This window comes from Zalophus californianus, chromosome 3, assembly GCF_009762305.2.
Source record: "Zalophus californianus isolate mZalCal1 chromosome 3, mZalCal1.pri.v2, whole genome shotgun sequence".
In the NCBI taxonomy this organism is placed as follows: Eukaryota; Metazoa; Chordata; class Mammalia; order Carnivora; family Otariidae; genus Zalophus; species Zalophus californianus.
Genome location: NC_045597.1, coordinates 104,970,658 through 105,042,746, shown reverse-complemented (window position 1 = coordinate 105,042,746; position 72,089 = coordinate 104,970,658). Strand labels below are relative to the sequence as shown.

The 72,089-nt window shown below is 37.2% G+C and overlaps 1 long non-coding RNA gene across 1 annotated transcript; it reads left to right on the top strand.

The window, feature by feature from the left end:
- Window positions 1-30,064: 30,064 nt before the first annotated feature.
- Window positions 30,065-51,260, top strand: LOC113920725. The gene is made up of 4 exons (XR_003519356.1): window positions 30,065-30,104; window positions 30,700-30,729; window positions 49,782-50,016; window positions 50,912-51,260. It is a non-coding gene; the product is annotated as an uncharacterized LOC113920725 (long non-coding RNA).
- The last annotated feature ends 20,829 nt before the right edge of the window (window positions 51,261-72,089 follow it).

The window sequence follows — 72,089 nt, the reverse complement described above, 5'->3', positions numbered from 1 at the left end:
TCACAAATCAATCAATGTGATACATCACATTAGTAAAAGAAAGGACGAGAACCATATAGTCTTCTCAATTGATGCAGAAAAAGCATCTGACAAAATACAGCATCCTTTGTTGATTAAAACTCTCCACAGTGTAGGGATAGAGGGAACATACCTCAATATAAAAACCATCTATGAAAAGCCCACAGTGAATAGCATTCTCAATGGGGAAAAACTGAGAGCTTTCCCCTAAGGTCAGGAATATGACAAGGATGCCCACTCTTACCACCATTGTTCAACATAGTAATAGATGTCCTAGCCTCAGCAATCAGACAACAAAAAGAAATAAAAGGCATTCAAATTGGCAAAGCAGTCAAACTCTCACTCTTCACAGATGACATGATACTTTACGTGGAAAATGCAAAAGACTTCATCCCCAAATTGCTAGAACTCATACAGGAATTCAGCAATGTGGTAGGATACAAAATCAATGCACAGAAATCAGTTGCCTTTTTATACACTAACAATGAGACAGAAGAAAGAGAAATTAAGGAATTGATCCATTTACAATTGCACCCAAAACCATAAGATACCTAGGAATAAACCTAACCAAGAGGTAAAGGATCTGTCCTTTAAAAACTACAGAACACTTATGGAAGAAATTGAGGAAGACACAAAGAGATTGAAAAACACTGCATGCTCATGGATTGGAAGAATAAATATTAAAATGTCTATGCTACCCAGAGCAATCTACACATTCAGTGCAATCCCTATCAAAATACCATCGACATTTTTCACAGAGCTGGAGCAAATAATCCTAAAATTTGTATGGAACCAGAAAAGAATAGCCAGAGGAATGTTGAAAAAGAAAACCAAAGCCAATGGTATCACAATTCCAGACTTCAAGCCCTATTACAAAGCTATAATCATCAAGACAGTATAGTACTCTCACAAAAACAGACACATAGATCGATGGAACAGAATAGAGAGCCCAGAAATGGACCGTCAACTCTATGGTCAACTAATCTTTGAGAAAGCAGGAAAGAATACCCAATGGAAGAAGGACAATCTCTTCAACAAATGGTGCTGAGAAAATTGGACAGCCACAAGCAGAAGAATGAAACTGGACCATTATCTTACACCATACACAGAGATAAACTCAAAATGGATGAAAGACCTACATGTAAGATAGGAATCCGTCAAAATCCTAGAGGAGAACATAGGCAGCAACCTCTTTGACCTTAACCACAGCAACTTCTTGCTAGACACATCTCCAAATGCAAGGGAAACAAAACCAAAAATGAGTTATTGGAACTTCATCAAGATAAAAAACTTCTGCACAGCAAAGGGAACAGTCAACAAAACTAAAAGGCAACCCACGGCATGGGAGAAGATATTTGCAAATGACATATAAGATAAGGGGTTGATATCCAAGATTTATAAAGAACTTCTCAAACTGAACACCCAAAAAACAAATAATCTAGTCAAGAGATGGGGAGAAGACATGAACAGACATTTCTCCAAAGAAGACATCCAAATGGCCAACAGACACATGAAAAAATGCCCCATATCACTTGGCTTCAGGGAAATACAAATCAAAACCACAATGAGATACCACCTCACACCAGTCAGAATGGCTAAAATTAACAAGGTAGGAAATAACAAATGTTGGTGAGGATGTGGAGAAAGGGGAACTTTCTTACACTATTGGTGGGAATGCAAGCTGGTGCAGCCACTCTGGGAAGCAGTATGAAGATTCCTCCAGAAGTTAAAAATAGAGCTACCCTATGACCCAGCAATTGCACTACTTGGTGTTAACCCCAAAGATACAGATGTGATGATCCAAAGGGCCACCTGCTCCCCAATGTTCATAGAGGCAATGTACACAAATAGCAAACTGTGGAAAGAGCCGAGACGTCCATGGTCAGACAAACAGATAAAGAAGATGTGGCATATATATACAACGCAATATTACTCAGCCATCAAAAAGGATGAATACCTACCATTTACACTGATGTGGATGGAACTGGAGGGTATTTTGCTGAGCAAAATAAGTCAATCAGAGAAAAACAATCATCATATGGTTTCACTCATAAGTGGAATATAAGAAACAGCCCAGAGGATCATAGGGGAATGGAGGGAAAACTGAATGATAAGTCATTAGAGAGGGAGAAAAACCATGAGAGACTCTTAACTATAGGAAACAAACTAAGGGTTGCTGGAGGGGAGGTGGGTGGGAGGATGTGGTAATTGGGTGATGGGCATTAAGGAAGACATGGGGTGCCTAGGTGGATCAGTTGGTTAAGTGTCTGCTCAGGTCTTGATCCCAGGGTCCTGGGATTGAGCTCTGTGTTGGGCTCACTGCTCAGTGGGGAGTCTGCTTCTCCCTCTCCCTGTGCCCCTACCCCCCTCTGTATGCTTGCTCTCTTTCTCAAATAAATAAATAAATTAATTAATTAAGAAAAGAAGAGGGTACATGATGTGATGAGCACTGGGTGTTATATGCAGCTGATGAATTATTGAATTCTACATCTGAAACCGATGATGTACTATATGTTGTCTAATTGAATTTAAATTAAAAAAAGAAAATGTGTAAAAAATTATAAGAAAGGAAGCACTTAAGAAATATAAAAAAATAGATAAGTGATTTTATTTCATGGTTGAATCATATTAAATTTATAATTTGTATACTTGGTAAAATTAAAACAATACATCAATATCTGAGTAATCCAAATTAAATGTCATTACATTTTTAGAGTTCAGGATATTACGTCCCAAATTGCATTTGCAGAACATTTGTTCTTCACCTGTACAGAACAAGATATTCTGCTTTAAAGAGTACAGTTAATTTACTCTGGGGGAATTATAAGCCTAAAAAAAAAAAAAAAAGGATGGTACTGGGCCTCTAGTAAGTGCAAGCCTATCAATGATATACTAATGAAAATTGTTGATGCATTATTTTGCATGGAATCCACCATATGATCCCATTAGTTTAATATAAGCCTAATAAATGCAAGGCAGGAATAAATGCATGAGTAGAAAAGTGGATGATGAGGGAAAGAAAGCAGGATACTTATCCCAAATTAAAATACAAACATGGATTTGTAATGTCTAATTATTGCTTGAGGAAAACTAAAATATTTCCCCTCCAAGTATGAGTATCCTGGAAATACCAGTCATTTATTTTGATATATGTTACTTTTTTCCAAAGATGTAATATTTGTCTGGTGTAGGTAAAAAAGCTTTTCATCTGTTCTCCTTAAAATGATGCCAGATGAAGTTACACTGATACATGAGAGAAAATGTTCACTAAGCCATTCTCATTATTAAGAATGGTAGGGGCTTCTGACTTTCTTGGTTGGTGGAGCATGTGGCTCTTGATCTCGGGGTTGTGGGTTTGAGCCCCATGTTGGGTGTAGAGATTACTTAAAAATAAAGTCTTAAAAAAGTGCTAAAAATGTAAAGATGACTCATTTCTCGTTTCAAGCAGATTGATATTTTATATTGTGCTATTTACAAATCTTGAATATTCTAATTCTAAAGATAGATAAATAGAGAGACAGATGGATGAGTTGTGTAGTCTTGTTTGGATGAAGCAAGGTGTTGCTTCCCTAAGTACCTTTTCCCTAAGCTTCCAGTGCTTTGTTCTCCTGAGATCCCATCTATGGGTGTGAGGCATTATTTGACAGTAGTTAGTGAAAGAAAAGGTAAGGTTGTTAAAAGTGTCATCATTCTCCAAACCCTTCCCTTCTCCCACTACATATATCTGGATCTAAAAAATACCATCATGGGCTAATGTTTCTAATGCTTTGTTACCTCTGAATGAAATATTTAAAATAAGGAGGGATGGGAGATGGGACACCTCCTTCTGGTTTATGGTGCCATAAGAAGGCTTTGCTGACACTGGTATTTTATATTGAAACTTTAGTGCCTCCATAAATTTTCTGCTTTCAGGACAATGCAATATACTACGATTGGGGATTGGTGAAGACTTTGTTTTGTTTTGTTTTGTTTTCTTTCAAATTGGAAAAGAGTAATGTGAAAGGGGCAATGGAAAGAGAAACTGTATGATGACTTCACAGCAGACACCTTCTCAGATCCATCTACCTTGAAATGGATCAGAGGTACTTTATTTAAAACTGTCCAACACCCACATGACCTTTGGGAAGTTTTCATGTACCCTGGTACACAAAGATTACTGTTCTAAGAGAAATTGAGAGAATAAATATTAAATGACATATCAAAGTTTCTGTAGTTGCTATTTGTAGAGTAAGGACAACAATCAAAGCTAAAATATTTAAATTAAGGAGGTCTTGCAATTTATAAATTACATGTTCCCTGTGCTATCTCTTTTCCTATATGAAAGACTCAAATTAATGAGAAATCAAGATGACTCCCATGGGTTCATTTAGGAAAATTTGGGGCTGGTGATTATTATAAAGTGGTTATACATTATCTCTAATTTTGTATTATAAAGTAAGACAATAGTTGTGAATTATTATGTAGTCTGAAATGAACAATCACCAATTCTTCTATCATAAAACTCTAAGGTATTGTTTACATTTTGCTATTATTCAGAAATTTTATGTTGACATTGTCTTGAATAAGTGCACTAGAGATATGAGTTTTAAAAAATTTTCCCTAGAGACATTTCTTCCTTTTTTAAAGATTTTATTTATTTATTTGACAGAGAGACACACAGTGAGAGAGGGAACACAAGAAGGGGGAGTGGAAGAGGGAGAAGCAGGCTTCCATCCAAGCAGGGAGCCTGATGCGGGGCTCAATCCCAGGACCCTTGGGATCATGACCTGAGCCGAAGACAGACGCTTAACTGAGCCACCCAGGCACCTTTAGAGAGATTTCTACAATTTGATCTATATAGTGTACTAGTTCTAATAGGGAAGTAGAAATTGTGCACATACAGACTCAGGCTGCCAAAATATGGAACTATGGAATTAATTGGGTTGACAGTGCAAAAAGAAATTGGATACTCTAAAAATTATATGAAATGTTTCTTCTTAAAGATAGCTAGCTATGTCCAGGAAAAGCACATTAAAAATTTAGCTGTAACTTGTTTTGATGGCAGTTTTGAAAACATGTGAAGAGAAATAGAGATACATGCAATATTATATATCCTTCCCTAAATAAACAATGAAGTTGTTATAGAGATAAGGGCAAAAGTAAATCTAAATTGAGGTTAACAGAAATAACTTCTATTTCACCCACGCAAATCAATAATAATGAATATTAGAATAAATATATGAAATAAAAGCTAAATGAAAAAAAGAAATCTAATCCAGAGAAATTCAATACAATTTGGGAAGTATGTTTTGAAAAGTGTTGAACCTTTACTTGGTGTGTAATGCAATTCAAAAAAATCCAAAACAAGCAGGAAATTATATTAAGTAAGAAACTATATTCTGTAGTTCTAGATGAGGGGTATTGCTAAACTCATTGTGTAGTTTAACATTTGACGATATACACTGGCTAGGGGTTACCTGAATAATAAAGTTGCTTTGTGTAGATACTTCAATAATCAGATCATTGGTACAAATTCTGGGAGATGAATATGAAAGACATTTTTCTTAATAGAAAACAAAAATGATGACTGAAGACCAAATTATTATGTGCTTTGAGTAAGTGTGAGTATTGGGGGATAGATGAAAAATATGGTGAATTAGAATTCAAGCTGATATCTTAGATTGCATGGTAAGGTTGTCTTGTAAAAGTTATCAATAAAACGAGAGATTAAAGTAGTGATTAGAAAGTATCCACAGAGTTATATGCAATTTTACATTTTCATTTCCAGCACATATCCAAGTGGAACATAGTTAGTTTAGCGTGTGATCATACAATCAGATAACACCTCCAGGAAGATTGTATCAACCTAAGATTATTCATCACTTCATTACCTCCCAAAGTAACCCGGTGTTTCTGACGCTATACAGAAGCATCTAGGTGGACGTAAAATAGGAAAGCTCTAAATTCCTCCACTACTCTTCACATTTTGGAGCAGAGAGAATGCAAATTACTTGACCTTCAAAAGCCTTTTGACCATGTCCAACAGTTGTTCTTAAAAATTAAATCAGATTTGAAAAAACAATGTCATCATGTATCCCTATGGACTGAGTTTCTATCCATGAAACAAAGAATAAGAATACACAGATCTAGATACAGAGAATATAAACTGAGAAATCCTTTAAGGATTGGTCTCAGAGAACATTTTTAGATGTGATCTGGAAGATGGAGTGCACAGTGACATCTCCAAATTTGCTGATGACACTAGCTCTTCCTGATGGTGAAATGCCAGGGTGACATGAATAAATTGCAGGGACATCTTGAGAGACTGTGGGAGTAAGCCAAAAAATAGTAACTGAGTTTCAGTTTCAGAAAGTGTAAGGAAATGTGTTAAATTCAGGGAAAGTAATCTAAACTTTATTGGATGAGTCATTCATTCTTCATGTAAGTATTTGTAATGTTATGGACTGAATGTTTGTATACTCCCCAAATTCATATGTTGAAGCCCCAACCTCCATGTGGATAGTATTTGAAAATGGGGCCTGTGGGAAGTAATTAGCTCTGGATGAAGTCATGAGGGTGAGTCCCTCAAGACAGGCTTGGTATCCTTACAAGAAGAGAAAGAGAGACAAGAGCTCACTCACTGTCTATCTCCCTCCTCTCTGTACCTTGTGGGGACACAGCAAGAAAGCAGCTAGCTGTCCTCAAGACAGGAAGAGGGCCCTCAGAGGGAACAGAGTCAGGTTCCCTGGACTTCCCAGCCTCCAGATTATGAGAAATAAATATCTGTTGTTTAAGCCACCCAGCCTATGGTATTTGTTATAGCAGCCTGAATTTACTAAGACAAAGAATAAACTAAAAAATAGTAACAGTTTCCGTTTCAGAAAGGGTAAGGCCATGTGTTAGACTTAGGGGAAATAATCTAAACTTTATTTATTGAATGAACCATTCATTCTTTGTGCAAATATTTGTTGAGCACCTACTATGCCCTCAGCATAGTGCCAGGCACTAGGAATAGCGAGATAAAGGGCATGGTTGTTGGCGGACTGGGGGAAGAAAGTGCCATATAACTTACAATATTGCGTGACATGTGCTATTTCAGGAACAATAATAAAGATTTCTGGAAACACGGAACATGGAGCCTGAGGGAACCAGGAAGGCATCTCAATGTAGGTGACATTTGAACTACATCTTAAAGGCCAGGAAGGGAAAGGGGAAGTTTTCCATGAAGGGAGAAAGGCAGGGCAACACAGGGTTTGGTCTAGTCTGCTCCAACTTATTTTTTTGAAACTTTCCTTTATTTCTAAATAAAATGTTACCCAGAAACCTAACTTATAAGACAGATTAAAGCAGCCTTTTAGCCTGGGCTTGCTCCATAATCTTCACCTCTCCCCTGCTCCAATGTCCCCCCAAGACACACCACATATCACGGGGACTTTTGGAACATCCCATGAAACTTATGTGGTCTTGCTTTAATTTTATAGATAGATGGGGAAAAATGGAGCCATATATGTTTTTTTAATTTTATTTATTTATTTCAGAGAGAGAGAGAATGAGAGATAGAAAGCACGAGAGGGAAGAGGGTCAGAGGGAGAAGCAGACTCCCTGCCAAGCAGGGAGCCCGATGTGGGACTCGATCCCGGGACTCCAGGATCATGACCTGAGCCGAAGGCAGTCTCTTAACCAACTGAGCCACCCAGGCGCCCTGGAGCCATATATTTTAATTTACCAGTCCAATTTCTCAAAGAAAGGGAGAAAGATGATTTTGTCTCTTGATTTATGACTTGGTAAGCAAACATTTAGAAAAATTATTGGAGAATATTTTCCTTGACAAAATTAGCTGAAACTACTGTGGTAATCCAGTGGCAACCAAAGCTGTGAGACATTATCAGGGAGCATGTTAAGAGGAAAAGAAAATTCTTCCACCTCAGACTGCTTTATAGCCCTGGTTTTGCTGCAGTTCGATAGTGCAAGTGCCTTGAGTTTCCATCATTCAAGATAAGCATCATGTGGCTGGAGAATATTGAAAGAAGAACCTGTGAAATAGGCAAAGGGATTTGGATGGCCTTCTCAGGACCGAGGTTAATCCACTTGGGGCACCCAGAGTTAGGCCCTCCAGCGCTGGGGGCCAGATACGGGCAGCAATAATCTGCCGGAACTGGAAAATCCCTGTATGCTGAGGAGGGTATGTGGCTGAAACAGGAGACAGAGCTGGGTCTGGGTTCAAAAGGAAAATCATGGAAACAGTGTAATGAAATCAGAGATAAAACTGGAGGGATCCACACCTGGAGAAAGAAAAGCAAATGCCAAAGGACAGCCAAATATAAGGATCATCAAATCAGAAATGAGACTGGAAAAGAAGATTCCAGAACATGAGATTAAATCTCAGAGCAAATCAGCAAAGGACTGAATATGCCAGACTAGGTCTTGGCAGTGAAACCAGAAAATAATCAATTGTCCAGATACAGATGTGCAAAGCAATTGCTTTCAATGTGTTGGGAGCAAGGAGGGCCCTTTGAGCTGCTGTTTTAGATTCTTCTGTTGTGGGGACTGTAGGCTTCCTTGATTCTATATGAAGAAACACTAAGATTTTAAGCTGCATGCAAGGACAGTGGTACAGTTAGCGGCTCCTAGACTTTGATGTCAGAGGGACTCTTGAGTACAATCTCATCTCTGCCACTGGCTACCTATCAGGTTTTGGGGAAGTTATGTAATCTTTATCTGAGGTTTTTCACCTAAAAATGTAAATTACAATATATAGTTGCCACAATGATTGTACTAAGTATAAAATACATACAAAACATTTAGCACATTCCCTCACACATAGTGAGTGATTAATAAGTGGTAGCTGTGAGAATGTTGATGATAATTACAAGTATGAGCTTGCTGAAGACTTTATTATCTAAGAAAAAAAAGAAAAAAAGTGTACAGAATAAACAACTGTTGATGAAAGCCTAGAACAGAGGTAGAGAATACTTTGCAAAGAGGTAAATTTTGGTGAAACAAAGATAGTAATACTTAATAAAATAGTAAACTAATAGAATTCAGTCAAATTTAAATTGCTTCTAAAAATTGATATGTACGTCTACTAGGCTACAATTAAGAAGGTAGAAATGTTTGGAAAATAGACTTTATAAATAATAGAGAACTGACAATCAATCAATCAATCTTTACAAAATAAAAATATCAAAATATCTAAAATGTTTTGGAAACAACACAAATCAGTCAGGTATCTTTATTACAGATCTTCTCAGTGCCTTTAATACACTATTAGGAATCATGACTCTCCAAGTTGGGGGCTATAGTATATATCATTTCCCACACACCAATGTCTACAGACCTTTTATTTTTCTTAGGAAACCTCAAAAAGTCTAGTTTCTATGTCATACACTTTAGGAAAAGCGGCAATGGCCAAATAAGACACATTTCACAGATAAGTAGATTGCACTTACAATCTAGGTGTCCTGACACTCAGCTCAGTTGCTCTTTCTACCAAAATATTACTATTTCCTCTGATTGTATGGATATATTATTATGGAGAGCAACCATTTTCTCCCATAAAACACTATCTGCTACTTTTCTAACACAGTCGGCTGGGGGTGGTAATTACTGTGTTCATATAGCACTAAATGAATGTTTGCTGTTTTTTAACTCTCATCTAGTTTTATTATTTCCATGTGTACCAAGCTCATGTTTCCTTTCCAAAGCCCTCAGAGGCTATGACTCAAGTGCTATGTTAATTTTAAAATGTGAAGGAATGAAACATCTGTTATCATGACAGGCCCTCAGGACTTTCATTTTTGAATGAGAAGGGTGAAAAATAGATTTAGAAGTGAGGGAAGATAAAAAGAACCAGGTGATATTCATTTAACACAATCCACAGATACTGGGAAAAACATCTCAGGTATGAGTCAAGCTCACAGAAATATCTTGTCCCTCTCTGTGTGTTATAAAGTAACCTCTGGCTGGCTGATCTGTGTCTCGTCTTGACTCTTCAATGCTATGTCACCTGAACCAACTGCAATCTTCACTTCTGAGGATATATCTCTTTGCCAAGTGGAAGATGACACTTTCAGCTGGGAAATTAAGTTTTATTGTTTTGTTTTTGTTTTTTGTTTTTTGTTTTTTTAAATTTTTTTAAAAGATTTTATTTATTTATTTGAGAGAAAGAATGAGAGAGAGAGAGCACATGAGAGGGGAGAGGGTCAGAGGGAGAAGCAGACTCCCTGCCGAGCAGGGAGCCCGATGCGGGACTCGATCCCGGTACTCCAGGATCATGACCTGAGCCGAAGGCAGTGGCTTAACCAACTGAGCCACCCAGGCGCCCTTGTTTTTGTTTTTTAATGTGAGATCTAGGTTACCATTGTCTGGTCACCTCCCCAAACTTAGGAGTCAGAATATTGGGGCCGGCAGCGAGTACAGAGGACCTGAGCATGAATGCGAGATAGTGGAGTTGGTAAGCAGCTTCCTGGATAGAAATCCACACCAAAACAAGTCAGAATATCAAAAGAAGCACCGCCAAAGTGTCCTAGGGATGGAACAAACATTCAAGTGCAAGATAGTTGGGAAGAAAACAGTAGTGAATGAGATGGTTCAAAATGCAAGATGGTGCTTACTTTCTGAGAAACATGCATCAGACTCAAACACAGCAATGGCATATTTTTTTCAGAGGGAATGATGGCCTCTGAGAGGCATAGGGAGGCATCCAGTGAGGGCTATTACCTAGCTGGGAAAGTGATCACCTTTACACTGTCAACACTGTAATCAACAGAAATTTCCATTTAATCTGACTGAGTAGACCATCCTGGGAAGAGAGCAAAAGTCACAATCTAAATTTGAAAAGAGTTGGCCATCATTGTTATCTTTAGTTTCCTTCCTTTTATTGAACACCTATTATGTATTCTATGAAAAACATACTATTCAAAGTATCTAATTCCATTTTAAGAATGAGCCTGCAGAGTGTTTTATTCTCATTTTATTGATGAGGAAACCATGTCTCACAGAATTAAGTAACTTGTTGTACTTGTCCTAGTTGTAAATACAGACTAACACCTGCTCTCTCTAATGCCATTATACCAAGGGGAGCCATTCCTAATCTCTCTCCCTGTGCTTATTTCAGACATTACTAATCAGTCATGACTCTCCTTCCCACTGAACATGGTTTCAGAATCCTTCCCAGCATATTACAGGAATCCACTACAAATTAAGCAATGAATACCCCTGCTGTACATCATTCTGCATCCCTCTGTTATGCAGGCAACCAGGTGTAGACAGAGGAGGCTACCAAAATAGAACCAAGATCAGAGCCCAGATAACCAAGGGAATATCTGAATAAGAAGAAGAAAAAAAAATCCGGCAAAATAATGAGTCCAGGAAAATCAAATAATACAGGGAAGGACTGAAAGTTCTCTCAATCCTGGTAGAGCTAAGAGGGTCAAAGAGTGGTGCTAGTAAGTGGTAGAAAAGGTGAGCTATGATTTCAGGGATGAAGTTGTTTAATCTTGGACTTGGTTTATGCTACTTCTTGAGTGCAGGCAACATTGGGACTAGAAATTTTTGCTTTAGTCATAGGAAAACAAAACAAAATAAAATGAGATATTCCGACTGGGCTTGCAAAGATTTAGTTGGCTTATAGAAATCTGTAAGTACAAATATCTGGCATGGACTGATGAGTCATTCATTGGAAACAACAAGTTCATTGGATTTTTCACTTCACTGAATTAACTAAGTCAACCAGTTCAAATTAATATCTCTAGTCAACGAATATTTGACTCAACGGTGAAAAATCTGTAAAAAATAACTCTTTGGAAATAGGAAAAAAAAACAGTTGTTGTACTTAAGAGTTCATATTTTAACCACATGGCACAGGGTATGTCCATGTCACTTTTGCTGGAATTATTTTTAAGGTACTCAAAATCACATATATTGTTACATGTAATGTATCAATAGCTCTATACTGAATGCCAGAGCTTACAACAGCTTTACAAACTAGGGATGTAATGGTGGATACTAAGCCCTGGAAACTTACATCTCGGTTAGAGGCAAAAGACATGTAAGTAAACAGATGAACTTTTGATATATACAGAGATAAACATATATAGAGTAAGAAGTATTACAGGGGAAAACTCACTTAATTGTCTCTTGGGGGTAGTTGAGAATGGCATCACACAGGGGCTGATGACAAGCACAGAACTTGGTGAAGCAGACAAGAAGAAGATGGAAATGGGGACAAAGAGCCAAGGGGCACAGGGAACAGAACTTGCGAAGGGATAGAACAGTAAAAACCACAGTGACAGGGAAATTATAAATAGCACAGAATGACTCTCCTGTGAAGTGCAAGGCCATGGGAGATGAAGGATGGGAGCTGAGGCTGACCAGGCAGGCAGAGACAGGGCTGCCAAGGGCTATATTTCATGCCAAGGAGTCCCAATGATGAGTAAGTGAGGAAGCTTTTAGGCAGTTGTGCATTTTGGACAGATTGGTATACAAGTTGAGTGGAGAAGGCACTTGAGCATGGTTAGATGGGATCCAAACAGATTTGTGAACAGAAAAAAAGTGATTAAGACATGAACTAAAGTGGTAGTGAAGAGGGTGGAGGAGTAAGTTCCTGAGACATTGAGCATCAACATAACTTAGCTGCTGTGTGCATGTGGGGAGCAAAGAAGAAGTATATATTCAAGGATGACCCTGGGAGCAGGTACACAGTGGATCAAGGGCATAAAAGAAAAGAGATTTTAGAAGTGACTGGCCTGAGCTTACAATTAAAAACAGAGTTATTAACGTACATGTAGTTGAAAATATTCCAATATATTTTTTTTAATTAGAGGAGTAAGAATAACTTTGGTAGAGAAGTTGGAATATGGGAAGGAGAACAAAGATTTTAAAAAAGTCATTCATAATCCCACTGCCCAGAGATAAACTATTGGCAACATTTTAGTATATGTGCAGATGATTTTCAAAATTTAAAATTATATTTAGAAATTTTTGTTTTGCTTTCCCTACTTAGTATTAAGAAAATATTTCTCCTGTAACTAAAAATTCTTCAAAAAACATCATGTCTACTGAATATATCACATTCAATCATATAATAAACTGTTGGACATTTTACCATTCCCACATTTTGGAGCAAGTAGTTCAGTGTGACTACATCGTAAGTACAAGGAAGTACCAAATCTCTGTTATATAACTTTTTCTTAATTTCTGATTGTTTCCTTAGGATATGTAAATGCATTTGTAAGTTTCACATCTACTTTAGGAATACAGATGGTTTGGTGTAAAAAGGGCACGAACTTAAATGCTTCCTCAGCATGATTGAATTCTATTCCTCCCTAGTTCTAGCACTTTCTCCATTTTATGTATGTAATGCTCCCCAGATCTTAATACCTATTAGCAGTTATTTTAAAAATGATATTTTTTGTCTGACTTCAACTGCTGATTTCCTAAAAGGCTTGCATGTGTAGGGAATTTACATACCTGAAAATAAACACTTGAACATATTATACTGATGGATTTTTATTTTAGTAAATTTAAAGGGATTTATCATTATCAAACCATGACTTCAATATCCCTTATACATAATACAATCTAAAATGGTACAGAAATTTTCCATAAATTATCATTTGTAAAGTTTGCTTTTTCTCTTAAAACATATTCTACAGAACACTGCTGTTTTCACACCTGACCAAAAGAACTTAATGAACTAATTTAAATTTTAGATGACATGGTGAAAGTCCCATCAATACCTCATGTTGACCTGCGTAATCAAAAAAGCTCAATTAACATTTTTGAGATGTTATATCATTTGGGGGCTATCCAGTATCTTGAGAAACCATTTTGTTTTTCTTATGTTAACTTAAATGACTTATATGTTTTCACAATGCTAAATTAAGCAAATGAAAAATAAAAATTCATTACAATCAACCTTTTTTCATCATATGATAATGATCAAATAAATGCTTATCTCAAAGATTATTTCACTGCGTTAAAGCTACTTTTATTTATTTTTTCCACTAAATTTAGTGAAAGAATATTTTATATGTATTTCTCCTTAATCATCTTGTGTCCATTGGAATTTTTTTAAGTAGGCTGCATGCCCAGCATGGAGCCCAAGGCAGGGCCTAAAATCATGACCCTGAGATCAAGACCTGAGCTGAGATCAAGAATCAGTCCCTTAACTGACTGAGCCACCCAGGTGCCCTGGAATTTATGCTCTCTTGAAAATTTTCTAGAAGAGTAGATTTTATGACCAACACTTCTACATGAAGAACTCATACTTTCAAAGCTCTTCCTTTGTGTTTATAGGAATTGAGTAGTGCTTGGGTCTGCAGACACATGGACATGTGGAAAGCGGGCCAGAGGGAATTCATTTTCAACTCACCAGAGCTTTAAGAATGTCCTTAGCTGTTACTAGTGGTTTGCATCTGGTGGACAGGCAGGTGAGTGGCCAGAGTCTCCAGAAAAATTGTGAGAATCTATTAAAAATATATAAATAAAAACTCATATATGTGACAAAGGGAGCTGCTCTGTTGACCCATGAACTCCTCACTCTGATTTTCATTGTTACTGTCAGTAGGGCTCAAAGGCCAAGGTAACTAAACCCCTAAAGCTACCTAGTCTAGTGCTCTGTGTTGCACTCTTTGTGTATAACTCCATTTAACAAATTAAAGGAATTTGTATTTGTTGCCTGCTGCACCTTTTCCATCCATTGTGACATTCTCACATTGTATAATCTAATTTCTAATTCTAATAGATTTAGAGCATCTTTTCTTCTGTCCTTCGTAATGCCATCTTTGTATGAAGTTCCTCAACAAGCTCATAGAATGTGAGCATCCTATTTAAGTCTGGTGGTATTTAATGTAGCTAACTCTGTTAAGAAATCAATGTTCTCTTTAACAAATTTTTACTTGATGTTCAATGATCTTCAGTTTTGCTGTCCTGTGGCCTGTGAGTCAGAGGGGCTAAGGATGTGAGGTCTGTGAGTGTCATTCACATGCAGGCAGAGCAAAGGTTCTGGAAGGAATTAGGAATACCTGGGTAGCACTGCCACTTACCAGTATAAAAGGTTGTTCAAACAGGAGAGCAAGAGAGTTGAGAAGCATTTACAGTGGTTGTAGATCACTCTGCACAGTAGAAAAGGTAAATCACAGGGGGAGAAATTAAGAGAGCAAGTTAAAATGTTGTTTCTCCTAGAAAGTCTAAAAGAGAAAAGCTTACAGGTTAGTTTGCCTTTAGTCTTAGTACTTCCTCAGAAGAAACGGGCGGCTTTTATTTTTTTTTTCTTTTTACCCAATTTTCATGTCTTAAGCATGACTTTAACTCTTATTTTCTCATAATATTTCCAATTTAGCCCACCTTAAATTCCACTTCTCTTCTGTCTTTGTTGCTGTTGCTTTTGTTTGCTTTTTATTTTTGCACTTCTGAGGAAAGATTGGCCTACATGCTTGTTTTGGTTACTGAAAGAAACCCACAACTCCCTGGGGCCTTTCCACCAAAGAACAGAAAATTGAGAGAAACTTAGCTGTAAATTGGACATGTCCTCAAATTCCTAATCCTTGAGCCAGGACAGCTTCCTAAATTCAATCCTATGGTAAGCTTTTTATTGATTCTTACCAAACTTACAAATCCATGTTCTAATCATGAATCAAAGATTAGGGATGGAGGGGGGCAGAATTCCCTTGGCATGAGTAGTCTGTTAAGGGAAGCACATTCCCCAATAAGTCATCATTATGAAATAATATTGACAAAATAAGGCCCTGTCCTCCAAAGCCATGAGCTTTGTCCTTGCACAACCACATGTAAATTGGAAATGATTTCCTTGCCCATAAATGTGGAGTATTCCGGCCAGCAGTTACCATCAGGCTATGTTCTCAGAGCAGAGTAAACAGGACAGTGAACACTGAAAACACAAACATAGAGAAGGAGTTTGCAAATAGTCATTTTCCCATTAAGATATATCATACCGATTGCATAGAGGAGAATTCTGGTCCTAATTTAGTGCAGGTCTGTATTTGGCACATGTTACCTGTAGAGAATTTGGGCAAATTACTGATGTCAGTTGTATTTCTCTTGGAGACGAGGGAAATAGGTTATTGGCACAATAAAACATCCAGAGGCATTTAAAATGTCAGTCTAATCGCAAGAACCAGTAAGGCTTTTAATTACCTTCTGTGCAATTTTTTTTAATTGCTCTGATGGCTGTAGCACTTGGTAAGTTCCTGACAGAGCAGCTGCAACAAACTTAATTTAAACATTTTTTTTTTTCCCTAAAGCTCTCTGAAAGAAAGGAATCTGAGATGCAAGGTAAAGGTTGGGTATCTCTTTTGTACCAGGCTCTCTGTAGGAATTCTTGTTGCTTGGTCACTAATAAAATCCTACCACCATGTTCATCCAACTACCTGCAGGGTTTTTTTTGCTGATGACATTCTTTGGAAAGGGTATATGTTTGTCATTACCCGCCCTCTCAGAATAGTCTTAATCAACCAGTCCATGGTGTTAGACCATCACTAACCTCAATTCCATATACTATTCGGTGCTTGTTTAATTCCAAATTTGAAAAAAAGAGGATGCACAATTCCTTTCTTGAGATTGAGGTGAGGGAGACTTCTGTTTCCTACATGACTTCATCCCCTTTAGCTCTACCTGCCACCTTGATAGAGAGCTATTCTTTATTAATTCACAAACACCCTCTATCCTTAAGGCCTTAGTTCTCTCCTTCTCTAAGAACTAGTCTCTTATTAAGAGGACATGTGATGTGGCCTAATGTCTGGGGCTGAATCCCAATTTGCTATATACTATTTCTATTTAACCTTAGTTTCACATCCAAAAAAAAAAAAGCAGGAATAATAATAATTCCTGTAGAGTTTTGTTTTGTTTTGTTTTTTAAAGATTTTATTTATTTATTTGAGATAGAGAATGAGAGAGAGCACCAGCATGAGCCTGGAGGTGGGGGGCAGAGGGGGAGGGAGAAGCAGGTTCTCTGCTGAGCAGGGAGCCCAATGCAGGGCTTGATCCCAGGACCCTGGGACATGACCTGAGCAGAAGGCAGACGCTTAACTGACTGAACCATCCAGGTGCCCCTTCCTAGTCGAGTTTTGAGGGTTCAATAAAGTAAGGTATAAAGAGTGACTGGCAGAGAGTAGGTTTTCAGTGAGAGTTAGTCCCACAGCAATACCTGCCTCCATCTCTACCTCCAAAATGCTAGTTCCCTCAGGTACATGTATGTAATCACATTAACATTACTAACCTTGTCCTGATACATGGCAGGTTATGTCTCAATTAGACTATGGATAACAGAGACTAGATCTGCGATTTGTTTTCTGCATTAAAGGTATCAAGTACAATGTCCTTACCAATCAGTTTTTTCTTTTTTTAATTGATGTGCCAACAGATTGAACAATATTAGGGAACTTGAACATGTTAGGAGGTGGGTTGCTAATTAGGTTGGATTTGAGGCTAAATTTTCCTAAGGTGTTTGATGCCCTATGAAGGATAAGAACTAATTAAGTAGAATTATAGAATGTTGAAGCTGGGGGAAAACTTATATCATGCCGTTCAACTGGCTATTTAATACAGAAGGGAAGTGAGACCAATAAGACAAAACAAGTTAATGTCTGATTTAGCCAAGAATTTTTTGGTCTCATATTCTCTATTTCTGGGTTGTTTCCACCATGCCACATTCCTCCATCCCATTGGTGTTGCTGCTGAACTGACGTTTGCAAACTCTATTCTGTATACTCCGTTTAACTATAGGGTTACTGGGGTTTCTTCTCAGTTGAGCTGGTGCTGTAGCCATTAATACTAAGAGCATCCTACCATATTTTTTGGAATCTCAGGAAAAGATTAAGGTGGGCATAAAGAGAAAGCAGGGGGGGGGAATGACAGAAATAGTTAGACTGATAGAGGGAAAAAAATCTCCCAAAGAAAAGTAAGAAATGAAGAAACAAATGAGATAATATTCATTTAAAGCTTAGAATATGCCATGTACTTAGTGTCTGCTAAGCACTTTATGCTCATTATCTAGTAAGCCAAAATAGCCCTGGAAGGTGAATATCCTTTCCCTCATCTTTCTAACTAGTTATATCGCATCTTCCACCCAATCAGCTGAACATAAATCCCCATTCCTGCATCCATGGATTCAAACCAAATCCACCCAATTCTAAAGCCTGAGCCTTTATTCATTAAACTCCAGTGCTTCTGCAAGCAGAACCTGATAAAAATATTGGGCTAAGAGGATTTTCAAAGAGAAGTAAAGGAATTATGAAAATAAGGCAAATTGTAGGCAAGCTAGAGAATTTGGTTGATGGGGAGAAAGAAATAAGATCCTGGACCATATTATTAAAAAGTAGAAATAGGAGTGCCTGGGTGGTTCAGTTGGTTGAGCATCCAATCTTGATTTCAGCTCAGGTTATCATCTCAGGGTCCTGAGATCTAGCCCAGCATCGGCTCCGGGCTCAGCGGTGAGTCTGCTTGATATTCTCTCTCTCAGGACGCCTGGATGGCTCATTCTGTTAAGTGTCTGTCTTTGGCTCAGGTCAAAATCCCAGGGTCCTGGGATCAAGTCCCACATCGGGCTTCTTGCTCAATGGGAACCCTGCTTCTCCCTCTGCCTGCCGCTCCCCCTGCTTGTGCTCTATCTCTCTCTCTCTGACAAATAAATAAATAAAATCTTTAAAAAAATAGTTGTTCTTTCTCTCTGCCCCTCCCTCCACTTTCTCTAAAATAAATAAATAAATAAATCTAAAAAAAAGTAGAAATAAATGATTAAAAGCAAAGATGCCTGAGAACTGTGACATAGTTTTACTGGCCTTGGTGATCGGGATTTGTTACCATGTTACTATTGCTATTAGACTGCAATAAGTGTTGCCCCTTATACTATCCTACCTATTGCCTCTGCAACCTACCTTTTCATTCACTAAAATCTTTTTGTTTTGATGCCGTTTGTGTTTGGGGGGTGGTTCCTAATAGCAGATTTTCAACATCCAGAAGGATGAGCTGGAATTTTCCTTTCCGTTTTCATTTTCCTATGCTCTCTCCAAACCTCCCTATGTTCCAGGCTTCTTAGAATGGGAGGTAAATCTTCAACTCGCCTACCCCTGCTTCTGCACATATACTGCTTCTACTGTCCTACATATTGATTACTACCTTTCATTGATATATTGAGCATTTAAAACATCTCATTTAAAATGTATTATGTTAATATATTTATGTAAATACATATATAAATATGCATTACATAACAATACATTTATGCAGATATATAAATAATTTTACATATATGTAAAAAATAATATACATAACACATCTCTGTATTCTTATAAAAATGCTTCAATATTCCAATTTTACAGATGAAAAACATTTCAAATGGTGCTAAGAGGTGGCTGATTTGAGATTCAAATTCAGGTATATAAGACCCAGTAGCCCCAAACATTTTTACTATACTTAATTTTCTTTTCTTTTGTTCAGGAAAGAAAGGGCGCGGGGTGAAAACTTTAATGTTTGAAAGTCTAGCTAGGAGAAAGAGCACTTCTCGAGCACTTCTTGAGTGTTTAACATAAAGGTCATGTCAGAATCTCCTGGAAAATTTTGAAAATCTCTCTTTAAGATCCATTATTTCCAATATACTTCCCCTGCTTACTAAGAATCATTGGCATAGTGGAAGAAAATTACTCATGGAAGGATCAACTACCCCTTAGCAGCAAAAAGCTTGAGAACTCCTGATCTCGGCATCTCCTTATACAACACTTTTTCCATCCACAGCATGTGATTCTGTGTGTGTGTATGTGTGTGTGTGTGTGTGTATGTGTGTGTGTGTGTATGTACATATAACTAATGCAGTAGATGCAGGGCCTTGGAAAACACTGGAATTTGCTTATCATATTACTTATAAAATGATTGATGGAATTGATTATATTGATGTGTATTCACACGCATGTGCACACTCCTGTCCCCCACTTTTGCCTGACACACATTTCCATCATACCTATAGGGCCTATGGGAGGAAATCTGCCCCTTTGTTAATACCTCAGTGAGGATCCTGGTGGGAAACAGGCGGCACACTGGGAATAACTGGGGAGGGATTATTTACAAAGCTGTGGTTAGGAAACAATAAAGTGCAGTGCCATAGGGCATAGTAACCACAGTAAGGCTTTATCACTCACAGACTGAAGAAACAAGGGGACCAGGAACTTATTGGAATCCAGAATAAGGCTGTATAAAGAGATTCACCTGTCAGCTGTTGTGACATTTAATAGAAGGGATATAGCCAAACTGTGATGATCCAGAAAGGAGGTTATGGGTGTAATAGACCTCACTTCCTCCTGTTCTCTGATTTCCTTCCTCTCCCTCCCATTGGCCAACCCAATAGGGAACTGGAGGACACAAGAACCCACTAAAGCAGAAGATGTGGGGCAGCTTCCAGGGGCACAAATAAGGGTGAAAAAAGGTAGCATATGAATCTATTAGGGCAAACTGAGGACATCTAGCTAGGTAAATATGTTGGCAAATCGTAAATTGTCAGAACGGTCTTACCAAAGCTTGGGGAAACAATAAGGATCACAGCAATACAAATTATAAATTATTCCTGAATTCTCTTGGGTTACTATTTAATCAAGGTTTACTCTTTGCCAGGCACTGTGCCAAACTCTTTAAATATATCATGTCCTCACTCATCACAATAACTGTTAGGAGGTAGGTACTATCATTTCTGTTTTACAGGCAAGAAAACTGAATTGTCTTGCTCTCAGAAATTTGTCAAAGCCTGTAAATAAGGAAGAGGACACCTTATATTCGAAGTTCAGACTGACTCTCAAAGCTACTCTTCCTTAACAATCCAGTTTACTATCAACTAAATGAAGCAACAATCTAAGCAATGGCTTGTGGAAAATCTAAGTATTATGTGTAATGTTAATAATACTCAGAGAAAGCAATAGAATTTGAGCCAGAATTAAGTTATACCATTTAGTTTACATGAAAGGTATTTAACATTTCATCTTTTAAAGTATGAAGGTAGCAGATGTTGTCAAAGCCCCATCCATATCCCTCAGATGCTATCATTTCAAGGTGCTCTAGATGATTTTCAATTTCCAATGTCTACATCCAGAAGTGCAGAAGGCCATGCTGACCTTGTGTGTGGCAAGTTCCCACAGGATTAACACCCAGTTTCCCATTTCTTGTTAATAATTGGAAGGCTTAATAGTGCACTACTTTTTGGCTTTCTTCTCTACCCTATACCACTTTCCCATTTCTCTAGTGGTATTCCTTGCACGCAAATCTTTCTGGGGCCAACTAAACTAGATGTATTTCTGCCAGAATTTTTATACTATTTTTCCTAAGAAGAAGCTCCTCAAGAAGGGATTCTAAAATGGAAGTGCAGTGGTGATAGTCTTGGCCATGCTATAGCACTGCAGTTACCAAGATTCTCATCTGTAGTGAATTGGGATGGAATAGAGGTACAGTGGTTGCATTGGCTTATGCAATACCTCAAGTAATGGGAAAATGGCTGCAATCATAATTAAAAGAAGCATGGATTGGGTTGGAGACATTAACACAGTGATGGCTAAACATGACTGGTTCAAGTAAATCAACTACCAGTTCGGAAGCATAATGTGAAAACCAGAATGTATCTGTGGTTAAAGAGACCCTTACCTCCTGCAGTCATAGGGTAGAAACTTCTAGGCTTTGTGAAATAATTACCGGCAAGCACAAAATATGTTCTTGGAGGAAAGGTAAAAATGCTAAACAGATTGGAAGACAGAATGATGAAGTCCCTGTTTTCCCTAAATATTTGATTGACTTAGACTTGAGCAAGCATTCTTCCTGTGTGCACATTCACCAGAAAAAGATGAAATCTACAAAGCTGTGAAGAACATGTATCTTGGTTTAGAGTTTTTGGAGCTAAGTTTCAGTGTGTTCTCTTTAATGGGACATGCAATTATTCCAACAGCCAGCACTCTCTTCCTGAGAAGAGCATAGGAACAGAGCAGGCTGTTATGCCACTTGGGATAAACAATTACTCTGAAAACCGAGACAGTCAATCAATTAAATAAATAAGTTACTCTAGGCAAATAGCCATCTGCAAATGAAGTGTATAGATGGTGGCAAAGATACTGAATAAATGAAATTTAATCTGTAGTTATGACCTAAAACAAACCTTCCTTCCACAGGGTCAGAGTTTCCAGGCATTTCATGGAGGTGGAAAGTTGGCCCAGAGGCTCTGAAGGGGAATTTTTCCCTGGGAAAAGAAGCAGGGATGAGTAGGGAGCTGAAGGCAATTCTTCCTTGAGCCTAGAGATGGTTCTCCTGGTAAGGGTTATTACCTAAATCTGTGGGGACTCTAGATGGGATTGATGTTTTATACCTGTCCGTGAAGGATGCTGCAGGATTATAGACTGATGTGAGGAAAATTCCAATTAAGAAAGCCTCATTGCCCTGATGGGATTATTAAGAGTCCCCCCCTTTCCCTTTAATAAATGCCCCAACTTTGTTGATAATGTATGTTGCTACCTCAGAACTGTGCTATTCGAGATACTGCTCATTATCTCAGAAACTGGGTATTTTAATCCTACCTCAGTCAGCATGAGTGGTGGGAAGCATGTGGGATACAGAGTCAAATGACCTGAATTTGAGCTCTCTGTCCATTTCTTATTAATTCTGTTAAGTAGTTTTCTTTAGCTAGAAAATTGGCATGGCAATATTTTCTCTATTTTTTGAGATTTTATTTATTTATTTGACATAGAGAGAGAGAGGGAGGGAGAGAGCAAGCACAAGCAGGCAAAGCTGCAGGCAGGGGAGAAGCAGGCTCCCCACTGAGCAAGGAACCTGATGTGGGGCTCGATCCCAGGACTCAGGGATCATGACCCAAGCTGAAGGCAGATGCTTAACTGACTGAGCCACCCAGGTCCCCCAGCATGGAAATATTTTCTTTGCAGTGGTGGTGTGAGTATACAAAGCAGCTTACCAGTGTTAGGTATTATTATTATTAATCCTTTGTGCCAAAATTATTAGAATTTGGGATGAGCCACATGTGATCCATGTTTTGTGGTATAACCCAAGGTCTAATTTTAAGAATATGGCAATCAAGACAATGAAGCTCTCAGATTTCCAACAGCAAGGAAATTGTTGAGGGCCTCAGCTGCTACTCCCTAAAACCTAATGCTGGGTTTGTACAGAGGCCATGCTTCTTGTTGGCTGCTCCCAGACAATAATTCAGCCCAAGGAGATATTAAGGCAGACTCATCATGGGAAGCATGGGACTTCTGTGAAGGCTTACCTTAGCTTGAGGAGTCTCTGACAGCTTCACAAACTTTCCTTAGAACTGCCCTGCAGCCTGCAATGCTTCCACCCGGCCTGCCTCTCTTCCTCCCTTCCTCACACTCTGCCTTCCTTCCTTCCTTCCTTCTCTCATGGTCAGCCTTGTATGACAGTCTGACAGCTCTCCCAGCCTCTCTCGGCTCTCTCCTTCTCTCACAGGTATTTTTCCTAATAAATTCTTGCATATCTAATCACATTTTAGCATCTGCTTTTTGAAGGACTACCACAAGGATAAAATATTATAAAGTTGTGAGGATACTGCTGCTTTTCAAATATGTATTGGTGTTGCTATTATTGTGAGTAAATAACAATGTCACTTATTTATATTTTTCTATGGTGTTAGAACATGCCATTTTCATCCCTTGTACAGCTATTTGCACTTTAAATGGTGGGGGAGGAATGACCTGAAAGACATTTTATTATTTCTGCATTGGACTTTATGAAAACAGGTGAACCAACACTCCTCTGGCCAATGTGACCAGAATGGGTCCTACCTCTCAACTTCCTTCATGTCCTTTCATTACTGGTGATTATTTTACTCTTCCTTTCATTTAATTTGACTCTTCCTCAACTTCAACATCCAACTTAGGTGTTCTCTAAGAAACTTCTCAGACAATTCCAAAACCACATTGATTTTTCACCTCTACCATCTGCTTTAATACATTAAAGTGATCACAACTTGGCTTTATTAAACTGATAGTTCTTGGTTGCATGAAAAAAATTAACTTGATGAGAAAGATTAAAGGACAGAGACAGTTTCAGAAATTTTCCTTAAAAATATTTAATAAAATAATTTTCAAGCTCTTTAGCAAGCGTTTGCTAATATGTTAATCACAGTTGACCCTTAACCACTTATTAAAGTAGATCCAGCAAGAATTCTCCTGGGGGCCATTTTTAAAAAAATTTTTTTATTGTTATGTTAATCACCATACATCATTAGTTTTTGATGCAGTGTTCCATGATTCATTGTTTGTGCATAACACCCAGTGCTCCATGCAGAATGTGCCCTCCTTAATACCCATCACCAGGCTAACCCATCCCCCCACGCTCCTCCCCTCTAGAACCTCAGTTTGTTTTTCAGAGTCCATCGTCTCTCATGGTTTGTCTCCCCCTCCGACTTACTCCCCTTCATTCTTCCCCTCCTGCTATCTTCTTCTTTCTCTTTTTTCTTAACATATGTTGCATTATTTGTTTCAGAAGTACAGATCTATGATTCAACAGTCTTGCACAATTCACAGTGCTCACCATAGCATATACCCTACCCAATGTCTATCACCCAGCCACCCCATCCCTCCCACCCCCCACCACTCCAGCAACCCTCAGTTTGTTTCCTGAGATTAAGAATTCCTCATATCAGTGAGGTCATATGATACATGTCTTTCTCTGATTGACTTATTTCGCTCAGCATAACACCCTCCAGTTCCATCCACGTCATTGCAAATGGCAAGATCTCATTCCTTTTGATGGCTGCATAATATTCCATTGTGTATATATACCACATCTTCTTTATCCATTCATCTGTTGATGGACATCTTGGCTCTTTCCACAGTTTGGCTATTGTGGACATTGCTGCTATAAACATTGGGGTGCATGTACTCCTGGGGGCCATTTTTATGGACTTGAGTGAGTTTCTGGGTATGGTGCTCCAAAGAAACTACATTTCTTCAGAAATACCACATTTCTTCAGAAGAACTAATTTCTTCAGAAATTAGATATGCAATTGTCTGAGAAGTTTCTTAGAGAAAACCTAAGTTGGTTGTTGAAGTTGAGGAAGAGTCAAATTAAATGAAAGGAAGAGTAAAATAATCACCAGTAATGAAAGGACATGAAGGAAGTTGAGAGACAGGACCCATTCTGGTCAACTCTCTGGCATACACCAATTAGTCCTATTTACTGTTTAGTTCTAGGTATTTATTCATGAAGAATTTCTTTGAGACAGATGAGGAAATTGATGGAATTCTGTAAGAGAATAATTGGGGAGAAACTAAATCTAGAATAAGTACCAAGAACTTCGGTGTAAAATAAATGTAAAGACTTGAGTCTCATAATATTCTTTGTGACCATTTGTCCAAAGCCAGCATGACTTTTTCCTACTAAACCACAAGCCCTTAAAGGGCAGGGACCCTACTTAATAAATGCTTAAGTAGCTTATTGAATGGGCCTATGGCTGAAAGGATAAAAGGGGCCAGAAGTCCATGAGAAGGTTTACACTGCTGGATATATTTGTGGATCTCTATCCCCTAGGACTGGCTGCCAATAAAATTACATAGTAGACATAGCTATCTTCCAGTTCTGCCTTCCCTGTCTCTCTTCCCCCAGGATGTAATAGTGACCAGTCTTCCTGATGCCATTCCACAGAGGACAGCCCAGTTGGAGGGTACTAGGCCAGTCCCACTTGTTTCCTCTCTCTCCACTCTGCCAATGAGATAGCCCATGTTAAATCAGCTGAAGTCACTATTCAGGCACCCAATTTATATTTACATTTAACCAAGAGTCCAGTGGAATCATGCAACTCACTCGAGGTCACAGCCACAGTTAGTACCGGGTATGTGGAAGCCATGCTTTCTGACACCTGGCTTGTTGCTTTTTCAATTAGAGGATGCTATTTTGTATCTGCTGTATGTTGTACAGGTACTCTAACATTGCCCTATATTTGCACTTAGAAGATATGAATTTTCTGTAAGTTTTATCTGCTTCAATTTTCTACAGTTCCATCCTTATTTTATTTGCAAGACCCAATGGACTGAGGAAAGCCACAGTAGGACAGAGTTCTTTTCCTGAGGAAAATGTATGCTTCCTTCCTCTTTCTTTAGTTAGAGTGCACCTGGCATTGCAGTTAGATGCAGGTGTTTTTGCCCCTGACTGCAACAGCATCTTTGGATCTTGAGGCAAAGGCCATGAAGTTTAAAGTAGCTTAAGCTGAGATGCATAATTCAAGGTGCCTTTCCATCCAAGGCACGCCTGACTATTCTAGAAGCATTCGAGTTTGGTGGCAAAAAAAATCCAGAGGTGAATTTTCAGGCAAAGTAGCATAATTTGTGATTAAGGTTATCGGTAATATCTAACCTTTAGTAAATGCCAGCTGCATAATGATGGCTAGCGTGCTTTCTACAGATAGTGCACTGCAGTCAGTTCAGCCAGGCCATAAGAATCTATTTAATAGAACCCTAATGGGAAATGACCAGGATCTGACTACAGAAGATTAAAAGTGACAATGCTAATTGACTGCAGAGGTATCTACATGAAGAGGGGCCAGAAAAATCATTTAAGTCTAAATGAAATTGGACTGATTTGATATTTGAGAAAAGTATTACCTTCCTGCTGTGTTTAGCAGGGGGAATTAACTGCTTCATTTTTCTTAGAGAAGAGTCTTTGTGGAACAATGGGATACAGTTGTTGGGAAAAGAACTTTCCTCAGCTGATTAGAAAAAAAGAATTGCGCCTAAAGGTTTCAGGGCTCCTGCAATCTCAGCTTGATATTGGTGAACAGTACTGGTTGAAAGGGTCCCAGAATAGTGAAGGTGGCCCATTCCTCACCCCCACGGAGGACAGAATAACAAAGAAGTGCAGCTGCTGATGGAGAATGTAATTTAACTCTTTATTTAGAAGGTCTTTTTTTTTTTTGTAATTTAGGAAGGATGCAAACTAATGACACTTTAAAGTCAATATTATCTCTCTCTTCTGACTTGTTTAATCATACATAGGATCTTCTCTAATTTTTGTAGAATTAATGTACAACTTTCTTGTCCATCAACTCTGCCACGCTCCCAATCACATCAGGGAATTTGCATACTCTTCTCCCAGGGAATTCCTACATACCTCTCTGATCTCGGTTTAAAAGGTTGGTTGGTTGGTTGGTTTTTTCCCAGGGACATCTTCCTGAACACATCCAGATCAAGTGGGTATGCACTATATCACTGTGGTTAAGAACACAGAATCTAGAAACAGAAGGCCTGGATGAAAACTCTGGCTCAGACATTGGCTAGCTCTGTGATCTTTGGCAAGTTACTAATCCTCTCATTGCCTCAGATTCTTCAGCTATGAAATGGAAATGAGAATGACTGCATTTAGTTTGTAGGATTGTTGTAAAAAATAAACATAAGGAGTTGTTATTATTGTTATAAGCTCTCCTAGCTCTATGTACTTTTCCTCCATTACCCTTTTCATGTTAGTACTTTCATATTTGTACATGTATTGGTGTGATTATTTGATAAATACCTGCCTCTCCCACTACAATATAGGACCCATGACGTTAGAGAGTTTACCATAAAATCTCCAGGGCCTAGGACAGTGCTAGTTTGTATTAGACACTGATTAAATATTTTAAATATTTGATTGAATGAATAAATAATGGCTTCTGTTGGTGGAAGCTTACAACTTCTTACACTGTAGGTAATGGCAGCCCCTTCTACCTATAACTTTCCACAATTGTTATTCAGTGCTTCTCATCTTCTATATCTCTGCTAAGGTAACTGAGCTATTAGAGTCTCCAAACTACTTCTGAATGACTCTTCCTTGGCTTCTGGCTGTACATATGCCTGAGAGTAGCAATTCTCAACCCTGTTATGTAGTAAAGTGGAAATTGTTCCTTAAAAGTTCTGTGTTGCTCTTTTCATATTTGAAGAAGTCACTTCCTCCAGTCTTTAGTAACTGCCTTCCACTCCACTGTGTCCAAACTCATATTTTTTTGCTCCAATGTATGCTGTAACTTCTCCTCTAGAAAGCTGAACTTCTTTCTACAAGGGGTCTCTCAACCATGGGTGATTGTCTAAGATGGTGTTTTCTAGGGGTTCCCGGCCTGTGGCCCAGAGAGAGAGGTTGCAGCCGGTTCATGGGCCACTGCAGGGTGGCCCTTAGACCTAGGTCTGTCTGCCTATTGCCCTGAACACAGGTAGGCAAGATTTCTCCAGCTTCCTTGGTGTAGGCTGGATTCCACTGCTCCTTCAAAAGCACTTCTGTCTGTGGGTGGATGCTGAATTTTTGTGGTTGGGGGGGACAAAAATTAGAGACATCTTATGCTGTCATGATGCTGGTACCGCTTGTGTTCTGATTTCTATCACCATAGATTAAGTTGCTTGTTCTTGAACTTTTAAGTACAGTGATCTTTTGTATATGACTTTTATTCTTCAGTATAACAAATTTGAGATCCATCCATGTTGTGTGTTCCAGGACTTTATTCTTTTTATTGTTGAATAATATTCCATTATATGAATATAACACACTTTGTTTACTAATTCTCTTGTAGAGGAGAAATTAGTAAAACAACAAAACCCAAAACTTTTGGGTTGTTTTCAATTTGGGCCTACTCTAAATTAGGCTTCAATGAATATTCTATGTCAGGTCCCTTTGTGGACGTATGTTCTAATTTCTCTTGGATAAATACCGAGGAGTGAAATTTCTGTGTAAGAGGGTTGGTGTATGTTTAACTTCATTAGCAAAACTACCAAATATTTTGCCACAGTAATTGTACCATTTTATATTCTCGGCAACAATGTATGAAAATCTTAGTTGCTGTACATTCTTGCCAATAACTGTTGTCAGTCATTACTATTAGCCTTCTAGTGAGTGTGACGTGGTATCTCATTATGGTTTCTTTTTTTCTGTTTTCCAGGTGACTAAGAAGGTAAAGAACTATTTCATGCTTTTATTGGCCATTCTTATATCTTTTTATGAGGTGTTTCTTCAAACATTTTGCCCACTTTTTTATTGTATGTTTGACTTTTAATTGTTGATTTGTATCTGGATATAAGATCTTTGTCAAACACATGCAAAATGAATATTTTTTTCAGTTTATATCTTGCACTTACATTTTCTTAATGTGATATTTTGGTTACAGACATTTTACATTTTGATAAAGTCCAAATAATTATCTTTCTTGTTGATTTATAGTAGTGTTTTTTGTGTAATAAGTAATCTTTTCTTTTGTTAATATGCCTTAAGCTATTCTTCCATGTTTTCTGCTATGTTCTTGAAAGTTTCATGTTTTAATCCTCCAGCTTTATATATATATATATATATATAATATATATATAAAATATATTATTATATATTACAGGGAGAGAGAGAGCCCGAGCAGAGGGAGGGGCAGAGGGAGAGGGAGAGGGAGAATCCTAAGCACAGGGTTCGATCTTACAACCCTGAGATTATGACCTGAGCCAAAATCAAGAGTCCCACACTTAACCAGCTGAGCCACCCAGGCACCTCAAACAACTGTATTTTTTAAAGATTGTTTTGGCTATTGTAGGTCTTTGTAGTTCCATATAAACTTTAGAATCATGTAATTAATTATACAAAAATGTTAGATGGGCTTTTGATTGAGATTGCATTGAACTTACAGATTAGTTTGAGGAAAACAAGATATTTTAACAATACTGAATTTTTATAATGCATAAACAAGGCTTATCTCTCCATGTCATTAATTTTCATTATTCATTATTAATTTTTCACTTTTATTAATTTCTCTCAGCAATAATTTGCAGTTTTTAGTTTAGTGGTCTTACACATCTTTCATTAAATTTAAGATTTCGTTAACATTTTTTTCCATTAGTTCTGTCAGTTTTTGTTTAATGATTTTTCGAAGGACATCTATCAAAATTTTAATGAATGGTGCAGTGAATCCATCATACTTTATTGGTTCATTATGAGCATTTATTGTTATGCTGTTTTGTATTAGAGTACACAACAAGACTCAGATGTCCATCAGGCATGCTCAGTTGTTATTGTTTTTGCTGACTTTCTTATACCTCCTTCTTTTCCACCTATAGATATGTCAGCTTACAGAAGTTCCTCCCCATACTCCACCTGTAAGTAATCTGTCAGAATCTACTTGGCAATAATATTAGTTTGCTAAGGAAAAAGATAATTAAGATTATTGAGTAAGTAATTTTGATTTTATAATCACATAAAGAAAATAGAATAGTAAAGATGTGTGAGCTTTGTGACTTTTTGTTCATTGTAGAGTACAACATTTAAAACAGTTATTTCTTGGTAAAGCATGTTTGTGATTTGATTGTTTGCTGTAATGCTCACCTCCATAGATTATATATATGTATAATATATATATATAAATAAATATTTTATATAAAAATAAAAATTTTATATATAAACTATATATGCATATTATTACACATAAAGAGGTTATAATTATATAACCATTGTTTACATCTAAGTGAAAAATAAAATCAAAATTACATTTTTCAAAAAAGTTATTTCTTATAAAGAGTAACAATAATGTCAAAAGAAAGAAAAGTAGAACAGATGTTAATATATTCATGTCAAGATGGGCATCCTTAATATGTCATTTAAAAAAAATCTATCGTGAGCTATTTATCAGATTCTAGCAAATAGTCACAATTTTGATAACATAAAAATAATATATTTTCTCATTTGTCTGCTCAGTATGAAACTGGAGATGGATTACAGTAACAGGTAAGAAACCAAACCTCAGTGCACATTCCAGTTGACAATGGGTCATCTTAATTTTTATATCTTAGTACAGGAACTTATTTTGGGGAACATTAAAAAATGTCTCCAGCTCAATTTAAGAAAAATGTAGAGGAATTAACTGAATATTCTTCCCTAGAATTATGGTGACCTACAGTAAAATAGACCTATGCAAGCAGAACCCAAATCTGAAAACTCCACCAAAGGGATGGGTATATTAGGTAGAACCCCAAAGAACACTGTGTGTTCATGTACCCACCTTCCTAATCAGGCCAGAAGGTGGCAAATGAGAGTTTTACTCGGTACAGTTTTTGGCATTAGGGGATACCTTAATTAATGATCTGTCTAGCTCCGCTGGATCCCTCTTATGTGTCTATACCACAGCCTCTTCATGTTACCTATTCACACCTGAAACTGCAACATTCTTCAGAGGACTGTCCTTGGACCTATAGGCTTAGCGTTTTTCCAGAAATACTTTAGAGTTTAATAGTCCCTGGGGAGGTCTATAGCCAATGATTAAGGGAAGACAAGGTAAAAAGTCTGATCCCTTGCCTGCAGGGGGAAAATACACTGCAGTCTTCAATCTTCAGAGCTCCCCATGGGATCAGGCTGAGGCTAGGAGGACACCTGAATTGCACTCTTGCTTAGTTTCTTACTTCTCCTCACTCCATGTCTCCTACTCCCTTACCTGTTTTTCCTGGGAGCATCTCCTAACAACTCATTTGTATACAAATGCTTGTCTAAGCATCTGCTTCTGGGAAAACTGACCCAAGATAATGGGTCTACTTTTCTAATGCTTTCCATTCAAGGATCCAATAAATAATAATAATAATAATAATAATAATAATAATAATAATAACTGTTAACACCATGCAGGTTGCTAATTGTGAAGTAACTGAAAAATTCATGGTTTTGGGAAGGAGCAAGAATCTTTAGTTTTAACTGTCTGCGTTGACCATGGAGGGGCCTGAGGACAATTTAAGAACTAAAAGGTAAGAAGAGAAAGAGAAGGGGGACAAGTTAATACAATAGAGAAAGAATTCAGGCCATGATTCAATAAACAACTTTTGAGCATCATCAATATGTTAAGCTTTCTTCTAGCCACAAGGAATGTGATCCTGACCATGGAGTTTATATTTTAGTTGGAAAAGAGAGAACTACAGAACTGTTGTTGAGGGAAGAAGGAGGTATTTGTTCCTGGTGGGAGCCTGTTTCTTACAAAGCTGCTTGTTGCTTAGTCTTCCAAGAATATATTTTATGCTCTGACTCTCAATTAAATGCAATATGAAAGCTGACTATCCTTGACTTCATCAAGGTTTGGATTCAACTCAACCACAACATAAACAACCAACCCCCATTCTGAATTTTTACTCCTTACACTCCCATTGAGATACCACTTCTATAGGAACAATAGACACCAGTCTGCTTTCTCTTTCCTCATTTATTTATTCATTTTTTAAAGATTTTATTTATTTATTTGACAGAGAGAGACAATACAAGAGAGAGGGAACACAAGCAGGGGGAGTGGGAGAGGGAGAAGCAGGCTTCCCGCGGAGCAGGAAGCCCGATGCGGGGCTCGATCCCAGGACCCTGGGATCATGACCTGAGCCGAAGGCAGACGCTTCACAACTGAGCCACCCAGGCACCCCTCTCTTTTCCTCATTTATAAAGCTGACCTCAATCACTTGCCACTTTGCATGTTCTCTTTCCTAGAGATGATTACAGATTAATATTTTTCTAAAAATATTTGTGCTGTGTAGAAGGGATTGCAGGAATCATTGAGCCAGTAAGGGTGGACTCTTTCATTAAATCTGCAGCCTTTTCCTCACTCCCAGTTTCATACCATGTGCTCTGACTTCATGTGATGTTAGTTTGCCAGCCAAAAGATCTCCTCCACTGACATTTCGTAGAAGCCTGTTTCTCAGAGGTGATTAGATCAGTACCTGGTCTTCAATAATATTAAAAGATTAAATTTGGCTTACAAAAATGTCACAAATATACCTTAAACAATTTTGAACACTTAACATATAAATGCAAAATCATATGGTAATTTTTTGATGTAGGACCAATGACTTTTCTTTGACTAGGGTTCATGATCAGAGTTCTATTTCTTGCATAAACCATATGCATATTATATTTTCAATAATTTCCAATTTCACATATTTTAAAATGAAAAAAAGCTAAAGAAATTTGTGAAGCAGAGTTCAAAAATTCTTTTAATTTTTGTAAATCATTTTTGTTTTTATCTATTCCAATTTAATTTTCTTATGACCAGCAGTTATTGAGTCTGTGGAAAACTTTCAATTTATTATTTATAGGCACAACAAAACTCTTTTTACTTTAATATTTGCATACTATTTTATTTTAGTTATTTTTTAAGTTTGCATACTATTTAATTAAATTACATAATATAATAACAAGTCCAACTGGCACAAAAGGTTTGGGAACCAACAATTAAATTGATGGTGAAATAATTTTTTAGTCATCCTAGGGATTGTCCAGGGAATTAACTGATCCATGGGAATCAGTTTCCTTTACAGAAGGAATTGATAAGCTCAGTTATTTTGGAAAATTGCTTATATGGAGATAAGAAATATTCTATGGAATATGCCCCTGCCTTTGGAAAATAATGAGGTCAATAACACTAGGAACAGGTGGATACAAGGAAGTGGAGCAGAATTTCTAGGTATAACATCCTCTTGGTAAAAGTGAATAATTATTGGGAGCACTCCAGCCTAAACATCCACAAAACCAAAGTTGTTCCAGTTATCCTGATCACACTCCAGTTCAAACATAAGATATGAATCTAATACTATTGTTTCTCTATGAGTTTATGGACATCATCTCAGAGAAAGACTTGTCTTTGTCTCTTGAGATTAAAGCTCTAGAAAGTTTTTCCTCCAATTATTTCTTAAATCCTGGAAATAGTGAGTTATGCATTGTATTCATTTTCTTTCTTGGGCTCTTTTGTTAATTTCTAATTATTCTTATCATTATAGCACATTAAATCCCTAAGCATCTTCCCTGAAAGAATTTATCAAATATCCACTATGAAAATGGCTACAATAGTATGAAAACGTTAAGTGACTCTGTGTGTGTTGGGGGCTGGTTAATAGGAAAGGAAATAGGAATAATAGGAAAGAATAAATATATAGTAATAAATAAATAAATATATAAATATTTATTAATAATAATAATAAATAAATAAATAGGAAAGAAAAAAGCTTGGAAAAGATGGAAACCCGAAGCATAATTTTATCTCTTTTCTAATTTTCTTGAGTGCTAACAAACTCCCCAGCCACTTGTTCTGTATGCCAGCCAATGAACTACTAGATGGAGACTGATGACTTTTAGATAGTTCTGATGTCAATCTCTATCATGGAGAATATCTAATCAAATAAAAGTGAAACAAGTCACAGTGATCTTTTAAAAAAATTTATCTGTGATTTGATGAAAAAATACATTCTCCAACAATAATCCAATTAAATATGGGCAGAAGACATGAACAGACATTTCTCCAAAGAAGACATATAGATGGCCAACAGACACAGAAAAAGATGCTCAGCATCACTCATTATCAGGAAAATGCAAGTCAAAACTACAATGAGATATCACCTCACACCTGTCAGAATGGCTAAAATCAAAAACACAAGAAACAACAGGTGTTGGCAAGGATATGGAGAAAAAGAACACTTGTACACTGTTGGTGGGAATACAAACTGATATAGCCACTGTGGAAAACAGTATTGAGGTTCCTCAAAAAGTTAAAAATAGATCTACCTAATGATCCAGCAATTATACTACTAGGTATTTACCCAAATAATACAAAAACACTAATTCAAAGGGTTACATGCACCCCTATGTTTGTAGCAACATTATTTACAATAGCCAAGATATGGAGGCAGCCCAAGTATCCATTGATAGATGAATGGATAAAGAAGATATTCTGTCTCTCTCTCTATCTATCTATATATATTAGTCGACCATAAAAAATAATGAAATCTTGCCATTTGCAACAACATGGGTGGATCTAGAGAGTGTAATGCCAAGCAAAATAAGTCAGTCAGAGAAAGACAAATATGATTTCACTCCTATGTGGAAATTAAGAAACAGAACAAAGGAACATGGGAGAAGAAAAAAGAGGTAAGCCAAGAAACAAACTCTTAACTATAGAGAATAAACTCATGGTCACCAGAGGGGAGGTGGGTGGGGGATGAGTGAAATAAGTGATGGGGATTAAGGAGTACATTTGCTGTGATGAGCACTGGGTGTTGTGTGAAGTTGTGGAATCACTATATTGTACACCTGAAACTGATATTACACTGTATGTTAACAAACTGGAATTAAAATAAAAACTTAAAATTAAAAAATACATTTCTCCATTAAAACTATATTCACTGTTTTTTTAAGTTATCAATATGGTATGTACACCATTTATAACCCAACACACCTGGATTATCCATCATTGCTACCAGATATAAAAATTGCTATAGGGTTTTTTTTTATTTTCATCAAGTTACTATTTTGACATGTAAAGAAGAGTCATTTTGTAAAATTTTAAACTTTTACAAAGGTAAGAAATGGTGAAATAATAACAACATTTGTCTTCTGTCAGGAAGTATTGACACAGTATTACTATAGCAAAATTGGTTTGTGTTCTGAAGTGTGTCTCATAGATAAATCAGATTTTAGATTTTTAAAATAACCTAAATTATTCTTTTTATATTAATGTTTATAAAATCATCAGGGCATATAAGTTGGATAAAAGATTCTATGAAGTAGGCATAAAATTTGGATAGAAACCATGAAATTCCCTGAACACTCATTCTCCATATTCGACATTGACACAATGTCATTTTCAAAGTATAATGTGGCATATTTCATATTTCATTAGTCTCTAAATTATGGACTTCTTGGGCAAACAAAGCCCTTTGTAAGTGGCAAGGAAATGTCTGTTTACTCTCTTTGCAAGATTCTATCCAGAGAATTGAGGAAAGAAAGGGTACAGTATATGAATGAAAGCATAAGAATTTATATAGCAAATTCATGTAATAGAGAAGAGCCCAGAATAATTAAAACATTGGAAGCAAAATCTCTTAGCAGTGAAAGTGGACTATAGTCTACTAGTCAACAATTTCTGACCTTGGAAATCTATTTCACTTCTTGCTTTTTATCCATGCCCATCAACACATGCCAGAATCAAACACCTAGTGCCATATGTCTAATCAAGCAAACAAAACAACAGAGAATGAAAATGCAGGCAAGGATGCCTTTTATATTTTTAACAGCTTTATTTTGATATTAAGAAGAAAAAAGTCATAAGTGAAATGTGGCTTAATTTAATTGGCTTTTAAATTGTTTAACCGAGACATAGTAATATTCCAACTCATTTTCTTCCAAATTGATAACAGAAAATTCAAATTCAACTCATATTTAATAAAATACCTACAGTATTCATGGCATGTTCCAGGCAAAGTGAAGGAACACAGATGAGTAGTAGGGAGTAAAGAGTATGCACCGTATGCTCACTGGCTGCTATAGCCTTGTGAGTCTGGGATACTGGAAGCGCTACTGTCCTAAGAGATGAGGCTAGCAGAGCAAGTAGGGGTCAGTTGAAGAAGACCTTGAATACGAGACCCAGCAATATTGTCTCTGTGTTATAGTGCTATAGGTAAGGAGATGCCATCTAAGGTTTTTAATGAGGGACAAAAGCCACTTAGGGAGATTCAGTTTGATTCAAACTTTATGAGTAGTTATATATAAAACATTTCACATCATGGTGGAGTAAGGAAGGGAGAAAGAGAAAAGAAGAAAGGGACAAAAGCATAAGGAGCAAACACTAGTGAAGTAGGAAAAAGGAAAGCGTTGTAAGGAAGGGGAAAAAAGTGAGAAAAAGATTAAATAGGAAATCTAAATAAATTTTGAGTTGAGAATTAGGTGCAGGATATAATCTGCTGTTTCTTGAGGATGTCAGCTTCTGAGAACTTACCCATCATTTCCTAAACTAGAGGTTAACCTAGTTGCCTGCAAACTATAAACACCTCAAGACTTAGGTTTGCTTTACTTATTTTTATTTAATTACTTATTTTTAATTTATCTACTCATTTTAAAATTTATTTTCATACATTTTAAAGATATTTTATGTTTGAGTGTTTTTATGAGGCTATGCCATTCTGTGATTCACCATTCCCTATTTTCTTTTTTTTTTAAAGATTTTATTTATTTATTTGAGAGAGAGAGAATGAGAGAGAGAGAGAGAGAGAGAGAGAGCACATGAGAGGGGGGAGGGTCAGAGGGAGAAGCAGACTTCCTGCTGAGCAGGGAGCCCGATGTGGGACTCGATCCCAGGACTCCAGGATCATGACCTGAGCCGAAGGCCATCGCTTAACCAACTGAGCCACCCAGGCGTCCCACCATTCCCTATTTTCTTATATCTGTGTTTATATCCCTGCCTCACGTCTGCAGATGACTAAGTTTATGGTTCCAACTAGAAGACCCATACTAAAGACTTTATCACTGAAAATTGGTAAAAGTATTTGCATTTATGCATCACTTAAAATTAAAAAAATAAAACACATATGTTCAGAAATTTTGGAAGATATGTTGTTGCTCCCATCCAATATTTCCAAAGAGAACAGTGGGCTCCTTGGAGAAATGTATCAGATGCTCTCAAAGTGTCTGTCATTCTTTTTTTTTTTTTAAAGATTTTATTTATTTATTTGACAGAGAGAGACACAGTGAGAGAGAGAACACAAACAGGGGGAGTGGGAGAGGGAGAAGCACGCTTCCTGCTGAGCAGGGAGCCTGATGCAGGGCTCGATCCCAGGACCCTGGGATTGACCTGAGACAAAGGCAGACGCTTAACGACTGAGCCACCCAGGCGCCCCAAAGTGTCTGTCATTCTTTATCAGCAACCATTAAAAGAGCATTTGCTACAAATATGCAGCCTCTGTGATGTTTATATATACTCTTTTGTACCACTTTAGGCAGGAATCATTTGGTCAAATCCTAATTTTGCTCATTTCCTTTTGTCTTGCTTCGAAACTAGTATATTTCTTTTCTGCTTCTTTTTATATTTTTTGAAAAAAAATGATAGGAACCAATTAAGCATTATTGACTGTTACAGTATAGGATATTCTCTTGTTTTTGTCATGATTGCTTATCCATAAACAATAGCTCTGCTATTGGTCTCATTATAGTTAGATATATTGCCAACTATATTGGTTTCCCACTTATTTTCATTTAAATCTATGACAAACATCAACAGTTATTTTCTTATAAATGTTAAGGGATTATAATTCCTCCACTCTTAGCAGGAAGAATGCATGTATTTATCTATGTGAATTTAAGATAGAAAAAGACATATGTAATTATGATGGATCTGCATGTTACTATTGAGTGGGGCATTTCAAACATCTAAGGTCTAAAAATATTATAAAATTTTACACTTACAAAAAATATGGATTTTATTGTATATGAATAATGTTTTAATAAGAAAATATTTTTGTAAAGTATGATATAAGGTAACCGGATAAGCATGGCAGAGAACAGATACATTTATATCTGCTTCCACCTCAAATCCTACCAAAATAAAGGTAAAGAAACAAACAAACAAAAAGTTTTAAACCCATAAGAACAAAGTGACCAGGAGTGGAAAACCAGTTAATTAAGGATAAATGCCAACACAATTTAGAATAACAGAAATGAAAAGGAAGAACTTCAATCCTAAATGCCTACAGAGGCGGAGGTGGGTACAAACAAATAGTCAATCATAGGCCCTCAGATAATCACAGAAGTTCTCAGAAATTAGTCTTGGGTACTTCAAATGAGTGACTAGAGTACAGAGCAGAAAATGGGGTGATTTAAGTTATGCCAAAAAGGGCCAGCCTGACTTTGAAGATTGGTGAGAATGACAACTCAGACTTGGTTCAAGATTGCTTTCCCGTTGGTACTAATAGATCACTAAGCAAGCTTTGTCAGGATAGTCTCAAAACAAAGATAGAAAAGCATTTCCTGCCCATCAGTGACTTTGTATTTCCCTCACAAAGACACATTTGAACTGTGGTAAAATAGCTTAATGTGCAAGAAATCCATGGATCAGAAGGTTGTGAAGCCACAGGCTTTATACCATTATAAAAAGGTAATAGACTCCATTATTCCTCAAAGATCTGCTTAGCACCCATGACATTTATTTATTTGTTTTATTTATTTTTACTTATTTATTTAATGTATTTTTTTATTAACTAAGCTCTAAGCCCAAAGTGGGGCTTGAAATCATGACCCCGAGATCAAGAGTTGCATGCTCTACCAGCATGGCCAGCCAAGCACCCCTGTGGTGTTAATTTTTATATTGACTTAACTGGGGATAGGGCAGTGAGCAAATTAAAAAAAAAAATACTCTGGGGGTGCCTGGGTAGTTCAGTTGGTTAAGTGTCCAACTCTTGATTTTGGCTCAGGTCATGATCCAGGGTCATGAGCAAATTGAGCCCCATGTTAGGCCCTAGGCTTGGGTGTGAAGCCTCCTGAAGATTCTCTCACCCTGTCTCCCTCTCCCTCTCCTACTACACTCACATGCTCACTCTCTCTCTCTCTCTCTCAAAAAGAAAAAAATTAGGGCTGAAAGTCAATAAATACTAAAAATAAACTCAGAGAAAATTGCAGAGAACAGAAGTGTATGTGTACACAAAAATATATTTATAGATAGATATATTAAATGGAACCATATGAAACTGCTATTTTTGTAGATAAAATGATCAAATAGCAGCAATTTCATGCAGCTCAACAAGATTGTAAATATAGATTTTGATATATATTTTATATTCTCTAAGAGATCAATAAAGATATGCATCTATAAAATAATAAGATCCCATAAACACAGGAGAAATAAAAGAAGAATAAAAAATCTTTGGAAATGAAAAATTACACTGAAAAAAAATTTTTTTTAAAAAGTAGAAACGTTGAAAGATAAAGTTGGAGATTCTTCCTGAAATTAAGGAAAAAAATAATTGAAAACCATAAGACATAAAATATAAGAAAATTAGAGGGCCAGTATTGACCCAATATGCTATTAATAGTTGTTTCAAAAAAGAGAAAGAAGAAAAAGAACATAGAATTTTTTTGGGGGGTGCAGGGGAGGATATCAAAGAAATAATGCCAGACAATTTTATAGAAACAAAGGATATAATTCTGTTGAGTAAAAGGATGCTCTGGGAAATTAATGTAACAAGATATATCACTGCAAAATTTTTGAACATGAGGAAAAAGGACAAGATGCTAAAAATATTCTAGGTGGAAAAAATGGTGACAATTATATATGAGGATATTGATTATCTTAGTGACAACACTGGAAGTTAGAAAACAATGGACAATGCTTTTATAATGCAGAGTAAAAACTTTTTCACGCAGTAAATCTCTCCCAGGTGAACCCGGTGAAAGAAATAATTTTCATACCTGCAAAGAATAAAAATCTTAACCTCCTGCCTATATACTTATCTCAGGAATATACTGGAGGATGAGTTTCACTAAAATAAGGGGGAAAGAGGACAACATGGGAAATCAGGTCCTGACCCAGGAGGGACGTGAAAAGAATTCCCAGAACAAAAGCAATGGGAATGCAGCTGTGTGTTGACCAGGAAAGCAAGTTTCCAGGAGCAGGAGGAGGCAGGGCTCCATCAGGAGTTTCCAGGATGAAATAGAAATGATAGCTCATCTAGTACATTTTACCATTTGCTAAATGATATTGAGAGGCTGTTGGATGGTGAGAGATAATTATTTCTAGGTCTGTATGAGAATAAACAAATGAAAAAGTGAGGCAACAAAAAGTTGTAAGAGAAAATAAAATTAGATATACCCATTATTAGGTTCAGCAATGACCAATGTTTGCATTTAAAAATAATGTAAATAGGGATGCCTGGGTGGTTCAGTCAGTTAAGCATCTACCTTTGGCTCAGGTCATGATCCCAATGTCCTGGGATTGAGTCCCACATTGGGCTCCTTACTCAATGGGGAGCCTGCTTCTCCCTCTGCCTGCTGCTCCCTTGCCTGTGCTCTCCCCCTCTCTCTCTGACAAATAAATACCATATTAAAAAAATAATGTAAATAGTGAATATTGTTATAATTCCAAAATTAACACATAATTGAACTTTGTTGGGGAAAGAAAACAGTGAATGGGGGAAATTGTAAGAGAGCTAAACCTTAATTACCAAGTAAGAAGTCAAAAGATAATGTCTAATGAGTATTCATAGTAGCTTTATTTTGTAAAAGATTTATTTATTTATTTATTTATTTGAAGGTGAGAGACAGAGTGAGCAGGGGAAGGAGCAGAGGGAGAGGGAGAAAAGCAGACTCCCCACTGAGTGGGGAGCCTGGTGCAGGTTTGGATCCCAGGACCCTGTGATCATGATGACCTGAGCTGAAATCAAGAGTCAGATGCTTAACCAACTGAGCCACCCAGGCACCCCCATAGTAGCTTAATTTTTAATATCCAGATGTCCATCAATAGTTGAATGGATAAGGAAATAGCAGTATATCCTATCAATGGAATACTACTCAACCATGAAAAGAAATGAACTGTTGGTACAGATTCAATATGAGTGGATATAAAAATAATTCTGCTGAATGAAAAAAGCCGGATTATAAAAGTACATTCTATATGATTCAATTTGTATAAAACTCTAGAAATAAACTAATCTTTAGTGACAGAAAACAGATAAGTGTTTGCCTGGGGATGAGGAGGCTAGAGGTACAGAAGGAAGGATGATTTCAAAGGAACATGAAGAGACTTTTGGGAGTGATGGGAATGTTTGTTATCTTGATTATGGTGATCTTTTCATGAGTGTGTGTGCATGTGTGTGTGTGTGTGTGTGTGTGTGTGTGTGTGAGAAAAGTCATCAAATTATAAATTTAAAAAATATCCAGTTTATCATGCAATTACATTTTAATTAAAAGTGCAAAAATTTTTAAATTGAAATATTGATGAAATAATAAATTAAAAACATATATTTTAGAAATAGAAAAATACACCTAAAGAGTAGAAAATAGCCTGTGAGAAGCAGGATTGGAAAAGAGGTTGGTATTGCTGGTTCTTAATGTAAGCCTAATAGTACAATTTGATTTTTTAAACTATGTGCATGCATCATTTTCACAAAATTTAATGAAATCTTAGGTCCATTTTGAAAGATACACATACTTCACATAAATGCTCACACAAACTCATGAAGCTTTCACCAAAGTAGACAAGAATGTGTATATGAAAGGTTGACTTTTGTGTTCAGTGTTTGTTGCTGAACAAATATTTAGGAAATGGATTACAAGTGCTCACTTTTACTCAACTGAAAGTGGAGGTCTAGAAAGAAAAGCCTTCACTTGCCTTCTGATTATATTCCTTCCTAGATTGCCACTGACCTGCAAAGATAAGAATGCTATGATTGATAAGAAAAGTTTGGGAGAATTAGGCAAATAAATTTGATTTCAGGAAAAAGTGTTTTCATAATGAATATTTATTAAGTAAATAGGAGTAAATATATGAACAAATGTACTACCACCAATACTTAACTCTATGGTCTAACCAGTAGTTAGAACATAGTGTGTCAGTGAGGGAAGTAAGTCACAGCGAAGGCTACTGCAGGTGATATTCCTGTCACACTGCCCATTCAACTTTGCGCCACAAGTCTTCTTGGATTGCTATGACTATGAACTGAGACATGTATAAGAAAGTTCTTTATAAACAATCAAACTGGTATAGTAGTAATTTATGATTAATTATACTTTGGCTTTATAATGTGTGTGCCATGGAGTCTTGTAGTGAATAATCAAAAAGTACACTTTATAGTAACTTTAAAGAACTTCTAAAACTTGGTCATAATCTTGACCATTGTAGCATCACCTCTGCATCTGATTTTGATAATAGAATTTATCAGCAACCTATTAAGAATACAAATGCCTTGTTAAGAAACTCTATCAGATGAACCTTCCTCATGTGGAAAGACTCTTAAATAACAAAGAAGATCAGCCACCTGAACTTGGTGACTTTATTGCTTTATAGAACAGACTGTGCTCCTTTCAGTCATCAGAACAGGGGTGGAAAACCCTGCATGTCTTACAAATACTTCTTAATGAGTTCACAAGTTTTTTTTTTTTCGTTTTTCTTTTTCTCCCGATTAGTACAAAACTGTACAATTCAAAATTTCATTACCCAAACCTTTTTTTCAAGACACTTTGGTACTTTGCTTAAAATTGAAGGGACATATACTCCTAGTCTGTTTGCCCTATAACAAAATACCATAAACTGGGTGGCTTATAAACAAAAGAAATTTATTTCTCACAGTTTTAGAGGCTGGGATGTCTAAGATCAAGGCACTGGCACAGACGTGGTGTCTGGTGAAAGGCCACTTTCTAGTTCATAGAGGGGCCCTTTGATGTCCATACATGGTGGAAGGAATCCAGAGAGCTTTCTGGGGTCCCTTTTCTAAGAGCACTAATTCCATTCGTGAGGGCTCCACCCTCATTACCTAATCACCTTCTAAAGCCCCCCCCTTCCTAACACCATTACCTCAGGGGCTAGGATTTCAATGTATGAATTTTGAGGGACACAAATATTCAGACCATAGCGCTGCCTGAAAAAAGAAAAAAGAAAACAACAAAAACCTGGGACAAAGAATTAGAACAACACGCATGGAGGTATCTGTCAGAAAGTTGATTAAATCTATACATGGACTCAAATCTGGTCGAATGAATCATCTTCACTTTTCTTTATCAGCACCTCCTTGAAATACTTCACGTTCCCTGTCACCCCCCACCACAGACACAGACAAACACAGGTGTAAATGAAGGCTTAGAAGATTCATTATTAAACTTAATTCTTATTCATTCTCAACAGAAATTTGTTGCATAGAGAGAGACAAACAGTTTCCAGAAGAGAAAGATGTTTTATTATGACTGATATAAAAATCAATGATAAAAGACAGGAGGGAGAACACAAAACCTCATATACCTGACTCTTCACTGGCTTTTTTTTCTTTTCGTTGGGGTGTAGGAGGGAGTACAGGTTCTGGCAAAGGAAGTGAAGAACTTGAAAATAGCAATATGAATGAAAATATCATAACCTTTTCAGGTGACTGGCCATGAGCATGAATTATAATATGTCCGTCTATATTAACAGTGAAAGAAAGCAGAAGGTCCAAGTCCTTACTAGCTAAATAGAAAATAAATAACCATGTACTGTGTTTTAACATTTATAAACAAAAACCAGAACAATTAAAGAGATTTTATTACTCATTAATTTCAAGTTATAGTCATTTTCTAATTGGATTTACATGTAGACAACAAACTCCAAAAATGCTGAATCCTTGCCTGTCTTCTGCATTTTATGTGTTTGAAAAACATGGAAAAATCCTTTTATTTCACTGGTTTGGAAGAATAGGGCTAATGATACTACAGCTGGTGTAGCATCAGGCATTTTATAATTCAAGTCCTCGAGGTTACAGAGAGAACAAGTGGCCTATTTGTGCATTCAAAACCATGTAATAAGAACCCAATTTCTCCCCAAAATTTTCTAAGCAAGGAAAATCTCAGGTGTGTAGAGACACGGATCATGCTGGGAGATGATGAGCATAGAATTTGGGGTCAGAAGTGCTTGGTTTAAGAGGAATGCCTCCCACTTGCTCGGTAACCATGCAACCTGGAATAAGCCTTTTGGTGGGCTTCTGTAGCTGAGGCCTGGGCATCAATATGCCTGTCATGCCTTCCCATATATATATATATATATATATAATAGAGAGATCAAATAAGATAACATGTAAAACTGTCATACTTTATAAAGTGTGATACAAACATAATGCATTATTTTTTCTTTCTTGGGTAAAACTGAGGAAAGAATCCATTATAGGATCGTCTGAAAACTTTCTAACATATACAGCTGTAATAAGATCCTGCTATATTAGTTACTGTGGAAAAGCACATTTTATTTACTGTCATTAAATATTTTCTTTATAGCAGTGCTCTGAATAAAACCCAATCTTATTAGATTGTCTCAATTGCTGTAGGGAGACCCAGTTTTTAATTAACTGATTTTAAAATTTCATCTTCACCCTTTTGGTTTGGGGGTGGCCAGTTTTAATGATGGTGGGACCAACTTTTATTTTTTATTTTATTTTTTTTAAAGATTTTATTTATTTATTTGAGAGAGAGAGAGAATGAGAGATAGAAAGCACGAGAGGGAAGAGGGTCAGAGGGAGAAGCAGACTCCCCGCTGAGCAGGAAGCCCGATGTGGGACTCGATCCCGGGACTCCAGGATCATGACCTGAGACAAAGGCAGTCGCTTAACCAACTGAGCCACCCAGGCGCCCGGTGGGACCAACTTTTAAAGAGCAGAGAAAGATTGAGGTCAAATAGGAGGAGGCATTATGTTATGCACACATAATGGGTATTTCGTCTTATATGAGATACAATCAGTATTTACATGTGGCATTCAAGAATCATGTCGTAAATATTCATCAAGAGACTGTCCTTACTCTCTATCTACAGAGAATTACACCTCTGAGAAATGCTAAATACCTAACAATTCTTGTTTGGGATTTTCATTATCATCTTTTTTCTTAGTGGTCTGAGTATATATGTCTTAAAATAAATAATACAATTACAAATATCCATCTAGAAATTTAAAATTAATAAGGTAATTTTGGGGCTCCTGGGTGGTTCAGTTGGTAAGCATCTGACTTTGTCTCAGGTCATGTCTCAGGGTCTTGGGATCCAGCCCTACCTCAGGTTCTGTGCTCAGCAAGGGGTCTGCTTGTCTCTCTGCCTAACCCCCCACCTTGTGCCCTCTCTTTCTCTCAAATTAATAAATACAATCTTAAAAAAATAAATAAAAATAATTTCAACTCCACATGACCTAAGTTTTATAGTGATAATGACTGCACTTGCCCATAGCACAGATTCTAAGGGAAGAACCAGCAATAATGTTCAGAGTCTTTAGCAAGAAAGCCTGGGTCCATAGTCATCACGCAAGGCTGCTTAGCCATGGACTGACACCCATATAGCAGGTGTATGTAAGGCCCAAAGGTGGTTCAATGTGAAGAACAACATTGCAACAACCTGAGCTCCCATATCCAAGCATTGACTGATACACCACTTGGATACATTGTTCCAGATGGTTTCATAATCCCTTTCAAAGCTATAGTGTTATGCCTTGCCTTACATTGCCCTACATTATAAATGCCTCCAGTTTAGAGACAACGTATTTTCTAAAGAATACGCAAGGCTATACACATAATAAAAAATTAGTTTTCATGAACTATATTACCCTAAATCAGTAAGTTAGGGCTTCAGGTTCCTCATTGGAAGAATGGTTTATTGAGCCCTTTCAGTATTATCAATGTATATGTACGTGAAGGTAGGATATACAAGTATTAGGTGATCTTAGTAAATTCACTGTTGGAATTCCAGCCTCTTGACTCTAACCTGGCCTTTTCCATCAGGTGATGCTATCTGACATGGTACCATTTCACAGCACTGAAAGCGATCTGCTATTTCATGAGATGGGCTACTGGCCCCGGCCAAAACATTTTCTTTCCAACCAGTCGTACAGCTCCCACTTCACTCCCAAGCAGGGCTGTTGTGAGACAGTTTATATTCAAAAGCACATCATCCCAAATGGTAGAAGGACTTCACCTCTCCTAGCTCCTCACTGTAGGCTAGTACAGTAGCTCCTCTAAGTAAGGAACTTTTTTGCTGTCTTTAGATCAGCAAGGAAACAAGCAAAATAATTTTCCCTCTTCTAGGTTTTCCGGAGAACCAATGATGCCAACATACACACCCACAGACATAATTTGGAGAGTCATTATTATATATAGTCCTAATATGTCCTGAGGATATGAATATAATTAGTTGGTTCTCTCTTGAACTGAGGGTGCACTGCCATGGCTGCCACTGATATTCTAGGTCTCCAAATTCCTTTTAGCTCTGACATTCTTAGCCAGTCCTGGGAATAACAGCAGAGGGAGCTGGCAAACCCACAGAACAACTGGAATAGTAAACCAAATTAAAAGACAAGGAGTAGGTTTTACTTAGGCTTTCAAGTTATTGCATTCAGCCTAAGTAGTTTAGATATATTTGCCTACACAGTCTTTAGTCCCTTAAAAAACAAACAAAGAGAAATGACAACAAATTCTCACATGCTTTTCCTGGTTATCTTTTTTGTTGTTTTTTATTTGAAGAAAGAATAATGCTTGTATTCATGTTGAAATCTTTTAAAATCTAAATTGAAGACTGAATTACCTCTTAAAGTATTAACTAAGTAGTTAGATACTTCTTGAAACTTTACTTCATTATTATTACTATAAAATGTCAACATAAGATGAGGCTGCATATATAAAGGAGAAATGTGGAGACATCACAAGAGTATTGTCCAATGAAAGCAGTAGGTCATGTATTCTTTGATTATAGAGTCTAAAAATCACACCTTTGGTAGGTATCATGTTCCAATGCAGTATTCCATATCAATTAAGATATATTTGGTAATTGTCAAATCTCAATTACTGCCTGTGCTTTATTCTTGTTGTATGTATGTGCACACATGCATATATGTTCATATGCAATTGCAGCTGAATTAGGCATGGGTTTGTGGCACACTTAAACTTCTGACAGGTGCCCAGTGAAGCACTCAGTCAGGACAGATTCAGTCATTCCCATGCAGCCTTGGCCCCAGTAGTTTTAATAGTTACAAGCATTACTTTATAAGTGTCATCACTGTTTATGCTATTAACAATTGGATACTTACATAAGAAATGGATCAAGTCAGATGTACTTGCTCTTGACATCTTGGGAGACACATATATAACACTGGAAGAAACTCATTCCATGCCATCTGTGAAATAAAGAATATTTTTAGGGAATAGATGCAAAGGCTTTGGGAAGCTTCAGGAAAAAAAATGTTTTCATGCATTCCGAGAGATATGTATTTTCTTCTATTACCTTTTGTAGATACCATTTTCATTAATAAGTAAAGGTCTTCATCTAGTTGCAAAAGATACAAAGAAAATCCTTTTTATATCATAGCGAGAACAACCTTGATGTAGTTCCTCTGGCTTTGAATTATAATGTATGTCATCAGTAATGTAAGTTGTTATAATTTACTTCTGACATTAAGATGTTGCTTTAGGGCATATTGTTGCAAATGTATCCTATTCACTTTCTAGCCTTCTAAATGCCCTTCATGTTTCAGTAAAACAATCCAATCAAAACTAAAGACCAAAAACACTGTAAAACAAATCAAGCATATAAACAGTTCCTAAGCATTCTTGTTATATTTTAGCCCTTTAGCCAGAGGCTCTTAAATGTCTTAAGCTGTATATAGTAGTTTAACTTAGCAAACTGACCACAGAAAATGTCATCAGTGCACACTCTTTTTAGTTAGGTTCTTAAGGACTGTACCCTCAAAAGACCTGGAGGATACTGGAATTATTTGGAGGACCAGAAGCTGCTTCAGGTAGAACTCTCTTAGAGCATATCCGAGTTTAATTACCCATGTCCCTTCCCCTTGTGCCAGCTTGGGGCAAGAGCCTTGAGTCTGTGACCTCATTCTGGAGCCAGCAAGCAAGAGTCCTGCACTTTGCCCTGAGATGTTCCCAGTAAGATAGGGACTACTTTGGAAGGATATGGATGTTTGTGGTTGGTGGCAGAAGCATTAATTTGAAGTTGTTAAGGAGTATTCCACTTGTGCTGTGTCTGGAACAAGGATTTTTATTATTGTTGCTAATAGGGATAAATTTCTGGAGCAGGATATGAATTCACTGCAGGAAAATATTGCCAGATGCTTGTTTATTGCAAAAATATCAGGCCGCTAATGGTTGAAGTAGTGAAAAAGTTGTTTCTGTAGTGACACTTTCCTTCCAGGGCCCCAAAGAGGGCTTTTAACATTAACAAATGGAATGATTTAATATTGATTCTTAAATGCCCTATTCTCAAACAATTTAAAGAGAGAATAAGTTTGTATATATGTATGTATGTATGTATGTATGTATGTATGTATGTATGTATCTACGTATAGTTTTTCACATTACAAAATGACATCAGAGCCTGAGCCCTTTTAGGTAATATCTTCACAAATTTCTGATTATTCCATGTATTTCATAATATGTATCAAGCACCTGCTTAGTACAAAGCATAGTACTCTACTGGGTACTGGGGATATACCAGTGATTGGCATAGACATGGTCCCTGGCCTCATGGAGCTAGCATTCTACTTGGGGCAGTCAGACAATATACAAGTAAAGAGATAGACAATACACTTTCAGATGGTGGTGAACACTATGAAGAAAATCAAGAGGCTGATGTAATTCAGAGTGACTGAACTTAAATGTTGTTGATTTACAGCATCAGAAAGGCTTCTTAAAGAGATATTATGTGTACTGAGAAGCAAATAGCCAAAGAAATTTGTTCAGAGTTAACTGAAAAGGCAGGGAGGGAACAACTCTGGCTTAAATGAAAAATAGTGGTGGGGGTGGGGGGGGGAAGGTCATGATGTCCAGGGAACAAAAGGAAGATGATGCAATAGGTAGGCAGGGGCAGATAAAGCAGAGGCTTGTAAGCTGTGGGAAAAAGTGTGGATTTTGCTCTGAATGTAATAGGACACTATTGAAAATTTAAGTGAAATTAATAGCATCAAGCATCGTTTTCCAACTGTTCCAACCTTTTTAAAAGTGACTCTAGATAGTCTTGGATGATGGTATAGGGTGCAAAAGTGGAATAAAGGAGACCATGAGACCATCAGAATAAAGGAAAGATGGTGGTGGCATGGGCTAGGATGGTGGCAGTGGACAGAGAGAAGGGGCCAGATTTGGATATATATTAGAAGTAGAATCCTTAGAAGTTGCTGATGGTTTGTAAGAGACAGAAGTCTAAAATGGCCCCTAAGGTTCTACCCCCTGGCATACATGCCTTATATAATCTCCTTGCCTTGAATGTGAACAGGACCTGTGAATATGATGGGATAGTCGACTCCCATAATTACATCATGTTGATTGAGATTTCCTTACAGCAAACTGGAATGAAATTTTTCTGCTGGCTTTGAAGAAGTAAGCTGCCATGTTGTAAGAAGGCCATGTGACTGGACCCGAGAGTGGCCTCTAGGTCCTGAGAATGACCCCCATCTAATGGAGGACCTTAGCCCTAAACCACAAGTCTGTGAATTCTACCAACAACCTGATGAGCTTGGAAGAGAACCCCATACCTTGGATGAGATCATAGCCCAGCTGACACTTTGATCATTGCTGGTAAGATCCTGAGTGGCTAACCAGTGCCTGGACCCCTGATCCATGGAAAATGAAAGAAAATGAATTGTGTTGCTTTAAACTGTTCAGTTGGTGGTAAGCTGTTACATAGCAATAGAAAATTAATACATGATTTATAATGGACAGGTCAAAAGAAAGGTATAAAACAAGAGGAAGTTCAAGATTTTTGACTTGGTGCCTGCCATCTTCTCCAAAAAGAAAAATAACTGATTCTGGGGCTAAGTCAGAGAAAGAACAAAAAGAGCACAAATATCTTTTCATGCCAGAAAGGAAGGAAGTACTCAACGAATGAGGGGGGATATGTCAAAAAGGACTTGGGGCCAGTCTATAGGGGACTCGCACTGGCCAACTCTAAGACCACTTGAACATCGAAATTAATTATAAAGTAATGATTTACAACCCATTAAAAGAAGTAGCAATTCATAGGTCCATAACATATAAGTAAGTGAAGAGATAAATAAATTAGGGAGAAGGGAAAATTCTTCTTTAGAGCAGAACGCTAACTAATACATTTAGAAGGAATTTTGGATATAGAAGACTCAGTATTTGATAAACATCATAGTCATGACTGATTCAAGTGGAAGGTATGAAAGGATGCTAAGGCTGCTGGGGGGAGACTTGATGTGGAACACCAGATCTGTCATGGTTCAAGCAGAGAAGCAGAGCCATCAAGAAATTATATATATGTATATACATGAAATATATATGACTTGTAGACATATGATATATATTTTACATATAATTTTAAATATATATTTTATAAATATCATATTGTATATTTACATATATCACTTATATTACATATTTATTACATATAATTTATAATTATGGTAATTTTAATATATATTTATACTATATCTATCTCATATACTTGCAGAAAGATTTGGCCTTCTACAATTGTGGAAACCAGTTAAACCGGTTATGCAGGCTGCTGTCTCAGGCCCTGCAAACTCCAGCATCACACTGAGACGTTTTATGTCTGGAGTTTTATGTCCAGTGAGAAAGGGAAAAATGGATGTAAAGAAGTTGGAGCACAAGGGAAGCAAGATGGCTGGAACATGAGCACAAGCTGCAGACCATGATGATGGCCTGAAACCTGAATTAGTTGATAGCGTGTGTGTCCTGCGGAAGTCAGAACCCTTCACCCCTGCCCAAGCGTCAGAGAAACTGAAAAGGGAACCAGGGAGAAGTTGTAGACCTGGCCACCACACAGCAGTGAGGAAAGCCGATAGGTAAGTGACAAGGTGTGAGAGCACAGAATGGCTATTGCTTCACTTCTACTCTCTAAGTGACCCACAGGAACCGTATATGTCCCAGCATAATCACAAACATTCTGGAAAGTGTAGTTCAGCCTAGCCAAGTTGACGCACTACAAAGCCCTCAGAGTGGGATATAGGCATAGATGTATCTTTCCACAAAATACTTACCATTTAGAGAGGGGAAAGTGATTTTAAGGTGGAAAAACTTGGCAGACATCAACTTATGAAGGCTTACATCACCTCTCCTGGGAAGGATTGTCCTGATCCCCTGAGAACGATATAACTTCATTTCTCTAGTATTCCTTGTATGAATCTGGGGAAGAATGCATAACCCTCATCTGCACCTGGGGAAACTCAGGCTGAGTGCCATTCTATGGAATAAAAGATCCTTACTCTTTAAACACCAAAGACATAAAAGGCAGGGAAAGGTTAAAGAACTGTTCTAGATTTAAAGTGACATCAGAACTAAATGAAAAGCATGACCCCGGATGTCATTGTGGAGCAAAGGGGAAAGAGACTTGACTGAGATCGTTGGAAACATAAATGGATTTCAGATTTGAAAAGTGATCAATCAATGTAGATTTCCTGTTTTGGATGGTTGTGTGGCAGTTTTGTTGGAGAATGTCCTGATTTTGGAAAACACACACTGCAGTATTTAAGGAGGAAGTGGCACCATAGCTGCAAGTCGCCCATAAGTTGGCCAGGAAAAAACAACGATAAGGAAATATATGTTATATGTATTCACAGAGAGAGAGAGAGATGGAACAAATGTGGTAAAATATAAACAACTGGGGAAGCTAGCTAAGGAAAATTTGGGAGTTCTTTGTACTGTTTTTGCAAATTTTTTTATTAGTTTAAAATTGCTCCCAGTTATATACATATATATGTATATGCTCCCAATTATATATATATATATACATATATATATATATAATGAAAAACACAATAAATACTGACCATGAGTTTTCCAACTGTTGCTGTGAATTGGGGGCTGAGAAATGGAGAACTAATAGGAATATTTGGTCTCAAGGAAGGGTTTTTAAAAAATTGGTTGATAGAACTTGTTTGTATGTTCCTGACAATATCATAAGCAACTGAGGAGAACACAGAGAAAGTAATTTCAGGAGTAAAATCCTTGAAAAGCACCAAAGGGATGATGTCCATGTGACAAGTAGATGGGATGATCTTTGTGAGAAGCAGAGATGTTTGTTCTTTGAAACAGAAAGGAAGCAGTGAATTTAAATCCAGATTCTGGGAGGATTTACTAAATATATAATACTTAAAAGCAGAAATGTCCCCAGCCATGATGGTTAGTAATTAATCAGAGAAAAGGAGAAAGCAGAAATAAATTATGTTACAGGATTTCTTTTCCTTTAGTACCCACCATTCTTGGTCGCGCTGATTCGAAGAATAAAGAGGTAGACCAGACGAATGAAGAGTGGTGGGCAGCAAAGCAAAGTTTATTGAGTGATACTAAAGCAAAGTTTATTGAGAGTACAAAGCTCTGGTAGAGGGAGGAGACCCAAGAGGATTCCCACTGGAGTTTCTAAGTCTAGGGGATTTTACAGGCTTGTTGGTGGGCTGATTTAATCTGATTAACCCTCCATGTGCCTGTCACCCAATCAAGTTTTTGTCATCTACCTATCACATGGGAAGGGGTAGAGGGCTCCTTCCAGGGTAGTGTAAAATCCTTTTAAGGGTAGTTTCCTCTTAGGGCAGGGGCCCCCTGTCCCTGCCTGCCTTTCTCCCAACTATCCTTCATTAAATGATTATTATTATTTTTAAAGATTTTATTTATTTTTTTGACAGAGAGATAGAGAGCACAAGCAGGAGGAGCTGGAGAGGGAGAAGCAGGCTCCCTGCTGAGCAAGGAGCTGGATGTAGGGCTCCATCCCAGGACCCTGGGATAATGACCTGAGCCGAAGGCAGATGCTTAACCGACTGAGCCACCCAGGCACCCCTAAACTATATTATTTTTTTAAAATGAAAAGAAGCCTATGCCAGTTCTGGGGAAGTTTGTGTGATCCCACCCAGTCAAGTTACCCAAAGAGTTGATGATTTAGGCTTTGGCTCCACTCTGGACCTCTCAGCAAAGGGGAAAACTAATTTCCATTTGAAGCAGAAAAATGCTTTGGTTAGAGAATGTGTGTGACTGTCTAGTGGAAAAGATAATTGAGGAGTTACACTTCAGTGTCTTTTGTACAAAATTTTTCAGGCTTTGTTGAGATCTGTCATTGAATCATAATCTTTTCCACAAATACCATAAAATTTTAGCATTTTAAAACTCTGTACATTGAAATTAGTTTCTATTTTCACTTACTCATCAAAGCATAGTTGTTGTTTTTTATATAAATCTACCAAATTATACTTCTGGAGTATTGATGAATTTGCCAATGTTCCTTCCCTGCTGTGTACATTTTTCTCTGTTTATGTTTCAGCTTAAATACATATAATTATTCTCTGTTTTATAAATAGGCTGTTTCTAGACTCTTTGCTAACAAAGGAAATTGTATCTTTTAGAAATGTGTACATAATGTTACCTCCACTGGCCTTGTGAATTGCATATTGGTGCTACCAGGGGGCTCTGGTTTAAATCTCAGTTCTACCACTTACTACTTTCTTGACCTTGGAGAATATATTTATCTTCTCTAGCTTGAATTTCCTAAAATGTAAAATACAGGAGGAGTTATCCCGTGCTCCATTTGAGTGTACTCCTTTTTATAATTCATCCTTTCCCTGGGGTTACACTAAGTATTTTAATTCTCCTGGGATTTTACTATGTAATTAGTTTAAATCATGTGTATTAAGGTCATTGAGACTTAATACTAAGACAGAAACAAACAAACTCTTTAGGAAAGCAGGGACTCTTTAGAATTATCTATTCAACCCACATTTACCTCTAGGGGTTTTCTAGTTGTTTTTATGTTATTTAGTAAATAGTTAAGCGCTAATTTTAGGACCTAATCCTGCATAAAGTGGTCCTGCCCTGCAGAGCCTACATCACTGTGATGTTGTGCAGATTAAATGAGGGCAGGAACATATAACACCTTCGAGAGGCTTCTGGCACATAGAGCGCTGTTGGCAAATGTTAAAGTTATCATTATTGTTGGTGGTGGTTATTCCTGATCTTCCCTTTTACTAAATATCATGCTGCTCTCCAGAATCCATACAAATAATATACTTCCCTTGGACAACCAAGTTTGGAAACAGATTTTATAACAAAAGGTGTAAAATACCTTGAATAACCTTCACAAAGACACAGGGACTCCCAAGCTAGGGAATGTCACTAGCAACAACAAAACCCAAGTCTTCTGATTTCTTTTCTAGTCCTCCCTAGTAGTCCTTTAGTAGAGATAACTCTGTTGTGTTCTGACACTGCTTCCAGTCTAGTCTTTAAGACAGCTTTCTCATTACCCTAGCTCAACTGGGGGATAAGCCTATCACACTGCTTAGATCACTGCACAGAATATCACCCAAGTGAGAATTCATTTGTTGCTTACTCTTCCACCCAATTCCATTCTCTCACTAACAAAGATAGATGTACATTTCCTGTCCTTACCATGTCTTTCTCCAAAGAATTTAGAAATCTTAATTTTTGTTGTCCCTGTCCAGTGTTAAACGCAGTTTCATTTTTACTTTGCTAAGTTTTTCTAACTTAATGGTGAAGTACTTTTGCTTTTAGCCCATTGATTTGATTAGCTTGAGCTTCTGTGCATTCCTAGCGGGGTCCCAGAAACTGTATTTTATGAAAGCTGAAAGCCTATGTTTTCACCAGGTTAGAGAAATCTCTCACTATATCCAATAGGGACAAAGGTATTTGTCTATATTAGAGATCAGCATGTAGACTTATGTTATTATGACTTCTGTATTAGTCATGAGAGGACCTCCAGGACATTTAGCCACACAGAAATGACTGCCTCCTTAGAAAAGCAGTCTAAACACAAATGATTGTCAAAGTCCAGGAGTTTAAACCCTATTAGGAACCACACTAATGATGGGCAGTTTAAGTATAATGAGACCTGACACTGTTTTCCATGTAAAACCATTTGCCCAGCTTCTTAAAACTTAAAATTAAGAATCCTTAAAATGACCCAGGAGGTACAGGATTACAACACAAACAAATAGAAAGCAGATTTGTAGAATCATTCTTGATAAGATCCTATCATAGTTTGTTAAATTACTAGGTGAACAGAGTGGGAGGGCTTCAAAACTATTCTATTACCCACTCACTACTGTTCTATTTTTTTTTAAAGATTTTATTTATTTGAGAGAGAGAGAATGAGAGATAGAGAGCACGAGAGGGAAGAGGGTCAGAGGGAGAAGCAGACTCCCCGCTGAGTAGGGAGCCCAATGTGGGACTCGATCCCGGGACTCCAGGATCATGACCTGAGCCGAAGGCAGTCACCTAACCAACTGAGCCACGTTCTACTTTTGCTGGTTCTTCATCACCTCCTGCCATGTGACACTAATTAACAATTTGGGGTTACTGCCTTTTCAGGTTTTCCTCAAGTACCTGAGCTACAGTTGGTCATTCTGAAGTTGGAGGAGATTTGAAGAGTTAGTTCTAGTGGAAACTTTCTGACTGGGAGTGATGCCTTTAATCTTTGGGGATTGAGAGAAGGAGGGACAAGGTACATCTTGTGTCGAGAGTGACCATTGGACCATGGATGATTTATGATTTCAAGGAGAAAGGTGTCAAGAACTGATTATTTTCCCCTCAGCCTGTCTTGGGATCCTCATGTTGAAATTAAGCACACACAAGAAATAGGATATTGTGTGAACCCCAATTACAGGATGGCTTATGTGAAACCAGAAGACCTCAGGTCTGTATTCAGCTGTCTTTTCAGACCACTAGTGTGGGGCAGTAAAAATTTTCTTTTCCCTTCTAGGTTCCCGGGCTGGTGCAATAATTAAATTGCTGTAAGATAGACTAATAGGAGAGAAATAAATTTAATTTTGTATGTACAGAAGCCTCATAAAAATAGACTCAAAGAAGTAACCAAAGCTGGATGCTTTTATACCATTTAGACAAAGAAACAATAAATTTATAAAGAATTGACAAGACCAAGAGGTTTAGGTTTAGGGTAATAAACTGGTGAAGAAGTAACAGTGTCTGTTTATACAGCCTTCTGGGCACTAAATTCCCTATCTCTGGTGATAAGGATGCCTTCTACCCTCCTGGGACATGGAGGATACCCTCACATGGGACAGTTAGCTCCTGCTTTTGGGGAGGGAGAAGGCACATCAGTGTCCTTTTTGCATTGGCTATTTCTCAGGTACCTTTAATTCAATCTCATCAACCAGTCAAAGTGGCATATTTTGGGGTGACATATTCCCTTCCCTTCATTAGCACAACTTTTTTGTTTGGAATTTCTATAAATGACCAGCAATCATTAAGGCCAAATGAATCCCCAATTTACATATATGCTGAAGTTGAGTAGTTTCTTTCTAGATGTTTCTGGTTGCAAAAGTCTGGAAGAATTTGCTGAAGTAGAACTTTTCTCACATTTTTGGTGCCCATACTTCACTGATTGCCTGCACCATATTTAATCTGCCTTCTTTTAACCTGTTGGTCAATTTAAAAACTTGGTATTTCTTCATCAATTTATATGTATTTATCATATCATCTGAATTTATTGTGCTTATGCTATATACTAGGGGCTATGGAAACACTGAAGATATAGCAATGAACAATAACCTATCCCTGCAGTCAACAAACTAACAGTTTAGTATAGATGACAGACAAGTAACTGGCAATTATATCTGTGTTGTATGAGTCACGGCAAACAAAGTGTTGGAAGGCCGGGTAGCACAAAAGAAGGAACAGTAATTCAACTCTGGCTTGCGAAGTCAAGGTTTCTCAGAGATGTGGTCTAAACCAACATCTAAAATCTTAGTAGGTATTTTAAGGAGAATTGAGATAAAAGGCCAAGTGTCTGCAAAATCCACAAGATTATTTCATACTTGTTTCTTCCTCCCATTCATGTTTATTGGTTAAATTGAATTACCATTTAATTCATTTATTTTGGGAGATTGGTAAACAGAGCTGATCTGCTTACCATTTAATAAGAGATTTTTGAAATTGAAAATGAGTCAAGAGAAGAAAAATGGGTATCAGTGTAGATGCCAGATATTAGAGCTTACTCCTGAGCCATTAGCTTCAGATCTATGATTTTTAGTTTCCATTTCTTACAGCCGCTCAGGCTCAAGAGTGGTTTGAAATTATCAAACTGGCTTCAAGAAGACACTCAGGAGGTTCATCAGCATGAAGGGTCTTGCCATATTACCTATATCTGTCTCTTCCGTTCTGTTCCTTAATGACAGGGTGGAAAGCCCTGACTCCTTCCACTGGGAGCTATTTCCCTGGGAAAAATTACTTAAACTCTGTAGGCATCATTGCCTGTATTCATAATATGGAAAAACATCTACTTACTGAGTTGTTGTAAGGAACACTTATATTAATTCTCAAAAACAGAGCAATGCACATAGTAAGTGCTGAATTTATGTAATTATTTTTACATGATTGCAATTTATTTATTATTATCATTATGAGTACTAGTAGTATTATATAGAAAGTGATCTCAATTCATACTTCAGCAGTCTACAGAAAAGTTCTCTCAAATTTTTTTTATTGTATATACCAGCTGTTAAAAAAAAGTACATTTCAGGGCGCCTGGGTGGCTCAGTCAGTTAAATGGCCAACTCTTGATTTTGGCTCAGGTCATGATCTCATGCGTCCGGGGATTGGGCCCTGCCTAGAGCTCTGTGCTCAGCAGAGAGTCTGCTTAAAGATTTTTCTCTCTCTGTTCCTCCCCCAACTCACATGTGCCCTCTCACTCTCTCTAAAACAAATAAATAAATCTTTTTAAAAAAGTAAAACTTAACATACATATTAAACTCATATACATATTACATCTATTTTTATACTAATATATTTTTAAATTTAAAAACATATATTACATTAAAATTGGGGCACCTGGGTGACTCAGTCGGTTAAGCATCAAACTCTTGATTTTGGCTCAGATCATGATCTTGGGGTCCTGAGATTGAGCTGCACTTCAGGCTCTGTGCTTAGTGGGGAGTCTGCTTGGATTCTCTCTCTCTCTCCCTCACCCCCAAATAAATAAATAAATCTTTAATATATATATATATATACATATATATACATATATACATATATATACATATACACACACACACTAAAATTATATTGAAAGTACATTGAAATGTATCAGATTTAAAAATAAAAAATGAAAATTCTAATTTCTTTTCCTACACATTTTCTTCCTTAGTGACACCCATTAAAGAGGGCTTAATTCATTCATAGTATCTTGTTTCAGAGCCTCCATTCTGAACAAACCATTGCTAGTTATTTAAAAAATTCTATGTTGCACAATTAATAGGCTATAAATATTTTGAAATATGTGTGATACAGTGAAAAATGATCTCTTTCAGAGGGCTGTTGGTATTTAAGTCTCATTGGTGGTTAAGCCAAGGTATAGGGTAGGTTTCCTTGGACTAGATTGTATTTTGATTCTTTTAATCAAATAAGTGGGAATTTTAGGAAAACAGCAGAGGACACCAGAGCCTGGCCATGAGGTTCATAGGCTCTCTCTTTGCTATGTGAATGTCTGAATGATATCTGTATGTTACTGACACTGCTGTCATTTCTCTGCATGGTGATGGTAAACTTCAATCTACCTGAAGCATGCTAGGCTCCAGAACTGGCAGGAGTCTTTGGTATTTGGATTCCTAATGATGACACAGTGGTTGTCTCTGCTCTAAGTTTCTCCAGGTTCCTATGGGCTACTCTTGTTGTAAGACTTTTTATTTCAACTCTCTGGCAAAAGTGTAGCCTAGGTATATAATCGGTAGTAAAAACTCAGGAGACTTAAAAAACAAACAAACAAACAAACAAAAAACAACTCAGGAGACTCTTGCTCATGTAAAAAAGCAATATAATCTTCCTTTATGTTATTTGGAAATGAAAGGACACATGTGGAAGATGTTCATGTGTAATTTATTCTTCTTGGAACAACTGTGAACATATCTTAAAGGAAAAGCACAGTGACATTGATGGTCATACTTTGCTTACCAAAATATTGCAATATATTTCTGTTCTCTATTCTCCTAAGAAGGAAGAAAAGATTGCTAGAGGGAGGGTAGCTAGATGCTCAAGTTCCATCTGAAGAGTTTCCTTAGGATACCTGAAACATACCACAGAGTGAGAGACTAGACTTTCCTACCTTCTGTGGTAGGTGATGTGTACTTCTCCCCATCAGAGCCAGATGTGACTTCTCATGATTTCAGTGATCTCAGGGCTTAAAAAAAAAGTGATCAGCACAAGAGAGAATAAGAATTACACAGCAGTCACTAATTCATAGCAAACAACTCCTTCTGGATAAGAATAGCAAAGATGCCCTGCTCTGCCTGTAGAGTAAGTTGTTTGGTTAGTCAACATGGCAGCTCTCCAGAGAAATCTCCCTTATCCGTTATTCTCCATACTTCTTAGTTTGCCCTCTGAGGGGATCATCTCTAATGTTCAAATTCAGGCTGACTCCCTTTCCAGGGGACACAGCATGTCCCCTTGTCTCCTTGTGAGTCTGAAGGTGCAAAATGAGGGGTGTGTTTCTGATAAATGAGTATAATCAGACAGTAGCTACTTTATCATCTGACTTCCAAATCTACTCATTTATATGCATCTGTACCCATATTTTCGACCTGTCCTCCATGAGTATGGATAAACAACCTTATCTGTGCCTGAGGCATTCTTTCTAGGTTTGTTCTGCATCTCATCCTCTCTTGTCATATCAGGTGTAGGAGCCACTTTTGTTTTGTCCTCTCTACTCTACATCATCATCTTCTCTCTTATCCATGATTTATTCCCTAAAGGACACATATATGCTCTTATATCACCTCTTTAGTGAGTATATTATTTCTTCACTCTCCTTTCCAACTAAACTTCCTGAAATTTTTCTGTGTAGTTGTTGTCTCTATTTCCTTCCATCCTTTCTTCAGCCCATTTCAGGATGACTTCAGTTCTAGACTCCTCCAAGAACACACTTGTTGTGAGTGTCATCAGTGACTTGCAAATGGCCAGGCCAATAGTCCCTTTTCTCACTGGTCTTATCATCTCTCACTTGCTTCCACAGCAGCTTTGGACACCATTCATCATATACTCTTTTTCTTAAAAAACTTTCTTCTTGGGTTTCTTTGCATTCCCTGGTTTTCTAAATGAAAGAGTGCTCCAAGTCTCCTTCTTAAGTCATTTCTCATGTCCATTTACCCATTCTCTCCTTAGTTGACCTCATCGAGTCTCATTCCTTACATACAAACTATTTGGAAATCATAAATATGTATGTCCAGATAGGCATATTCCACCTGCTTACTATCATCACTTAGATATCTTTTAGCCATCTCAAATTTAGTATGAACATCATGCTACTATTGATTCTCTCAACATTTTCATCTAAACTGGCTTCTCTTGAGCTTTCCCATCTCAGTAAAGAGCACCACCCATATCCAGCTTATACAACTTATCTATATCCTGTTGCTCACACCTGGCATCCAATTAATTTTCAAGTTCTATAAATTCTACCTTTAAAACATATCCCAAACGTGTCTAATCATCATGATCTTTTACTTGAACAACAATAGCTTCCCAAATGTTCTCTCTAAGGCAATACCTGTCCTTCCCACCTCTGCCATCCATTTTCCACACATTATTTGAAATAAACTCCTAAAGATGTCCATCAGACCATCTTCCTATGTATCTACACCATGTTCCAAACCCTCCAAAGACTTTGCATCATACTTAGAATCAAATCCAAACTCTTCACCCTGTTTAAAATGTCCTACATTATGGTCTGACTCCTGCCCACCATACTGATCTCATCTCTTCTTGCTGTCTTTTTACCATTTGCCTATCCCTTTGTTTTTCACTCCCACCTTAGGGCCATTGCACTTACCATTCTTTCTCAACTTGAAAGTCATCTCCTCAGAGAGGTCTTCCTTGACATTTGGTCTAAGGATCACTTCTCTGTCACTTCAGGCTTTTTTTTTTATCTACATCACTCTTATCTCTATCTGCATTTTTTCTTGTTTATTTTTTGGTCTTACTCCAATTCTAGAATGTAAGTTGTGTGAGAGCAGGGATTTTCATGTCTATATTATTGTATCTATAGATCCTGGAAAAATTTTGGAAGATGCTTAATAAAATATTCTTTGCTCATGACACTTTTGGTCTTCAAAGCCAACAACAGCAGGTTGAGTCCTTCTCATGTTGACATTTTTCTGGTTCTTTTCTATCATCATATCTCTCTCTCTGGTGAACAATAGCCAGGCAGGATCCTCTGCTTTTCATTTAGTTAGATTTGGCCCCCCTGCATAATCCAGGATACTATCCCCATCTCAGGGTCCATAACCTTAATCACATCTGCAAAGTGCTATTTACCATGTAAGGTAATATATTCACAGGTTCCAGATGATAAGGGTGTGAATATCTTTGCAGGCAATTATTTAGCCTATTATACCTCTTAAGACTCATAGTTTCCATGCTCTCAGCTTCTGGACTTCTTCCAGAAACTCAAGTACATGTTCATGAGAATCCTATTACTGTACAAATCTAGATGGCTTTAGTGCCTGAGTAGATGTACCTGTAGGTATCCTGCCTCAATGCCTGTAAATTAGTGTGTTGAGAAAAGTGGGTGGGCTGACACAGAACAATCACAATGATTAAAATGATCATTTGAAATGTTATTCCACTTTTATCATTTTAAAAATATAATATTTAGAAAAATCAGCTGCTACCTTTATATGAGGTGGCTTTTTATATCTAATTCTCAAAGCAACCTAGTAATTATGAAGATGGGCACTGCACAATGAAATTTAATTTCACCAGGATAATAACAAGAGAAGAAATATTCTTTTTTTATTTTCAAGGAAGATTGGAAATTACTCCTTCCCATCCTCCTTTGCGTTTTCTAGGCTGTGCTCCCATAATGGATTTTAATCTATTTTATAAGTAATTTCCTTAATATTTCAATGGTCACAGATAGTGAGGATTGCATGTCTCTTCAGGAAACACATATTTTATCAGCGCTGTCACAATCTAGAGTCTCAGAGCTTGTAGACTGATGTTTTTGCCCATTCTTGCTATCAGACACATAGCGTAGAAATAAATGTGTTTGTCTATTTGAGACTTTAATGAAATTGAAAATGTAGTAACATTTTTCAATGTCAATAAACTCATTTTCTGTTTAGATGTTAATGTTGGTTTTTTCCTGAGGATTCCATTCTCTAATTGTGAGTCATGACATTTTTTTCTAGGTCCAAATGCTTGATTCCTGAAAATGACTTGAAGTATGCTGGGTGGTTTTCAGCCCCAGAGAGGACTAGCTATTTTTATTTGCCTAAAACCTATGATATGGGGTAAAGAGATCAGAGAGGAAGAGCAAGTGTAGTGCTTGAGCTTTACTAAAAAGTGTTTACCATGATTTTGAGGGCATAAGCACCCAGCACTGTGTTAGAAGCCAAGCAGACACTATCTGTGTCTATACTTGTTCTCTGGTGCTATATTTATTTCCATTTTACTGATGAGGAAGTGAACTCAAAGAGGCAATAACTTGCCTAAGTTTTTATAGTAAGTATGTTAGGCATCTGACTCTAAAGCTTTACCAGCTTCTACTTCCACTTGATCTTCACAACTACTTCCCAAACTCATCCTTCTACTGCACACTGGAGTCAAGTACAAGGAAGGGATAGATGTCTTATCTTTCACTCTCTTCCATCTCTGTTCATTTCTATCAATTTTAATTCTACATTCTGGCAATTCCACAACACTTTCACTAGGCTAAGACTAGTTTCTGTTCCCAACTCTAGGGTGTCAAGGGTTTCTTTTTTAAAAAAGTCATGCTATCAGATCTTGGTCACTTCACACTCTTTTGGGCCCCTTTGCCACTCATTATTATTATTATTATTTTTTTTTTTTTGTATTTTATTTTTTTAATATTATTATTATTATTAATTTCCTTTCTCCCTTTGTTCCTCCTTTGCCTATTCCTGTTGTAAACATCTGTTTTATTAGTAGACTGCCTAATATCTTTTGAATACCCGCCCTATTTGAAGGACATTCCCTCCATTATGAGTCCTGGCTACCAGAGGTGGAACCTGAGCCCTTTCCTTCATTCTCTTGGGCTGCCTGAGTCCAGGCAAGGGATCTGGGCCACATCAGACACAGCCATGAAAAACCTTTTTGAATTTGGAAAGTAAGATAAAAGTTTACTTTTCTCTTATGGAAGAGTAAAAATCTACTATCCTGGCCTGGTATGATGGTTCTGGTTTAAGAAGTCCATAGGGACACAGGCTTATTTTAGATAAAGACTTAACCAACCCTAGGAATGACTCAACTTCACTGTGTCAGAAACTGCCCCACAATACTTCTGACTATCCCCCGTTGGCCAAAACTTAGTCACATGGCCACATTCAGCTTCAAGAGAGGATAGGAATTGTAGTTTTTACTCGGAGCATCTGGTCGGTCATGTGACTCACTAAATGTTCTGTTACAAAGGAAAGGGAGAATATATATTGGGGTACAAACACCAGTCTGTCCTACAGAAGGGAGCAATATGAGGATATAGAAATTCACTGAATCCATCTTTTGGCACTTGGTGATTCCCAGTGGTTCCAAGTATTTGGTTCTTCAGAGGCATCTAAGGATGACGAGCTTGGCAGGTACAAGCTGTGCTTATTTCGATGAACTGAGATGTAGGCACCACATGTTGACAGCAGTGGCTTTTTATGAGAGATCATACTCCACTGAGCATTGCCCATGGCTCTGGCTCACTGGGTCTCCTGGTGATCTTGTAAGCTAGCTAATACCCCTTAATAAATTCTACTTTTATCAAAACTAACTAGAGTGAAGTCTATAGTTTGTAAATAAGAACCATCTCCTTAGCAGTTTCTGTAGAAGGATTATTGTAATCTTTTCTGTTTTTCTCAAACTCAGCTAGCCAATAACCTCTTCCTCTACCTTTTGGAGTAAAAGTCAATAAACAGCAGCTCAAGTTATCCTTTCCATCATCTTAAAATTTCTTACTTTCATCAGCCTGCTCTTCCCTGTTCTTCTGTCTTGAGGATGATGGGTCCCTGCTCCTTATCAGGGAGAGGTTCTCCAGCTTTGAGGTTGAACTCAAGCCCTCTATTTCCTTTGAAACATGTTCTAGAAGTACCCTCCTCCCTCAACCACAAACATACCTTAAATCTTAAATCTCTTCGTCTTTTCTGGCTCTTTCCATTCAGCACACAAACAAGCTTGGGTTCCTTCTAACATTGTTACCTCTCAACACAGCTACTTCTCTAAGCTGCCATTCCATTTCTTTTACTTTGTCTTCCATTTCTTCACTCACTCACTCACTCATTCATTCACTCATAAGCCTCTTATAATCTGGCCTCTACACCCACAAATTTGCTAAAACTACCTTCTCAAAAGTCATTCACAAACCTCTAATATCTAAGTATGAATATTCTTTCTTACTCAGTATCTTCATGTTCTTTGCCACACTGGCACTGATGAGCAACATCCCTTTCTTAAAATTAAGTCTTCTTGATTGGTGAATAAGAATTACTCTGCTTCATTTAATTTTCCCTTAACAACTATTTGTTCACCTCCTATAATCTTTTTTTAACATCACCTCTAAATCCTCACCACCAACTGTGTAAACCTCCATCTCATTCTGTGCTCCCAATGGCATCACCCTTCACTGATTGCCCAAGTCATGTTTCCCTCTCTAATCCAGGCATGCTATTCTGCTGATTCTACCCCATGAATGTTTCTCAGTTCTCCTTAAAACCCTTCAGTGGTTTCTCCTTGTTCTCAAATTAAATTCTAAAGCCCATTAACATGACTTATGATCTGGCTCTATTTACTATTCCCACTTTCTCTTAAGAGAAATCACCCCCCTACCTGGACTCATCATCTTTTCTCTTATCCTTTAGAATTTTAAACATTCCATTCCCTCAACCTGGGATGATATTTTTCTTACTCTTGACTTGAGTAATTCTTATTCCTCCTTTAGGTTTTCAGCTTAGGTGTTACTTTCTCTGTGACATCTTTCTGGTCCTCTCCCTACTTTGTCCCATATACTTCCATATTATAATATTTAACACCATATATTAGAATTGCCTCTTCGCTTCTTTATATTTCTAACCAGATAATAACCTCTCTGAGGGAAGTAATTGTGTTATTTTCATTTACCATCATGTTCACAGTGCTCAACAAATATTTGTTAAATTTATGAATACATTGCCTCTTTCTATCTCATAAATATAGGAGTTACCAGAGTCCTATCCTTGGTTTCATGCATAAGTGAATCTTAGAAACTAATATCATCTGAGCTTTATCTTTCTTTACACTTAGTGTGCTGCCAGGAGCCTCAGACATACTTTCTACATGCTTAGCCTCCTGAAGCTATTTACCTCTACAGACTTATCTCCTTCCTTGCACTCCATCCAAACTCTGTTATACTACATGTCTTGTCATGCAGTAAACGACCATATCTTCTAATTTTTGAGTTTTTGAACATGTTATTGCCTCTGCCTACAATAATGTGAATAATCCCTACTCACACTTGACCTCTGATAAAACTTCCTCGAATTGTCAAGACTAGTTTCAGTCCCCCTCCTAAGTCATCCTATAGTATGTGCTTGCCCATATCAGAAATAGATTGCACTGTATTTTAATTACCTTGTCAAGTTTCCTCATGTGTATTTTCTTCACTGTCTTTCTCCAGTATGTAGCAGAGTGACTGGCACATTATAAATGCTATATATATAAATATATATAATTATATATAGTTGCTATGTCTATATATGTATTATATCTATATTTGAATAATTTACTAAATTAATTTTTATACTTGAGGATTTTAATGTCAGTATTCAAAAATAAACTCAGAAACTGTCTCACTCAGCTTTTGCCACAATAATACTGCATAATAAACCATACCAAAACTAAGTGGCTTAAAATATCAAGATCTTATCTTTCCTTCATGAGTTTGTAGGTCACTTTCAGCTCAGTTTGATTAGGTTGGACTCCAGGCTCTGGGCTCTAGGATCCAGATAGGGTTCTTATGTGCTACACATAATTTTCACACTCTTGGGACTGGTAACAACCTGGCCATTTTCTTCTCATAATGAATGTCAGGAGTCCCAAAGCCAAGCCAAACCCTACAAGCATATTTAAAGCCTCTGCCTGTGTCACATCTACTAACTTTCCAAGCCCAATATCAACAAGGCAAGGAAATTTACTCTTCCTGCAGTGGGAGTGGCAGGGGAATTAATATTTGCTGAACAGTAATCTAAACCATCACAAATCCTGCTAAAGAACACTGGCAAGAATAGATATTGAGCTTTCTCTATTATAAAAATCAGTAAAAAACAAGATTAAATATCCCCAATATAATAATGCTCTTGGCATTGTTTTTGCTTCTCAATTTCCAGTTTGTTCACTGGGGATTCCCTGGCATGCTAGTAAAGTGATGAAAACAAAGATTCTCTCAGACACAAAAAACCTTAAAAAAACAAACATATTCTCTGGGTCTTCAAATAAATTCATTATGTTCTGGAGTAACATCATATATCTCAAAAATTCTTTGTAGACATGTATTTGATCTGCCTAGTCAGAATATAAAAATGAGATCAAAATCAGTAAAAGTTAGGATTAGAAAATATCAAACTTGAACATGAAGCCAAAAATCTAAATCCATCTCTCCTCACATGTTCTCCTTCGCACATTTTGTCACCTTCATGTAGCTGAATTTGTTTTTGCCCCTTTTCTGTGATGAGGGTGAGTGGTATAGTGGGGATGGTTTTTAACAGCTTAAGAAATATGTAGATATTATCATTGCACATGTCATTCTAGGTAACTTTTGATACAAAAGGTATCTGAATATTACAGTTAGAATCCACTCTACTTGTTGATAATCGTGAGCTATCCACTAACACAAATAAAATTACTCTACCTTTTTGCCAAATACTTATCAGGGTATAGAGATGAAGAAAATATTATAAAAACTATATTTAGAAAAGGTGTTGACTTTTAATCATGCTTTTATACAAGGAAAATGTCCACGTAACATACTTGCTCATTTTTAGAATAAGAATCTGTACTAAGAAAAACTTTTCTGAGCATCAACTAGTCAGTTGCATACCATGAAAAGCTATTCCAGGCCAAGGTAAATCTATCACATCAGAAGGTCAGTTCTGCCAAAGTAGCATTGGAATTAGAAAGAGCTTAATTACTTGAGTGATTAGAGGCAGACAAATTAAAATACAATGAGATACCAAGGGTTAGCAAAGATACAGAGCAACTGGAGTTTCCATAAATGGCTGGTATGAAGATAAATTTGATGCAACTACCTTTGAAAAAAAATTGACAGTACCAGCTAAAGTTAAACACACACATATCCTGTGACTCAGCTATTAAGACTCCAGATTACAGACCCAACAAAAATAAGTACTTACAATTACTCAAGACCATGTGCAAAAACATTTATAGCAACATAATTCATACTATCCCCACACTGACAGCAATTTATATATCAATCTAGAGAAGAACAGGTTAATCATGATATAGTCATAAAATGGAATGCTATGACAACACAACAAAAAATAAGCTAATGTTACATGCAGTAACACTGACATATATCAGAAATATAATGTAAATTGAAAAACCAAAACACAGAAGAATGCAGAGTGCATGATTTATGGATGTAACATTTGAAAGCAGATCGGTGATGGGTATTAAGGAGGGCACATATTGCATGGAGCACTGGGTGTTATACGCAAACAATGAGTCATGGAACACCACAGCAAAAACTAATGATGTACTGTATGATGACTAACATAACATAACATAACATAACATAACATAACATAACATAATAAAAAAAAGAAAATAAAAAAAAATGAAAGCAGATCAAACTAATCTGGTAGGCAGTCATTGAAGGGAGCAATAAGAGAGCTTCAGGCCCAGGTTATCTATTTCTTCACCTGGATAGTGGTAACACAGTGCATTCACTTTGTGCTAGTGCATCACTCTGCTTTATGATGTACGCATTTTTCTAGGTGATTATTTTGCTTGAGCAAAAATCTACTAATTAGGAAAAAGAGCAAATAAACCAAAACAATCCCCAAATATGCACTGTGCTAGGTGCTTTCATGGTTTATATAGCTTTTCATTCTTACGTCTAATCTGTGAAGCAAAAATCCTTACTTCCAGGTGTAGAAGATGAATGCGGGGCTCAGAAATGTGCTGACAATACCAAGTTTAGACAATACTTTGTCACTCTCAAAAAAATTCCCCAATACAGGTGTCTGGGTCCTCTCACTCAATTTTCCCTTTTGAATCTGTTTTCAGAAAAGAGTCCTAGAACATGTGGGAAGAGTGGTGGGCAGGATTTGACCTATGGGCCATATTTGCTACCTCTGCTATAAATGTATATGCTATGATTGGGACCTGATTTTGAACTCCAGCTCTGTCATTTACTATATACCCCTGATGTTCTTGCTTTAAATAAAGATACATACTGAGTTCAGGGGACCAGAGAAAGGATTGAATGATATAATGCATATAAAGCTTCTGACATGGAGCTTGCTTAATATATTTTTGTTTTGAAATTCCCTTATAGAAGAGAAACCATTAAGTAAAGTAGCAATATTAGTAAAAAATCCCACTTGTGATAATATGTGTGAGATGTCAAAGAGCCATTCAATGGATGCTCAACAAGTAACAGGCTAAGGGTTTGCTGGTGGATTGTTTTTTCAATGGATTTGGAATGTGTAATAGAGAGAGAGGGGTCAGAGATGACTCCAAGTTGGAGGTGGACCAGATTATATCTAAGATCTCTCTCTCTCTCCTTCTCTCTCTCTCTCTCTCTCTCTCTCGTAGGGAGAGGGGAAGAGAGAGAGGGAGAGAGGGAATCTCAAGCAGTCTTCATGCTCAGTGTGGAGCCTGGTGCAGGGCTTGATCTCACTACCCTGAGATCATGACTTGAACCAAAATCAAAAGTTGGACACTTAACCGACTAAGCAACCCAGACGCCCCTGAGGATAGGTTTTCTACGCATCTCCGCAGATGCTCTGAAGCCAGATCCTCCTTTGTCAGCTTTCCTATGACTGAAATATTGTGCCCCCCCAAAAGCTGAGCCATGTCCAGGAGTAGCCATTAACACTGGGTCACCTGCTACATCTATGCCCCCCAAAAAGTGTCCCAGACACACATACATCATTATTCCACCTGGGCCAGAAGAAGGGATGAGCTATTAACATTCTTTCTGTATGTATCTTTCTGTCCTTGTCCATAGTAAGTGGACTTCTTTTATTTCTAACATTCTCAGTATTAAATATTTACTATTCAGGGTGGGGGGATGGGTTAGCCTGGTGATGGGTATTAAAGAGGGCACATTCTGCATGGAGCACTGGGTGTTATGCACAAACAATGAATCATGGAACACTACATCAAAAACTAATGATGTAATGTATGGTGATTAACATAACAATAAAAAATGAAAAAAATAAATATTTTCTATTCAGATCAAATATGTAAAATTGCTGAGGAGAATTAGAATTTACTATAAATTATTCAAGTGAACCCACAGAAACTCTGCATGTTCTTATTTATTCTGCTCTTTAATAGACCAGGTATCAAAAGCAGTAGGTAACATATGTTTTGGCATATTAGAAACTACCAGAGAGTACTTTTCATATACATATTTTTAGGCCTCACACCAGTGCTACTAAATCAGAAATGATGGCCTTTGGGAATTGTGTTTTTGTTTGTTTTGTTTTAATCTCCCCAGAAGATCTTGATGCAGTTGACCTGGATCAAATTTTCCAGAATGGTGCTTCAGGTCTTCCCACAATTATTGTGAACATAATATTTAGAAATGATTCCACAGCATTTGTCACTAAAGAATTGAATGAAGGCTCTAAGAAATTGTAGCCTAGATGTAATTTGGGGCAGATTTGTCATTCACTGTGAACCTGTGATCTGACCATCTGAGATAATGAGCTGCTCCATTCAGTCCCCTGTCTCTCTATGGGACTTCTCTATGGCACTCTGAAATGATCACCTGTAGCTTTATCTCTTTAACTCTTTATTACCAAGCTTGCAGCCTATTTGGAGAATGTGATGTTGTTTGTTTATTTTCATCATCAGTAAATTGCTGATCCTGCCAAAGTTCACTGAAACAGCCAACCATACAGTCTTCAAAATAATTCACATCAATAACATGAATTTAAAAGCCCTCTCATACCTTTCTTGACAGGTACAAATTGCTGACTCACACCTTTCCCTGTCGAGTATGTTTAACTTCATATCGCAGCTTAATAGTTTCATTCCAAAACAAAGACTGGAATTGGAAAGCTCAGGGAGAAAGTACAGGAGGTGAAATGAAAGTTTCAATCTATGTTACCATATATAGGAATCTTAAATTACTTCTAAATAATACACAGGCTATGACATAAGGCTGAAATGAATCTGTGACAGAATGTCTTATCCAGGCTCAACTTCCCATCTTTTCTCTTGGAAAGGATAAGAACAAACTCACTTTGTGGAGTGTTTTCCAATTAAGGCGTATTTATTTCATAGGCATAACTTAAGTTTCTGACTCAGGGAAGAGAGCTGGTTCACCAATCATTTAAGCCAAAATACTGGCTCTTTATTATTGAAGCCTGATGTTATTAAATCAGTTGCCTTTCCCAGAACAAAGTTCAGTATATTTATAGCCTCGGTTTGTCAAGCACCAAAAATTATCAAATTCAAGAAAAGTAGTAGTCAATTTCTGGCAGCTATACAGTGAAAGTTCCCCGCCCCTACCACTTCTACTCCGGGACAAGATTATAAAGTCAGCAAGTAAAGTCAACGGAAAATTACATGCATTATGGTTTTCTAAAAATGATGTTTACAAGCCTTCGACTGGCTGATGTTCTTGCTGGAGGGATGGAGTAAGTATGAGTTCTGTGTCCAGTAAGTGCTACTTGAATCAATGATTTACATCCAAGGGTCTAGGTGGGATACACTCTGTCTGCCTCCTAAGCATGTTTCCTATGTTGTCCCTGAGGCATAGCTTCCAGGGATTTCTCTTCTTTCTTTTATTCAGTCTCCTCCCCACCTGACACCTCCTCTCTTAAGTTATCCTTTTCCCACCCACTTTATTCCCTCTGCCATATGAACTCACTCTCCCTCACACCTGCCCTTCTCTACATAATTTCCACTAAATTCTAAGAGTGTAAAACAGTAGCTCCTAATATTGACTGCACACTGGAATCACCTGTGTGATTATTCCTACCATACTAGTTTACATGGCAGTAATTTCATGTCTGTGTTACTCATTTTTAAAAATCTCCAGTGACATTTAGAAAGGCTGTGGTAGACTTTTGGAGCTAAGTTATTGGCTCAGGTGGGCAAGAGGCAACCAGTAACAAAGTATCCAGGGGCTTGTAAAGATTTTATATAGGAGCCAGATGTCCAAATAAGAGTAGGAAAACCACAAGAAGATCAATAAAGTTTAGGGTAAGAAGACAGAAATTGGTACAGACATTTAGGGTCAATGGGTGAGCACAAATTAAACAGAGTGACTGGTCTGGATCCATATAAAATAAGCATACTGGACACTTCTGGGATGATGCTTCTCTTAAAGTCTTAGACTTGTTGAGGATTTTTCCCCCTTGCCACGTGAGGACAGAATCCTAGTGCTGGTTTGAACAGAAGCATTGGGCAATTCATATATTCACCAT